This window comes from Narcine bancroftii, chromosome 14 (assembly GCF_036971445.1).
Source record: "Narcine bancroftii isolate sNarBan1 chromosome 14, sNarBan1.hap1, whole genome shotgun sequence".
Taxonomy (NCBI): Eukaryota; Metazoa; Chordata; class Chondrichthyes; order Torpediniformes; family Narcinidae; genus Narcine; species Narcine bancroftii.
Genome location: NC_091482.1, coordinates 20,257,443 through 20,317,430, shown reverse-complemented (window position 1 = coordinate 20,317,430; position 59,988 = coordinate 20,257,443). Strand labels below are relative to the sequence as shown.

The window sequence follows — 59,988 nt, the reverse complement described above, 5'->3', positions numbered from 1 at the left end:
TACACGCCCCTCTACTGCCTCTCCCCTCAACCTGTTCCTCCCTCTACCCATCTCTCACCCTCTAATCACCCCTCCCCTACTCACCCTGCCCCTCCCCTTTTACCTCTTCCCTATCCACCCCTCCTTCTACTCATCCCTCCCTCTAAATGCCCCTCGCACCACCATAACTTCCCCTGCCCATTACTCCTCACCTACACCCTCTGCCCACCCCTGCTTACCCACCCACTCAGGCCCAGCGCACTGCCGATCAGCCTTTGCGGACAGCCACCATCTCTCTCTTCATGTGCAGGGCCGAACCAGCCGTCCCTGGGGTCCGCGCGGGTGCAAGCGCTGAAGTCCGTGGCGACCGGGAGAAGTGCGCTCGCGCTGTGGAAGGGCCGTCCGGTGCTAGTCGCGTGGGGCTCGCGCTGCCCGGGGGCCGTGCGCAGCCTGCCATGCCCGTCGCGCCGACAGGAAATCACAGGCACTCGCCCATCCGCCGCACCACTCGACAGGTGGGAGAAGTGACTGGTTGTGCGGGGAGCCTTCCAACTGGCTTGCCGGCTGATGACATCGACAGACTTCTCGTGTTACAATTTCTCGTGTTACAATGGGGAAGGATGTGCAATGAAGGGGGAGGATGGTGGGGGTGACATTACCAAAAAACAGCATCGGCTCTCGCTGCAGGGCGGGCCACCTCTAATACATTTTTGAAATGATCTTGCGGCTCAAATATAATTGGCCCGCGGGCCAGAGTTTGACATGTGTGTTCTAGTATAAAATAAATCCTCATTGAGATCTAGGTTGTGTTTTTTTGTTTCTTTGGCTGTGTGGTGCTACCATTATGTATATAGATGTTATGTATGTGGTGTAAGGGCTGGCCCGCCCCCTGAAACTGCGACTCCTCCCTCCTAGATATCCCCGTAAAGGCTGTTAACGCCCAAACCCCTCCCTCAGTACCTGCCTTGGAACTGGGCCAGCAACATGCAAGCAAGTGCTGACATTTTAAGGTGATTCAATTGTACTACCAACCAACTGTAATCCGACAGATTAAAGACTATTAATCACGATTCTCTGTCGGATTGTAGTTGGTCGGTAGAAACTAAATTTTTCCTCAAAACTTGCATAACAATAACCAAAACGGTTTCCTGATTTCAGGTTTTAAATATTTACCGTGTTTAATGTGCATGAACAGTAACTAAATTGGTTCAGTACAAAAATCAATGTTTCAATCAAAAGAACACGGTGTGAATCTATGTTCTTGTGTCCAAAATGATACCTGCCATTTAACATCATTCAATTCCAATCACTGAAAAGCCTAATCTGAAAAAGATCTGGTACATCATGATCACATTCTGTTAAAATGTTCATCAATGAGACTAACATTTGGTTCAATAAAGACATTTTTTAAAGTTATTTCCATTTTGCCTTATGCTTTCATGTGCAGTTCCATTCTTACCGATATTAAAGACGTTATACAAGTTCAGGTTGTTGTTGATTTAAAGTTATTTTACACACTGACTACTAAAAGTGTCTTAAAAAAAATTAAGCCTTTGGTGTGCAAATACAAAATGGTTTGTTTACCATTTAAATAAATTAAGGATGAAGCTCAATTCAGAAAGAGTAAAATATTATGGACTGTAATGCTGGCTGATCATGGAAAATGTTATGGCTACAATTACACACATACTCTTTTTTAAAAAAAATGGGAATTGTGAACTTAGCCAGTTCAATGTTTATTTCAGACATAGAGCAAACTCTGTCTAATGATCCTGCAGCGCCATCTTAATTATAATGGTGCTTTGCAAATTAGACCCTGAAGCCTTTGCCTGGAAAAATACCAATGACTGGCGGTGCTAAAGGCACTGACATAATAGCATTCGCACAAAACACCATCTCCGAACTTCGTTCTTGCAACATCAATTAATTAATTTCAACGGTAGGACACAACTGGAGCTTAGTTATGTGATTTATGGAGTTGAAGGGGAAAAAGAATCACCCAGGGCTTTCATGACCACCTCAATTTGTCTTTTTAACAGAAACGCAGAAAAAAATAAGTTTTTCAGTAATAGGGCAATTTCTGGGGATGAAAATAGCTTGAAATGCTCACAATTAAACTCAACAAGATTTCATTAATAAAAAGGGTTACATGTTTTGCAAAGTCACAGTGAAGAAGTCACACATTACAGATACAAGTTACATCAGTACCGCGAGCTAGTTACCATCTTGGAGTCAAGATAACGCGTTCACCATTCTTGTGGATTATCTGATCACTCAGGTCTTGAACCTGGATGATGGATCCCAATTTAGTGCATTTTACATATTTTGGATCATAGGTTTAAAAATCAACTCAAACTTGGATTCCATGAACGATCATTTTACAGATAGGGGTTGGAGGAATGGTGAAGAGAGACAGAGAAACTGTACACTGCAAACATTGTTATTTAAAGACATTTCATAGCGTGAGATAGAAATCAAATAGTGAACAATTTCCTTTATAAAAATCCTTACTCCGATTAATATTGTACTGGTGCCTTCAATTAAGTATTTATTTCAATTTCAATTTCACAAGACTATACAATACTTAGGTACTTCCCAAATAGTAGAAGATTTAAATTGAAAGGATAAGCTCAAGTCTTTAAATACCTACTTCTAGGATTCAGTAAATATTGCAGAAGCCACTGATGCACTCTCTCATTAAAAGTGGAAGCAGGATAAGAGTTCAGCCCAGAACGCTGGTGCAGTGGTGTCTCCTCATTGAAAGCACAAGCCAACTCTGCTTGGCAAAATCAGATTCAATCATGTCTTGGACGGCACGGTTGGCATAGGGGTTAGCGCAGCGCCTTTACAGCTCCAGGATTCGAATCCAGGGCTGAATCCTGTACTTTCTCCCTGTGTTTCCCCCGAGGGCTACAGTTTCCTCCCACTGTTCAAAACTTACTGGGGGGCCTAGGTTAATTGGGCAGCATGGACTCATGGGCTGAAATGGCCTGTTACAGCCTCTAATTTTTTTTTAATGAGGCAATTGTACTTGAAAAGCAAACAGTTACAAGAATGAGATTGGAACTAACTGGATAGCCCTCTCCTGCAAGATTCACCAATAAAATAAAATGGAATTTTACTTTTGTTTTGTTGTTGCTGGGTTAAGTATGAGCTGCTTCCTCCAAAATATGTGAAGAGAGAAACTTGGTTTCTATACAGTGGTTCTCAACCTTTTTTCTTTCCACTCACATACCACTTTAAGTAATCACAAACCACTGTTTTAATCGTACCTGACTGACTTGTTATGTGCACAGTTTCATAGCTCCAAAGGAAATGGGCCAATGACATTCAGTAGCAATTTTTAAAAAAATATTTTATTTAAGTAATAACCACAATTACAAAATTAAAATATTCATAAATTATCAAAAGATTTCATGGTTACATGGAAAAAAAATCTAACAAGAACTACAAAGAATCCTAAAAACCTAATCACCCCTCCCCTAAATCTACCCCTCCCCTAAATCCTACCCCCTACTCCCCTAAGAAAGAAAGAAAGATAGATAAGGAGAATAACTTAAATCATTCATTCACTATCCAGTGCGGAGATCCAGCTACATCCACAACCTGTCTCAGATTCTCAAAATGGAATAATCAAAATATGGGCTCCAAATCTTTTTAAGTACATAATATTTATCCTGTAAATTATGCTATCTTCTCCATTTCTGAATGCCATCTTTGTAAAAAAGAAAGCTCCATCTGATCTTTCCATGAAACAGCTGTATATTTCCTTGCTACAGCCAAAGCTAATCGTATGCCATTTAAAATTTATCTGATTTATTAAGCAAAGCCATTTCTGTAACTTCCCCAATTAAAAAGATCTTTGGATCTAAAGAAAATTGTAATTTCAGGATATCCTGCAAACAACCTTGCCCCAAAAACCCTTAACCCTGTCGCAAGACCACACTGAATGCAAAAAGGTACCTTTTTTTGTTCATTACAATGAAAACACAAATCTGAAGCACTCAGTTTATATCGTTTCAAACGTTCTAGAGTTAAATATACATTTCAATAACAACTGGGTCTAGAACAGTGATCCTCAACCTTCCCTTCTCACTCAAGCACCACCTTAAGCAATCCCTCACTAATCAGAGCACTGATGGCATAGGGATTACTAAAATGGTATGTGAGTGGGAAGAAAAAGGTCGAGAACCACTGGTCTAGGATTAAAATCACGCACTAAAACAAGATCTGCACAATCCCCGACAACAGCACAGCTGTGTGTGGCCACACATACAATCACCTACCCTAAATGAATACCACAGGGGGCTGCAGTGTGAATGAAGAGGCAGAACGTGCGACAGGAAATTGATGTGCACTATGTAAAAGATGTCTCAGACATCCTGAGCAGTGGAAACACAGGCTGGCACGTTAACATCATGAGAGAAACTGTCCCATCGACAGCACATTGTAGATTACAGCACAACGTGCAATTACAATTTTGTGACTGAACCTCATGGATTGTAACAAAAACTCCAAATTCACCTGTAATGGAGGATATTTCAGCGCGACCTTAGTGATGTCATCAGGCGAATGACTGATACTGGGTGAGCTGAGGGGAAATGTGTACAGATGTCTGTGAGCCAATTTCCAAGGGCCCATGTTTCATCTGGTAAATGATCACCGGAGTCATCCAAACTGGGGTTTACTTGCTTTTTATGTGCAAATTAGTAGGTTTGGAGCTAATAAAAACCATTTCTATCTTCCTGATCACAAACACAAAATTCCCACTGAATATTTCATTAAAATATCTGTAGTACCAAATGCTCATTTTGGTTTAGATAGATTATGGCTCTGGAGAACGATCAATGCAAATCTATTATCAGAATTTTATTCTGTGGGTGCCTTGTATGTCAATATTTTGTGTTGCATCTAAATTCGTTGTATTCAATGGGCAACAGCAGAACGGTCACGCCTGATATTCTGACCTTGCCCAGATGGTGGCGATGAGGTTTCTTGCAACGAACTTTTCTCAAGATTCATTTTGTCATGTAATTGTACAAACAATTTATGTATATCAACTTTTGTCCGCAGTAAGGCAAACTAAGAGTCGCCATCAGCATTGCCCAGCACCCCTAACAATAAAAAGCAAATGAAGGTCCCTTCAGAATCAGAGTGCCCACGGTTTCCCGCAGCCACACGGGCTCCTGTTCAAATTGTTGGCAGCCCGCACGCTCCGGATCAAAACCTGACCTTGGTATTCTGTTGGGTTTGGCTTGATAGATGAATCCTCTCCTTTTATACAGCTGGAGCTTCCCGACCCACGAAACTAACTTCACTACTGCCCTGCTCTATTTTCACTCCACTCAGTGGCCTTGGGGAGGAATGCTCCTGGAGACCTGATGCTGTGACAGACACTTGTATCTTCACTGATTCCTGCACTCTCTGTCCCCTGGCCTCTCCACCTTTCAAATCTGATGGACTACCTCCTTCGTCTGCTCTCCAAACTCTTGCCCCGAGACCCGTGCTTTACTCTGTATGCTGAAGGTTCAGGCAGCCACAAGACCCGACTGTAAAGCCGCCTATTCTACCCCAAAGCAGCTGTCGGGTGGCCACCTGAAAGTGGAGAACCCAGCCAGGAGGTGCACCGGCCTAACCCTCCTCCTGTAGGTATAATCTCCGGCTCCGAAAATTCCCCCATTGCACCTGAAAGCAGCACCAGGCAAAGCGGCTCGCAGCTTTCAGGTGCCTAGCAGTCGCTGCTGCCTGACAGTCCCCCGGCACGGGATGTCAGCGCTGGGGCAGCCAGCGCAGGAATGTCAGCACTGGGGTGGCCAGTGTGGGGTGTGAAGGGAGGAAAGTTTAGGGGGAGACTTTTTTTTAAAATAGAGAATTGTGAGTGCCTGGAATGCCTTGCTGGGGTGGTGGCAGAGGCTGCATCAATAGAGGTGTTTAAGAGACTCTTAGATAGATAGCACATGGATAGAAGTAAAATAGAGGGTTATGAGCTAGGGAGGATTTTGTATTTTTTCATTAGGAATATATAGGCCAATACAACATCGTGGGCTGAAGGGATTTTATTGTGCTGCCATGTCCTATCTTCTTAGACCCATCCCACTTCTGGAAAGCGTCTCCATGTCAAAAACACTGAACTCAGGGGAGATTATAGATTTTAGCCTCCGGACGTAGGCAGGAGGGTGTGATGTGCAAGGAGCCCCTGCACCTTCAGTGAAAGGGTTTCAGAAAGTCAACTTCATGTTGTCACTCCTGCCAGGACCATCGATAAAAGGCAAATGCTCACCTCAACTTCTGTTTGTGTTTCATTAATGGAGTTTTCTTCTTTCCCTTGCTTCCACCTCATTTGGATCCCCTTCCCCATCTCCTTTCCTCTAGGTCTGTCTCTCTATTCCCTTTTCCTCTTGTCTCCTTTTGCAGAGCCAAGAGCAATTCACACCTTTCCTCTTTTCACATCCAACTAACACCTTTAGTTTTGTTGAGAAATGAGTAAAACTGATATAAAAATATGAAAGATGAGGAAACTAGTATAGATATATGTGTAATAAATAAAGCCAGTATGAATAGGATAAGGATATATAATAGATAATAGAATGTAGGAAGTAAAGTTAGTCTGAATAAGATAAGGGTCTTCTAGCCTTAGACAGAATTAGCAAGTTCTGCATATAAGGTTGTAGCCCTGAGAGTCAGGAAGGTGTGAATAAGGACAATGACATGATGAGACACTGACAGGATACCCCCTGGTCCTCCAAGTTCACAGAAACAGCACGTAGGCAGACAGGATTGCCTAATGCCAAACTCATCCAGGAGGCAGAAGAATGTAAGGGGGAGGGTATTTCTATACTGAAATCAACTGTATAAAAGTTGGGTGAGCCCCAGTGTATGTGTGTATTCCCAGGGTAAGGGGAAGCACCCAACTTTGCATTGTTGTATAATAAATGTTCTTTGTTCTCAATTTTTGTCTCGAGCAAATTCTGTGAAGGTACTTCTGTTTCTCACAGTTTGTTGGTCTGGACTCCTCCCCAACCCATTCTTCCAGGTTTCTCTGTCTTTATTGGGATGCCTGCCCGCTTTTTTGCATTTACCTCAAAGAAGGGTTCAGGCCCAAAACATCAGTAATATATCTTTACCTCCTACAGACTCAGATACAAGTGGTGGTGTGCCAGTGCGTCATACCCAGGAACACAACACAGTGGTGGTGTGCCAGTGCATCATACCCAGGAACACAACACAGTGGTGGTGTGTCAGTGCGTCATACCCAGGAACACAACACAGTGGCGTGCCAGTGCACTGTACCCAGGCAGACACACAACAGTGGTGGTGTGCCAGTGCGTCATACCCAGGCAGACAAACAGTGGTGGTGTGCCAGTGCGTCATACCCAGGCAGACACACAACAGTGGTGGTGTGCCAGTGTGTCATACCCAGACACACAACAGTGGTGGTGTGCCAGTGTGTCATACCCAGACACACAACAGTGGTGGTGTGCCAGTGCGCCGTACCCAGGCAGACACACAAGTGGTGTGCCAGTGCGTCATACCCAGGCAGACACACAACAGTGGTGGTGTGCCAGTGCGTCATACCCAGGCAGACACGCAACAGTGGTGGTGTGCCAGTGCATCATACCCAGGCAGACACACAACAGTGGTGGTGTGCCAGTGTGTCATACCCAGACACACAACAGTGGTGGTGTGCCAGTGCGTCATACCCAGGCAGACACAACAGTGGTGGTGTGCCAGTGCATCATACCCAGGCTGACACACAAGTGGTGGTGTGCCAGTGCGTCATACCCAGGCAGACATGCAACAGTGGTGGTGTGCCAGTGCGCCGTACCCAGGCAGCCTCACAGCTCCAGAAACCAGGGTTCGTCCCTATTCCTGGTGCTATTTGTATGGGGTTTGTACATTCTCATGCCAAGAATTCAAAGATGTGTGGGATGGCAGGTTAACAGCCCACTGTAAAGTGTCATTCACAGAAGCATATCAACGTGCAGAATAGAAATGGGGGTTAGTGCAAATTTAGTGTAAATGCACATTTAATAGTTGATGTGGACAGTGGATTAAAGGGTTGGTTTCTGTGTGGTGTGTCTTCATCATTCTGTCTAACATCCTGCCAACAGTGCTCTTCCCATACCTCCTCCACCCCCCCCCCCCCACCTTTCCAACAACTTGAATTACACCCAGCCTTACTGATTTACAAGGGTTATGCAAGCCAATGGACCGTTTTCTGGAGGCATTAAGTATTTTTGGAATTGGCTGAACCTCTTACTTCACTATTTGAAATGAAAATGCAAACCACTGGAAGAAATAGATTAAGAACCTACCGGTAGGGAGTGACTGACACCTTTAAATACTGCTTGCAAGGTGTCATTTCTGCTTCGGCATTGATGTTCTGCCAAGTGAAGAGAGCCGAGCTCCAAAATGGGAGCACTGGTGTCACACCAACCTCATCTGGAGGTCACTTGCCAGCAATCAGTGTTCAAGTGCTAACAACCTAATCAGCTTAGCATCCAGCATGTGATTCCTGAAGCAGGTGTTAACAAACCAATTTGATTTCAAAGCAACAATGAAGTTTAGTTTTTCCAAATGAAACAATTCTCAATTAAAGTTCCTTTGTAAAGCATAGGAGCCAATCCCACCCACAGTGGAACTACTTAATTGAAGTAGTCAATTAGAAACACCTTTCCACTTCACTAATTAAAGTAAAAGCTTCATTTCTTTTTAAACCTTTGTTTCAAGATGCATCATTGGTCAAATTTAGGGATCCAATCCTTTTTTGAGATTTTTTTACTGATCCTTTTGAACAAATTTACAATACCCAGACATCATTTCTTTTGCCATTTACAGGTTAGGACTTGTTGAATTCTTTAATTTTGAAGCTCCCTGAGGACCTGGGACCTAATATGACAGGGATGATTTATAATTTTCAACCTAATCATAAAGGGGTGGGATCTGGCCTTTATGAATTACTTCTAAATTCAAGCGATAGTACCCTGGACAGAATTAAAAACTATGGGAACAGGATTTTCAACAGCCCTTTTCTGAAACTACACGGAATTCTATTTTGAAGTGAGTCTCTAGGGGTCCTAAAACGTTTTAGACTTTCAAACCCTCCTGGAATATTTTGTCCCTCATGGACCCCCAGGCGCTTGATGGGGGTGTGGGGGGTCGTAGTGCTGGACAGCAGCGCTGGACAGGTGGCGTGGTGGTGCAGGATAGGAGCTAGGGGTGGGGTGGGGTAGCTGAAGGGGGGGGGCGCTAACATAAGTACCGTATCCATCCATTATCCTGACACACAGCCATAGATCCTTGCCCTGACGCCCATCCGAATGCTCAAGCGCAGATCCTCATCATGATGCCCACCCATCTGAATTCCTGATGGCAGATCCTCACCTGGTGCCCGCCCATCGATACCCAACCGTAGATCCTTGCCCCAACGCCCACTCATATGAACTCCAGGCCATGGATACTCACCCGCACAGAAATTATTGGCTGATTTATTTCTAAATCTTATGCGGGGGAATTTTGTGGAGGTGCAGGAGGCTGACACCATCTGATAGACAAACATGCAAAGGCTTTTTTCTTATCACTATAATGAAAGCAGATGGTTTTACTATTTTTATATTTGCCAAGTTAGACCGAATGGTATGTTGCAAGGGTTATCTATTCAACTGTTCCAAATTCCTCAAACACTTGGGTTACTTTTTGAAAACTTTGAACCACTTGATGAAATCAACCCAAGCAGAGAGATTGTGTACAAAGCCTCTTGCAACACACATGCTGCAACAGGAAAACAGTAGTTGGTTGAGTAAAGTGTTAAAATTTCATCGAATCTAGAGAATTTTTAAACCAGAATTCAATATATATAGGATACTATGTCATGCATATAACTCAAATAACCAAAGATGAGTTTTTAAACCCTGTGTCTGTCTCTCAGAGGAATCCAAGGCAAAATCTGTCACATCGCCTGAACAATGCAAATCTACATCACACCACTCTGCAGGATGGATACTACAGACTTTTTCCCCCAAAGGAGATCAAAGCGACGTTAGAAAACAACTATAATAAAAATGTAAAATCTTTCGCTGTCTTTTGCTGCAGGAATTTTCCACCCCCTTTGCATTAAGCAGTTAAACATTTGTCAGCCGTCTACCAACTTAGCTGAGGACGGTTATGTTTTCAGTAGTGTGAGGACAGGAAGTTAGACGGATGACAACACAAGTTAAACTTCGAGGTCCATAGATCCATAAAACAATTACAAAACGGAAACAGGCCACCTCAGCTACTCTAGTCTATGCTGAAGCATTATTTTCCTCATCCCACTGACCTGTAGGTATGGAGGCCCATAGCCCTCCATACCTCTCCTATCCTTGTACCTGGCCAAATTTTTCTTAAATGTTAAAATTGAACCTCCATTCACCACTTCAGCTGGGAACTCGTTCCACATTCCCACAACTCTATGTGAAGAGGTTCCCCCTAAACTTTTCCTCTTTCACCCTTAACCTCAGTGGAAAAAGCCGACATTTACTCTGTCTGTCCCCCTCATAATTTTAAATACCTCTGTCAAATCTTCCCCCATTCTTCTACACTCCAGGGAATAAATCTCTAACCTTTCCCCGTAACTCAGTTCCTGAAGTCTGGGCAATATCCTAGTCAATCATCTCTGCACTCTTTCTATCTTATTGATAGGAAAAGCTGTTTGGAAATTCCTGCAATCTAGTAAACAGATCTAGTAAATGGATACTGATGTGAAAACTGAATAGCCCAAATGAAGTGTTCACGAATGTTCGGTTTGCCTGCATCTTCTAAGCTTTTAAAGCTACCACGCTGACTGTTGTGACCACTCTCCAACCCAAGCACAGTGTGTGAGATCACTTGAGAAATGGACCAGAATGCCACTGCCCCAGTTTGAGATTTCTTTCCCCATCCTTCAAGGCATCAAATTAAAATTTGATATCAATAGACTCAGTCCAACATATACTTCCATCAAGATTTCAGGCAAATTTTATTGAGTGGTTCTAAATTACAAATGAATACAAATCAAAGACAGTCATTCAAAGCAAAAATCATTTACAATTTAAATATGGACTCAAGCTGATTTTTATCATTATTGCTTAACATAGTCACCACAAGAAATTGCTAGAAAGAATTATCAAAAACACTGATATTTATGGGAGTGATACCTTTTGTCAAATAGTAACCCAATCAACATATTTTGCACGGTGAAGGGTAAATCACATCGAGAGTCCGAGTTTATTGTCCTACAGGGTGGTAGTATTAAGTGCTCTTTCTTCCTTTTAGCCAGGCTCTTAGTTGCTCGACCTGCAAAGCCACACTGCTGCGAGCTGTGCCTCCAGCTGCCGTATACTGCTCCACGCTGTTGGCATAGTTCCACACCTTTGCTATGTCGCTCTCAAACAGAGGGCTTTTGGTGCACAAAAGAGAAAACATTTAATTTGATTCTATTTACATTTAAATCCCAGGAGGTTTTGTTACAATAGTGACTGCACAGTATAAAGGCTTTATATTGGCCCAAATCACGAGTGGCGATAAATCATTCATGACTTTCTATTAAGATAAACTGACAATTACTAAGGCCATGGACACGCGGAATAAATAACAAGATTTAAAAGCAAAGCAAGATCCCTTCATGAGTACAACAGGGTGTTCTTTTCAATTTTGAGTTGGATCATTCTAGAATTATCCCACCATCCATGGCTGCACTTAACACTGCAGACCTGTGGGATCAATCTTCATCATGGTCAGTATCTGCCCCTCCCCCCCCCCCTCCACCCCGAGACAGAGGGAGCCTTGAGCAGCCACTTGGCCTCAGATGGCAGATCCTTGGGTCCCGTCCCTGGGCAACCCTGATGGCCACGGAGCCGAAAAGCAGCACAGTCGGTGTAGCGGTTAATGTGGCGCTATCACAGTGCCAGCGACTCGGGTTTGAATTTGACACTCTGCAAGAAGTTTGCACGTTCTCCCTGTGACCTGCGTGGGTTTTCCCTGGGTGCTCTGGTTTCACCCACTCTCTAAAACCTACGGGGTTGAAGGTTAGTTGTGTGTTAATGAGAGGCACAGGTTTCAGGGGCCGGAATAAATGATGTGAATAAAACTTAAACTTTACATTTTTTTAAAAAAAGCCCTTTTAATTTTCTCATATATCTAATCAATGACATTTAAAAATATTAAGTAGAAAAAAGTAAATTTAAAAAGTACAAAAATTCCACTGTGCGCAAGAAATTATTAAACAAATACAACAGAAAATAAAAGAAAAATGAACAAATGACTTATCTGCAACAACCTTTATATAAATAAAGGACAAGAGCCCTAATGCATGAACCATCTACACCCCTCATCGGGCTCCTCAAGTTTTAGGAACGTTGGAGACTCAACGTCATCCTTATGTCAAGCACTGTAGAGGAGCAAGAGGCTGAACACACTGGCATCTGGCCTCCGGCCCATCACAGCCTGGGCTGCGATGCACAGACACAGAGGTCAGGGATGGGCTGAGGTGCAGAGACAGAGGTCTGGACGGACTGAGATTCTGAAACCATTGACTAAAGACCTGCATAATTAGGTTCCCCAGGACAGCAGTGCTTTTTAAACCCCTTTTTGGATTAAATTTGTTTTTTTTTTCTATTGTGAATGGAGACCCAATACAAGATCTCCATTCCAAGAAGTAATTCATGGATTTTAATTTGGTCTGTTGAAAGTTATCTAATACATTCCAAGTATTGCTCATGCATTGTGACCAATCCTGTTGGGAGCTTCATTTACTCCCCACCTTCGTAGCACTGAATGCCGCAGGATTGGAGTTTTCCACAAGGAAAAGAAGTATGCACGAGAAGAAAAAAAAAGTGTAATTTTTAGGCTTCTTGGAAATGAACAGTGACTACAATCCTCTACTTCATTTATTAACCAATTTCCCTGTTGTACTGTTCATAGGCAGCCCAAAAACATTGAGAAGAGCCTCGTCCTATAATTCCACTGCCACGGAGTATCTGTATCTCTCCTTTCAGTGCACTCCCTTCTCTTCACCAGCCCTTTAGATGACTTCTTGAAGCTCACTCTGGTCTTTGCCCTCCTCCTGCACTCATCTGCTGCCCATCTGCACAACGTTTTGGACCTCAACTCCTCAAACAAACCCCTTGACCAGAATGATTGCCCAGAATTAGCTCCTTGCTCTTTCATTTTGTTTTCCAAATTCGTGGCTATCTCAGGATATCAGGAATATTTTTCTGCCCTGGGCTACAATGCAAGTGTCAGCTGCTGTTCAATTTCAGTGATTTCAAATGAACTTTCCCCAGTGCTGTTCCATCCATGACTTCCATCTGGTTTCAGCCTTGGTCTGGAGCCTGGTAACATAATCGAAGCCCAGTTGTGCGTGACAGGTTCAAGTACCAAAATAATTATAAACCCTTCACCTGAACTTGATGACTGTCTGTAAAAAGCCTTGTGCACGCAGATAGCACAGGAACAGGCTTTTCTGCTCAGTCTCTTGCTTTACCTGACCATCCCCAAACAGGATCCAACAGGGCAAATTTCACTGTTATCCACTATGTTCAACTAATCAGTGAATTTTTAACTTTTATGTGTAAGATATTTAAAAGTTTGTTTAAATTTTAAAAATCTAAATATTGAACTTTCATGCCGACTGATTCAATAGTTCAGAGCACAGATCTGTAATACATGCCTGATGGTTTTCAGTTCATCCAGCGACAGTTGATTGACTTCAATACCCTTGGATTCTGCCAAATGAACAGCTTTTCCTGAAGCACTGTGGGCTTCTCTAAACGGCATCTATAATGAGAAGATTGAGTTAAGAATTCAGGTATAATCACAAGCTAACAGAATTGAAACATAAAAGGCACATTTTAATAATGAAATTCCTGATGATGACTTTTGCCACGGCAATCACCATATAGCAGGATATTTGCCATCTTTATCCAAATTCAGGAACGCTGGCCAGTGCAAACTGGAGCCCTTGAGATTAACCAAAGTGGGCTGAAAATGCTGTGCTTCCTAACACCAGGGTTAAATGATCAAAAGCTTTAAAACAGGGCGCAATAGTGCAAAAGAAGGAAGAATGCAGCTCAGTCAGGTGGACTTTTCATTCTTTATCACTACTTCAAACATGGTGGGTGACAACAACATCTCATCTGTATTCATTTCCAAGGATTATTTTGTACAGAAACAGATTGTAGTTAATTATCATTACTGAAGGATCACACAATGGACCTGAGGAAAATGACCTGCCCTATGCTGGTTGAATGTTGCCATCAAAACAAGAGATTAGGGTTTATCAAATGGAGAGAGCAGAGAACTCTGCTGTAGGCAGGGAAAACAAAAATAGAAGATCTGCTTGAGCAAGAGACTGCATGATCAGAGTGATGTATCATCAATAATTAATAAAAGGCTGAGTTGTGAAATAATCAGGCTTTTAATAGCTAAAGACTGGAACAGTTTCAAACCACCATCCATCTCCTTGACTGATCAGAGCAAAAGGGTGGCCTGCAAGGGCCTATGGGTAGAATCGGTCTCGGGATCCAGTTGGTAGCAGCCAATCAGGGTATAACAGTGGTTTACAACACAGAGCTCTGCTCAGTGCCATTATGTAATGATCGACGCTCCCAGCTTTAGCCCCCAATGAAGTGGCTGATGTAAAATATTGGGAATTGAGCAATGCAAATAGCAGTCAGATCAAACTGACGGGGTTTGAGTGAAGCAGCTTCCTTTGCTCATCTACAACCACTGCCCCTCAAGATCTCCAGCTGCCATGCTCTCCCTGTCACACAAGATTTAGATTGACGGGGTGAGCAGTTTTTAAAAGCTTGAATAGAACAAAGGAATGATTAGCGTAATGGTTTGCGCAACGGTCTCACCGCTCTAGAGACCAGGGTACCAATGAGCTTGTACGCTCTCCCCATATCTGCGTGGGTTTCCTCTAGGTGCTCTGCTTTCCTCCCATGTTCCAAATACATACAGGGTTAGGTTAATTGATCACACGGATGTACTTATGTGGCATGGACTCTTGGGCCGAAAGGCTTCAATCTCTAAACTAAGCTCTCACCTTCTTTCGGACCAGGTAGTAGGCCAGATCAGTAGCCAACATGTCCGGGCTCAGGGCATTCTTCATCGCCTTTTCATTAACCTTAGGGGTGGGGGTGGGGGGGGGGGGGGGAGGGGGGAAAAGAGGAAAAAAAAAATCACATGCAAGTAAAAAAAGTTTCTCCTTAAAAGGGGCACAAAATACTTAGATGAAAATCCTTCTTGTAATTCTGCATCAATACTCCGAACACCACCATGCACAAGACAAGAACGTATCAAATAGAGCAGGATTCGGCCATCTGGCTCGTTGAGCCCATCTGCCATTCAATGAGATCGTGGCCGTGGAATCAGCTACAGCTACCCATTTTCTCTCCCCCCCCCCCCCCCACCATCATCATAGATTAGATTCCAAACATGCTCTCAGTTGTGAAAAGCAAAGTTCAGTTCCCTTTGCCAAACCACTGTTTGTTTTATCCCAATGACCAGAGGAGCAAATTACCTGTAGTGTAGAGATTACACCCATTGCCACCTGGAGCACCGCGGTGATGGTGTCGATGCTCTCGAACACTTCCCCTTTATCTTCCTGAGCAGATGAAACAGATTCTCAATGACCATGCCAGAAAACAATGCAATCTGCCGTCTTTCCTCCATGTTTCCTTTTCCCACAGCCTCACGAGATTCTCTCCTCAAGAGGACATTATTATTTTTTTTTTTGCAGATGTACAGTTTTGGGGAGGGAGCAGAGAATTGTGGTGATGGGTTTTACAAAGTTCCATCAGCACAGATGAACTGACTGGCTAGCCCCCCCGCCATTGCACTGGCTGCTCTCCTGACGCGTGACGCAATTAAATCATGAATTGTGGTCAATGCAGGGAAATCCCCGTTATCCGGAAATCAAGCAACTGACAAAAAAAAAGAAAAATAAATAGGGAAAAAAATTAAAGTTGAACATTGGCCCCCTCTCTCCCTCCCCCCCCAGCGGTAAGTTTGCCAATCAATGCAACACGCAATCTCAAGGAACCAGCAAATTCATTTATCCGGCCATCTATCAATCCCCATAGGTGTTAGATATGGGGGGGGGGGGGGGGGGGGGGCCTTTACTGTGCAGCCAACTCTGATTCTACTCTTGACATAGTAAAGAAAACACCTTTAGGACTTGAGTGGTGCCATACTAATACACTTTCTGGACTATTGGAGATGTTCCTGACCTCTGATGTTCTGCGCTCCAGACACACATTTGGCCCACAGTCTTGACCTTGGCTCCACTCTGGACCCCAGCTTGCACTGAAGACTAACGAGTGGGCCAAATGTTAGACCATCAGGATTTCAAAACCATCCAATATTAAACTATCAGAGTATTAATGTAGATAGGAAGAGGATAAATAGGAAGGTACCTTGAAGAAGGGTTCAGGCCCAAAATTTTGTTTTGTTACTACCAGAATCACAATGCCTCCAGACTTTCATGTTTCACTCTTGTTGTTCATTGACTGGCTAGGCTTTCAACACAATCATATCTCAGAGGTTGGTGGATCAACTGTCCTTGCTGGGACTCAAGACTCCTTTCAGCAACTGGATTCTCGACCTCTTGACCATAAGGCCACAGTCGGTCTGGGTCGGTAGCAAAATCTCAAGTCCCACCATGGCGAAGCACTGTCGCACCTGTGTGCTCAGCCTGCTACAGTTTACGCTACTGACTCATGGCCTGCGCTTCCAGATTCAGTTCTAAGAAAATCGTGACACAACAGTAGTTGACCTCATCGGGAACCACGAGAGAGGGGGGATGGAAGGCTCGTAAAATGGTGCGAAAATGGACAAAACAAAGGAGATGAATGTGGATGAATTTCTGAAACTTCACTGCTGTAAAATAGTGAGCCCTCATCATTTTTACCTGCAAATCCTTATTGTATGTGCTTGGCAGTCCCTTCAGTGTCATGAGAAACCCAGAACACTGTGAAAGGAAAAAACATACTGGAATTAAAGCTATCTTAAAACAGTTTCTCTTCATCTCCATCTTGAATGGCTAAACTGAGATCTTTAGATCTACACACCCTAAATGGGGAAAGCATCCTTCCCGCTTCCCTGTAATAGATCAATCATCTCTGTAAACTTTGGCAAAACAAAATTCAATATGATAGCCACATTCATTATGAAATTAACAAGTTCCTAATGTGCAACATGTTGTGTAATTAATAAACAAAATTTTCTTGCTCAATATTCTATAAAAAACCCAAAAAATTGAACACACGTGCGCGCCCTCATTATTACTTTTTACTTGCTTTCCAACCCCTTGTCTATCCTCCTTCTCATCCTCCCCGAACTGCAGTGTTTCCTTGTATTCAGAGATTTAATCAGATCCCAAGGGGTAACATTTTCACACCGAAGGAGATGGGATTATGGAACAAGCTGGTAGAGGAAGTGGTAGAAGTGGGGACAATTGTGGTGTTCAAGAATCATTGCTCTCCTTGACGCATGACACAATGGAATCATGAACTGTGGTCGATGCAGGGAAATCGCTGTTATCCGGAAATCAAGCAACTGACAAAAAAAAATGGAAAATAGGGAAAAAAATTAAAGATGAACATGGATAGGGAAGGTTTAGAGGGTCTTGTTTGGTCGACCTAGAAAATTTGGCCCAAAAGACCTATTAATCTGCTGTAGACCGCTTTGACTCTACATTATACCCACTAGTTCCTCCTTACCTATTCTGTTTACTAAAATCTCTAATACAGTGGTTCTCAACCTTTTCCTTTCCACTCACGTACCACCTTAAGTCATCCCTTACTAACCACAGAGCACCTCTGGCATTCTATTGTATAGGTGCTCTGTGGTTAGTAAGGGATGACTTAAGGTGGTACATGAGTGGAAAGGAAAAGGTTGAGAACCACTGCTCTAATAGATTTGTTAAAGTTAACATCCTTTTCATAAATTCATATTGACATTGCCTAATCCTATTACTTTCTAAGTGCTATGTTAATAATAGATTCTTATATTTCCCCTACTTTCTTTGGTCACCAACGTGCAATAACTATTATTGTTTAGGTAGATATAAGCAAATATATGCTCATCAAAATGGCAATATGATAACAGTCAAATAATTTGCTTTAAAAAATCCTCAAGGTTAATCAAGGACTAAATATTGATCAAGACATCAATGGTGCTGAGTAATCCTGGAGAGGGCAAACAGGATATTAGTTTAACATCATATCTGTTAAACAGCGTCTCTGACAGTTCCACATTCCCTCAGCAGCTCCTTGGACTATCAGTTCCTGGAGTGAGACTTGATCCCTCCACCTCCTGACTCAAGATCAAAGTACCACCAACTGAGCGACAGTTAGCATATCAGAAGCACAATGATGGGCAAGAACAGCATTCAGACATAGACCTCAAAGATAATGAGGAAAATTCCACTGCGCATCAGTTAGCCCACGTGGAACATTTCCCCCGCAGTTGTGAAGCTGCAGGCGAAGGGGAACGTTAACGTTTATGGTGCTATAAAGCTGACAGCTACTGGAGAGATCACACAAGGATGAGGTGCTCGCGGTGATACCCTCCCTCAGTGATGGAGCAGCCAACTGATGATTCTCAAGATCTTTGCAATGAACAAAAAGAAACACTTGAAAAATAATGGACGATAGGGCCACTGAGCCCCTTCATCCCCTGCAAAAAGAGGGGAAGGGATTGGGGGTAAGAGAGCTGTTTCCATGTAATCCAACCGAAAGGAACAGGAAAATGGAAGGAAACTACTGAGGAAGTCTCATTGTGAAAAATCCATCTTCCTTGTGAATGAATGATACACTAGCCCTCATGAAATAGCACTTCCTGTGTATGAAATCATTTAATACCCCCAGGTTAGATCTTGCATGATTCTGGCAAAGTGCCTTCTCAATCACTTGGGAAGTTGACAGACTTTTTTCTTCTTGTTTAGATTTCAGGTTGAGGGTGGGGTCAGTTGTGCAGAAAGAGAGGTGAACCAACAGGACTCTTCAACAACACTGCCGCATGATATCCTTACCCGCCCAAACACGTGACCAGCCTTGCTTCGAATCAGCTCTAAACTGTCAGCATTCTTCTTCTGGGGCATCAGGCTACTCCCGGTGCTGAAAGAACAAGGAAACTCCTATCACGTCAAAGAGCCACACATGAAGTACTCCGCTCACATCCCCTTCCTTTACCGTATCGATCCAATCCTCTCATCCCTACCAAAAGATGTCAGAGCAGAATTAGGTCATTAAGCCCATTGCTCTGCCATTCCAATCATAGCTCATGTAATTTTCCTCTCAATCCCATTCTCCTGTCTTAAATTTTAGTTACCAAATAAATATAAAGATGCATGGACACACAGACACACACACACACACACACACCCCACTCCACGCATGTACATGCATTTACAACCCCCGCATCCTACTCTTCACACACCTCCACCCACTCTACTCTCTGCATGTTCACACACATATTTCATCCACACACACTCATACAACCTCCTGTGTGCACACACATTCAACCCCTCTCACAGTCATGCGCTCACCTCACTTCCCTAAGCACAACATAATTTGCTGCTGGTTCCTGCTGGAGAAGTTAGTTTGCCAAGGTTCACTGTATCTCAAAGCAACCCTGTGGCGTGATAATTTTGGGTATTCAGTCAATGTTCAACACCTGAGATGGCTGGAGGCCTGGCTGAAATTATCCATTTCCAGAATCATTTTCAATGTTTTCTATTGGCCGATCAAGGAGGGAGTAATATAAATAACATTCAAAAGCAAATGTCAAATGAGAACCTGAAATTTCTTTGTAAGCAGTACTGATGGAAACTTGACAATGGTGTTGCTGGGTCAGCATACAGGAGGGAGATTGAAAACTTGGCTGAACGGTGCACCAACAACCTTCCTCTCAATGTCACCAAAACAAAGGATTGTTGACTTCAGGAAGGAAAAAAACAGGCGGTGTACAATCCAGTGATCATTGGAGCTGGAGAGGGTGAGCAAATTTACGTTCTTGGGAGTCACTTTCTCGGAGGATCTTTCCTGCACCCAACAACTAATGGCATCGTGAAGAAAGCACATCAGGAGTTTGCAGTAGTTTGTTATGACATTAGAAAATCTGGCAAATTTCTATAGATCTGTGGTGAAAAGTGCATTGACTGGCTGCATCACGGTCTGGTATGGGGACACCAACACCCCTGAGTGTAAAGCTCCGCAAAAGGTAGTGGACACAGCCCAGGTCTTCACAGGCAAAACCCTCCCCACCATTGAGAACACCTACAAAGAATGCTGCAGTTGGAGAGCAGCACTAATCATTAAGGATTCACACCACCCAGCACATGTACTGTTCTTGCTGCTGCCATAGGTCTGGAACCACCAGGTTCAGGAACAGCTGCTACCCCTCCACCATCAGACGCCTCAACAACAAACTCATTTAAGGATTCTTACTTTGGCAATTTATTATTCCTTTTCTCTCTGCATTGCACAATTTACATGTGAATGTTGAGTCAGGTGTTTTTTTGCACCACCAATAAGTGGCAATTCTGCCTCGCCCGCAGGAAAAAGAATCTCAGCGTTGATTGTGATGCCATGCAGGCACTGACAATAAACCTGAAATCTGAATAGTGTAGCCACCTTTTACAAGCTTCCCACCACCAGAGAATACCAGGAGACCACCCAGCTTCTTATGCCCGCCTCATCGTTCAATATGATCGTGGTTGACCGATACCCATCACAACTCTTCTGCGCTAGTTCTCCTTAACGTCAGTTCCTTAATCTATATCCCTCTCGATCCTAAATATATCTAGTGTTCCAGCTTCCACCACCACCTTCGGGGGCAAAGAACTCCAGCCATCTGCTCAAGGAGAGGAGAGATTTCTATGCATCTCAATTGTAAATTTCCGGCCCCTCGAACCCATCAAGTACCCTTAGGATCACCCTGCATCCTTCTAAATTCTAAAGAATATGAACTCAAAAATGTCTTGTGATTTTTGATAGGAATTCAACTGAGAAATTTCCTTCAGACCTGCCACCAATGCTATTCTATTCTATTTCAGGACAGGAGATCAAAACTGTGCTCAGTACATATCTGTAACACGAGGGCCTTTCCAACTCCCATGTAAAATGGGGTTAACTGGGGGGAGAAGGGTGGGATCGGGGGGAAGAGAGGTCACTGCCATGATTGGTGGGGGGGAAAGAGAGGTTGTTGTCATGGGGGGGGGGTAAAAGAGGTAGTTTTCGTGGACGATGGGGGAGAGAGGTTGCTGCACCAGGAAGGGAATGGGGGAAGAGAGGTCGCTGACATGATCAGGGATTGGGGGAAAAAGAGAGGTCGATGTTGTGGGTGGGGGGAGAGAGGTGGCTGCCATGGGTAGTGGATGGGGGAAGAGAGGTCGCTGCTGCGGGAGGGCGGAGAGTGGGGGGGGGGCCCACGGTGTGCACTGTTGCAAACGCCGCTCCGGCTCGCAGTGACGGCTCAATGCTGGAACTGCTCTGCCAGCGCCAGAGTGGGCGATTATGGGTAAGGAAGATGTCCATTGCTCCCGCAGTGACCTCTTACCGTGACCTGGAGTGATACATTGTGGCAGCAACCACTCCACCCCCGTTCACGCAGCGGCATATCACTGCGGGGGGGGGGGGGGGCGGGACCTACTAACGGCTGATAGTTCCCATGAGTGCGTGACGCATCACTCACCATGTCAACCCGGGGGGCAGGATTCCCCTTAAATCGCTGGGTTGGCGATTTAACAGGTAGGTCTGTCTGCACCCATGACCCAGTAATCGCAGCCGAGTCCCAGGAGGGCTACCTGGGTGCTGCAGTTTGAAAGGGCCTTGGAAAACAGTAGGCGTTTTCAAACTGGGGCTGCTTGGGACCCCAGTCAAACAGCAACTGGGCAATTTAAGGGTGCACCTGCCCCTTTGGTGACACGGTGACTGACAAGTCACGCACTCACGGTGTCACCAGAGGCCCCAAAGGGAATCCCCTGTTCTGGCCTGCAAAGGGTAAGTGGCTGGAGTGGATAGAGAATCTGAGCAGGGGGCCAGGGTGAACGCTGTCGGGATGCAGTCAGGGCTGGGGGGAGGAACACGGAGTTGGGGATGGTGAAGAATGTTGTCGGGCCAGCAGGCGAACGCTGTCAGGGGAGCGGAGTGGGCCGATGGGGAGCAGAGTTGAGGCAGAAGCAATGGCCGTCCTTCTTGCCCATAATCCCCCACGCTGGCGAGGGAGATTATGGGTAAGGAAGACAGCTATTGCAAGCACTGTTGTCATTTTGTACCCGGCAGCCATCGATCGCTTACAAAATGACCAGTAGCAGCTACATGGTATGTGTACACTGGTGGATAATTCTCCCCATGTAGAACGGCATCTCCCAGTAGCAGTTGAGGAGTCTATTCTCCTGGTGCTCCTCTGAGGTGGATTGCCTACACGTACATCAATTAGCCTGTACACAGGTAGAAAACCTGCCAAATCCAAGTTGTAAACCCCTACTAACAAAACCTCCCTATTCTATACCTCCAACCCTCTAGCTCAGTGGTTCAACCTTCTTTCCACTCACACACCACCTGATATAATCCCTACGCCATGGGTGCTCTGTGGTTAGTAAGGGATGGCTTCAAGTGGCAATGCGAGTGGGAAGGGAAGGTTGAGAATCACGACTCTATACCCAATTGTTACTGAAATATTTTGCTTGAGAAACATGGTCCTTTGGAGTTATGAAAACGTACACATAATGAGTCAATTAGGCATGATTAAAAGTTTTTCTTTCCACTCACATATCACCATAAGCCATCCCTTACTAATCACAGAGCACCGATGAGATAGGGAATATTTAAAATGGTATGTGAGTGGAAAGAGAAAGGTTGAGAACCACTGCCAACCTGCTTGTTCAACCTGTCTGCTAATTTCTAGTGCTGCAGAACACTCCCAAGTTCCTCTGAAGTTCACTCACTTGTATTCTCCCGCCACGTACATAACAATCTGCCTTTTGATCTCGCTTCCCTGACGGAGTTCATCACCCCACACCTCCTCACATTGAACTCCACTTGCCAGGTTTTTTTTGCCCAATCATTCAAGACTCTATTAATACACAAAACTTGTCACCTTTTGCTGGTCGTTAAAGAATGTCGTGAGGTGCCACTACCTCGGAGTCCCCACCAATAAGAGAAAGAGAATCCTTTCAGCAACACTGCGGGTGCGTGGATTCTCCTCCTACACTCCCATAACATCTGCAGCCACCGAGCCCTCTTGTTCATTCCAGTGGTGAACCCGAGCTCGTAGTGCTGTACCTCTGACACGATCGGGAAGCTGCCAGCACCAAGGGGAACCCCTGCTCCCCATCTGCACACTCCTAAATCCCGATCCAGGTATGTAGTTCTCACAGGCCTGTCTCCCACAGCTTCACAACTTGGTAGGAGTCTATCTATATCCTGTTGCAGAATCAAGCTGAATGATTCATCCAAAGAGTTGTGCTCTGTAACTCACACTACTTTTTCTGGAAGTGGTTATGAGTTTTCCATTGCCAATTGCACCTCCCTCCAAACTCAGAAAACGTACAGTTTAATCGACGATAAAGCAGACGCTTCACCCAAACAAATCCAACATTGCTTGCAGAGATTATACAAAAAGAATGATTCAATCACACTGATTATTGAATTACCTGTAGGCATCGGAGAGTGTTACAAATCCAAATTCCTTTGTGCTGTAAATGATTAGATCCTCGGATATCTTACTCAGGTGTATCAGGCACAAAGAGCACCAGAAAAGAATCTCAGCTTTAAGAAACAAAAGGGATATTTGTTAAGAACATAAACTAGCGTGATGGCTTGCCAAGCGTAAAAGACCCTGCTGGATATTTATCATTGAACTGGAGCTTTGAGATCTTCTGCTTTTTATTCATGTGGAAAGTGCTGAGTGAGATGAGAGTTTGGGGAATGGTGCACAGTGACAGGGAAGGGATATTGGTATCCAACGAGGATCATTGCTGGGGTTAATCATGAAGATAATTACCATAAGTGAAATTATTCATATCATTATTGCTCATGACGGATGAATCAAAAAGTGCAATTTCGAAAGTTTTAAATTATGGATGCGTGGGAGAAATGCGCCCGAGAACTGGTTCCACTGATAAACTTCCTCACCAAGGAGCTTCCCACACGCCCACTGAATGACACTGGGGAACAGGTTCCATGGGCACCCGCACTCACTGGGAAAATGATTTCACTAGTACCAACCTCGTCAGTGGAAACGATTCCACTTCTCAACTGCTACTGGGAGATGCCATTCTACGTGGGGAGAATGTGGAACTCACTAGTCAAGTGAGAAATAGATACAACGGGGAAGATGGGAGCACCGGGAGAATAGACTCCTCAACTGCTACTGGGAGATGCCGTTCTACGTGGGGAGAATGCGGAACTCACTAGTCAAGTGAGAAATAGAAATGGATTCAATGGGGAAGATGGGAGCACTGGGAGAATAGACTCTTCAACTGCTACTGGGGAGATGCTGTTCTACGTGGGGAGAATGCGGAACTCACTGGTCAAGTGAGAAATAGAAATGGATTCAATGGGGAAGATGGGAGCACCGGGAGAATAGACTCCTCAACTGCTACTGGGAGATGCCGTTCTACGTGGGGAGAATGTGGAACTCACTAGTCAGGTGAGAAATAGAAATGGATGAAGATGGGAGCACCGGGAGAATAGTCTCCCTGCCGATAGAGAACCCTTAGAATGGAGAAGTACTGGGTGGATAGAAATACTGTGATGGAAGACAGCTGCATGATCTGTGGTGAATTTGGATCAATGTTCTGGGTAATTTTACGCACTTGTCAAATAGTATTGATGCTGAAAAACTGAAAGGGTGGAAACCCTAAGGGAGTGTCTTTTTCGTGAAGGGAAGAATGATGCAACTTGAAGCTGATTAGTGTTCTTCTCAAATAATTCTAATTTTTTCCCCCTCATCTATACAGCTTGGAAGTTCATTTCATTGATTGATCATTTGCCCTTTACCAGCTTCAACACAATGTTGTAATTCGGTTTCAGTTGAAGAATTGCTTTTCGATCATATCCTTTTGACATGGTCCACCCTGAGGTGCTCCCACTTTTCTTGCTTCTCCCACAATCATCTTCCAAGAAACTTCCCTTTCCCACTTCAATCCTCCAACAACAGGCACAACCCTCACATCATCAATCTCATTCCTTGCACTGGCATTTATGGAAACAATCCTTAGCCCATATTTGGATTGGTCTGAACCAATCCACTTGTTGTTTATTTTGAAGTCGAATCTTTGAAATGAATCATTAACCTCTTTATTAATTTGAAAAAGATCTCATAATGCTTTCTTTATCATTGCAAATCCTGCTGACCCACAGAGGCGATTACGACATATTCTGGTCCCTCTTTTACCCAATCTCCATTTTAGACACGACTTAGTCCAATGCTATGCTCAGGGAGGCCTGTCACCGATCAACTACACTTGGGCGAAGCCGCTTTGATCCAATCCTATTCTTGTTAGTAATGCCAAGCAGCAACTCAGTGTAATATTTCTGGCATTTACAGCTGATTTAAGCTCATATTCTAAAGATACACCACAGAGGTACTGAAGAAAACCTTAACACAGCAAAAGTAATGTAGAAACTTCAACATGCAAGTGAAGTCATACAGCATGGAAACAGACCCCTTGACCCAAGTTCCCCATGCCCATGCTCTCCAAAATGTGGCCTGTATTTGGCCAAATATATCTCAACTTGCCTTTTCCATATATCTGTCCAAATTGTTCGTAAATGTTGTAATAGTACTTGCCTTAATCACCTCCTCTATATTCTCACCTCCCTCCATGTTTAAAAAAACCCATCAGGTTCCTGTTAAATCTCTCCCTCTCCCCCCCCACCCCGCCTCACCTGAGACCTGCGTCCTCTGGTTACTGATTTCCCTGCTCTGGCAAAAGACTCTGTTCATCCAATCTATTCCTTTCCTGATTTTGTAGTTTCACTGAAACAAGTGAAATTAAATGCAAGGTTGAAGTAGATTTTGAGGAAAGTCTTAAAAAAGACAAAATGTAGAAAAGACAATAAAATTTGGGGTGAATATCACAAGTTTAAAATAACACGCCAGAGGGTATAAACATCCTTGGTGGAGCCACAGTTGGTGGGAGAGAGACAAGGAAGAGAGGCCATAGTGGGATATGAAAAATGAGGATCAGTTTCAAAAGTAAAATTATCAAACTGCAAAAAAACTAAGAATTCCTTTGGGGAGAGAGTTCTAATTGATTCCAATATTACATTTGCAAAATCTGTGTTTACTCTCCATATAAATCATCTACAGACTGTTTATTTTGTGAAAGGAACAGTACTTGCCAACAAAGTCTCGCCCACTTGTTGCATCCATGCTGTTCAAACTAATGGTGTCAAACTGCAGCTCTGAAAATCAAAGAGTTCAGCGGGTCACAAGTTCATCCTCGAGAGATTTAAAGCGCCTGCAGACTTGCATGTTTCACTAGATTTAAAAGTCTTTCCAGTTTTAAGAAATTTTGAATTTCAGTGAATTCATGTAAAAGGATTTGTTCTGAAGTTGATATCACAGACGAGGTTTCTTTTCAAAAAAATAATCAGTAAGATTTCTTCCTTTTTCTCCCATCATGGCCCAAGTAATTTTTCTCCAGCTCAGAGTTACTACCGATGCACCACTCTCAAGCAAAAATTTGGGTCACAATTCCAACTTCTTCAGATTATGCAAGAGAAATAAAGGCAACACAAGTTAGGTTTCCCCAATTAGATGTGAATGAAGCTCAGACCATTGCGCAAACTCCATCTACACTTTCCATTGCCTTGGAAAACCAGCCAACATATTAAAAGCCACACTCTGTTCACCCTCTTCCTATCGACGAGGAGATTCAGGAGTGTGAGATAACACAGCACCAGATTTATATCAGATTCCTGAACAAACCTCATATTAATTGAGGTTGCTCGATTCTAACAGAACCTTCTCTCTGTACATTTTTTTTTTAATTACTCTACTACATATGGGTTGACTAGCTAGGTTGCAAGCAAACTTTTTCATTACACATTGGTACATGTGACAATAACCTTGAACTCGAATCAGTTATTTCTGCAGTTTTAACCAAACATACAATTTTTTGTTGTTTTTTTAAAAATAAATTTTAATAACTTACCTTTACGAAGAAATTCTCTGTCAATCTGAAAGGGATTTCCAGCAATAGCACCACTAGGAAATTAAAATAGTAAATCCAGTCAGTCAATTGTAGTCCATTCCTAATTGATCCAAAAATTCCGATGCACAAAATTGTTCTGGGAAATCAGTGAATTAACCTACTGGAGGGAAATTAAAATGATTTACACTGAAAGTTACTTAAGATACAAGAAAGATTCAGCACCTTCCCAGTGGCAGAACGTTAGTTCTTCTCCCAATTTCTTCCAGTCTCTCAGCATCACGAGTCAAGGCAGTAGCATGGCTACAAAAAACAAGTTGGTGTTAATTGAACTGAAGTCATATGATGCTTGACCATTGTCATGCTGTCTATCAGAAACCCTTTCTGCAAAGTGCTCACAGAAAGGTCAATTCTGGATTGTTTACCAAAGATAACAACGGATGGGAGCAGAAGGAAGAACTTTTGTTTGCTGGAGAAGGTGGGGGTTTTGCAAGATATGAGTCACATGCTCTCTTTGGAGTTTCAGTTGGAAGAGAGAGTGTTGAGTTAACAGCTCAGTCAGTCAGTGTGTGGGACACTGACAAGTAACTGAAAAGTGCAATCCAGGGAAAACTGTTTGAAACTGATGAAAGCAAGTTCCAGAGCAGTAGATGGCTGGAAGTGCTATCGGTCTGATGGTTCTCTTGAAATAGAGGAAGGAATGGAACTCTGTGGTAGCTTGAAGAAAGAGGTTACCATCTAGAAGACCTTGATGGAGCAAGTTCCATCAGCGAGTCCCTGAGGTGACTAGTGGTGGTACCTCAGTTGTGGAAATCTTGGAGCAACAAATATCTCTCTCTGCAAACCCTACAAGAACCTTCCTGAGCTGTAAACATTTATCTTTCAAGCACCAAAGCCTGGCGAACTTTATCCATGTTAAATTCTGTGCATAATATGGTGATTGCCTGCAACTAGAGAACTTGGAAGAAGAAGTGAGATTGAACTGTGAACCAAAGAACTTTTCTTGAATTTACACACACGTTCACTTAGAATTAAAAGGGGGTTAATTTGGTTTAGTTAAGTATAGAGTCAAGTTAATGTTTGATTCTATTTTCATGTTCGAAATTGATTAAAAATAACTTTTGTTTTGAAAGCCACTCATCTTGGTGAATGTCTATTGCTGCTGGGTTTTTGGGGCCTTTGAGCTTGTAACAATTGAAACAACTTTAACAATGTCAGGATATGTCACAGCATTTTTAGGCCAATGCATTTCTTTTTTTTAAGTCTGATCACTCATTCTGCAACAGTCCAGTGACGTATCTTTAAGTAGGGCTGCTTCATAAATTACTGTGAGAGTTTTAAATTAAAGCAATTAACATAGTATGGTTCAAAATTCATTTAATATTGGCAAATTAAAACCTTTCGGAACAACTGAGCTATTTGTCCAAAAATATTCTTATATCAGTTTTCCTTTCAACACGATATCCAGCTGTGGAAGTGCATCAGCCAAAAAAAAGTGAGGTAAAATATTTATTTTTATTTATAACCCAAATAAAAGTTAGAGACCACAAGACTTCCATTTTTCAGATGGTTAACTTTAACAAAAGTAAAGATCACCTCAGAATCCAGTGACTCCATCGAATTGGCTGGGCCCTTTGCATATGAGTGTAACCAGGAAAAAGGATGTCAATCTCTCTGAAAGACAGGAGACATTGTTATTACCATGGAACATTAAGTATTCTAACAATGTCGGAAAAGCATCACAGGTTTGTGGAACCTGTAACCGTTTTCCACAAGTGAGAGGAATTGACGAGAGGGAATGATTAATATTTAAGATTATTTAATGTAAGTGCAAAATAAAGATGTACAGTAAAACCCGTTACCTGGCTCCTTCAGGAATCGGTAGATATGCAAATTTTTCAGTTACTTGAGACTCACTCCTACAATGCTTTAACCAGCATTAAGAATAAACAGTTTAAAAGACAGTGCAAAATGTAATGAAATTTAAAAATCAGTACTGTACTCCTTAATTATATAATGTTCACTTTAATCAAACAATTCCTGTAACTTACAAAATTTAAATTCAAACCCCAGTTGCTGGCACTGTGACAGCGTTACGCTAACCATCTTTCTTTGGCTTGGCTTCGCGGACGAAGATTTATGGAGGGGGTAAAAAGTCCACGTCAGCTGCAGGCTCGTTTGTGGCTGACAAGTCCGATGCGGGACAGGCAGACACGATTGCACCGGTTGCAGGGGAAAATTGGTTGGTTGGGTGTTGGGTTTTTCCTCCTTTGCCTTTTGTCAGTGAGGTGGGCTCTGCGGTCTTCTTCAAAGGAGGTTGCTGCCCGCCAAACTGTGAGGCGCCAAGATGCACGGTTTGAGGCGTTATCAGCCCACTGGCGGTGGTCAATGTGGCAGGCACCAAGAGATTTCTTTAGGCAGTCCTTGTACCTTTTCTTTGGTGCACCTCTGTCACGGTGGCCAGTGGAGAGCTCGCCATATAACACGATCTTGGGAAGGCGATGGTCCTCCATTCTGGAGACGTGACCCACCCAGCGCAGCTGGATCTTCAGCAGCGTGGACTCGATGCTGTCGACCTCTGCCATCTCGAGTACTTCGACGTTAGGGATGAAAGCGCTCCAATGGATGTTGAGGATGGAGCGGAGACAACGCTGGTGGAAGCGTTCTAGGAGCCGTAGGTGGTGCCGGTAGAGGACCCATGATTCGGAGCCGAACAGGAGTGTGGGTATGACAACGGCTCTGTATACGCTTATCTTTGTGAGGTTTTTCAGTTGGTTGTTTTTCCAGACTCTTTTGTGTAGTCTTCCAAAGGCACTATTTGCCTTGGCGAGTCTGTTGTCTATCTCATTGTCGATCCTTGCATCTGATGAAATGGTGCAGCCGAGATAGGTAAACTGGTTGACCGTTTTGAGTTTTGTGTGCCCGATGGAGATGTGGGGGGGCTGGTAGTCATGGTGGGGAGCTGGCTGATGGAGGACCTCAGTTTTCTTCAGGCTGACTTCCAGGCCAAACATTTTGGCAGTTTCCGCAAAGCAGGACGTCAAGCGCTGAAGAGCTGGCTCTGAATGGGCAACTAAAGCGGCATCATCTGCAAAGAGTAGTTCACGGACAAGTTTCTCTTGTGTCTTGGTGTGAGCTTGCAGGTGCCTCAGATTTATGTATGTACTCTGACAAGAAATCTATCTGATCTGCTTGTTCCAGACTTGGCACTGCAGTGTGCAAAATGTATATATACTGCAGTTCATCAGTGGTTTTCAATGGAGGTGTGTTAGATTTGTTCTTGTTGAGAACACTAATTGTCTGACATCTCTGTACCACAAACATTACTTGCCATTTATTACCCCATACATGACTATGGCCCAAGCATGGTGGATCATTGTCTGAGCTGTAATTGCTGCTGAACACAGTGCAATCTGAAGATGTTTGGACCTTGGATATCAACCTTATAAAGTCCTGCATAGGTGGCCCAGGAGTGAGCTGAATGGCCTTCATTTGTAACATCCTTCTTTCTGATTTTATCCATGGGGGGGTTTCCCCATGTGGTGAAATGAAAACAGCTCTACAGCTGATGTAGGGCTCAGGCCCAAATTGTCAACTGCCCATATGAGCGACCTCCAGGACTTTTGTGTAACGTTGCAGGGTAGCAGCGACGTTTTCTCTCATTGCTTCTGCGGCCAAACAACCTCAACAAAGTCACCCTCTCAGCTCATGCTACAGGAATGATCGCTTATGAGGTGGGCAGAGAGCCATTCAATTGGTGCACAGGAGGGGGAGAGCATGTTAAAAAGAACAAATACAATTAAATGTAATTGTACTCCAGCAGATCAATAACATTGGACAACAAAGATTTTTGCTTCCTGTACACTTTTGAATATATTTTATGGATTTTGGGCTGCTGATCGCAAAAATCCCCTTCATACTTTCCTATCCCACACCGTTTTTTTTGGTATAACATGTTTCAGATTTCTAGATATTTTTAATATGCTTCGAGCAAACAAAACCATGAAGGGCAACATGTCATTGAAAATTCATTTTCTGCACTTGAACTCCTTCCCCGATGATCTTGGTGCAGTCAGTGACAAACATGGTGAAAGGTTTCACCAGGTCATTGCGACCATGGGAAAACAATATCAGGACAACTGGAATCCATCACTGCTGGCCAACTATTGTCGGACACTGACTCGAGAGGCATCAGATCCTGAATACAACTGAAAATCAGGCCAAAACATTTTTAGTTCCGCTGAACTATTGTAACGTGTCAGCATCATTATGCGATTAAACATGCTAAATTCAATAAAAGTTAATTTAATGTTTATCCAACTTTTTATGTGATACAGCAAATCTGAAATAATCTTTGAATTCAGCTCAAAATTGTCTATCATAATTCCCAATTTTTTTTTAGGAAGCAAACCTTTTTAAAAAAAAAAAGTTAAAAAAAATAGTTGTCCAGTGTAATTGGTATTTAGCCACTTTGGATGAGGCTGAAGTAACAGAGAAACAACACAGAGAGCCTACATTTTACTTAGATTGAAGATATTTTCCACACTGAAACCATGACTGAACATGCCTAACATGTCACAGTTTCAAGCAAAACACAAAATAAAGCTGCTATTTGCAGATTATTAAATGGGAGTCTTTAGATCAGTGGTTCCACTGATGTGAGTTTCTTCCACTCGCATACCACTTTAAGTAATCCCGAAGCCATTGGTGCACAGGTGGATTAGTAAGGTGGTATCTGAGTGGGCAGTGAGAATCACTGCTCTAGACCCAATTCCTACTGAAATATTTTGCTTGAGAAAAATTGTCATCGCCCCATTACCTTTGGAGTCATGAAACTGCGCACATAACGATTCAATTAAAACAGTGGTTTTCAACCTTTTTCTTTCCCCCATATACCACCTTAAGCAATCCCTTACTAATCACAGAGCACTAATGGCATAGGGAATACTTAAAGTAGTATGTGAGTGGAAAGAAAAAGATTGAGAACCACTGCCTTAGAGTGTAAAAACAGTCTAAGATAAATTTTAAAAAAACTTACACAGCTGCCCTCTCCACCATGGTTTTAATTAACTTGTTCAGGTGGCCCATCACAACAGAAATTTCATCCCGAAGCCATATTCTTAGATCAGTCACCACCTGTAACATGGTTAACCACAGTTATTTAGAGCTTCACGTTGCAAAGCTGCCACAAAACTGTGCCGATTTCCCAGATGCAGGCCAAGAAAGCAACCCACTGCACACGGAGGACTCTGTTGTATTAACAACTGGTGTCCTCTTGATCTTTGCAAGCCAGCAACAGGCAGCAAACTTGTACTGAAACAAAAGCTCAGAGGCAAGGAGAAGTAGAAAGTGCACTAATTGCACTGCAATTTAAATATATTAACCAAGGCTTGTATTCTTTAATTCATCTGGATGTGGCCAAAGCATAAATATTTGTTGAAGCACCCCTTCAGTAACAAGCAATTAGCGTTGAGCGACTCAATCACATAAATTAAGGACTTTGCAAAGTTAATTTAACTCTGTTCATCACCTCAGAACTGTTGGGATAAGAATGGAAATAAATTTGTTTGCGTTAGGTAGAGCAACAGAATCAATCTAACAACACTTTTAGGAAAGCTATCTTCAAGAGGGTGCAGATTTGCGAGCAAAGCAATCATTTTCCTCAGTGAGTTTCAGATTGAACAAAGAAGGAGACATTAGTGATGTTGTAGGGTTTTAAAGTATAAAAATGCAGCATATGATAGGACTTGTGAGATGTTGCTGCACGAGATACTAGCATTAGTTGAGAGTTTCTACCTTCAATTTTTAAAAAAAAAATGATCTTGGCAGCTCTAATGCTGTTCTTTGCCTGTGGAAGCAGCAGATTCTGTAGAAGCTACCGGTGGATAAAATGACACATAATGAAGATAAACCCCAAGAACATTATTGCCTCCAGTGCTAGAAACAGTTCAATGCATATCAAGAATTCAACTTGCCTGATCATTTCTGCTTCGACCAGTGTGTAATTTCCCTGCAGCTTCCCCAATCAGTTCCTGAAATCAAAAAAGTACATCGCAATACCAAGTTTATTAGAAAACCCTCTTAAGTGTGCTACAAAATTATTGCTGAGCAATGGATTGGGCGTCAATCCACAGGACCTTAAGAGTGGCAGAGGGGATCACTGGGGTCTCCCTTGCCTGCACCAATGTGATCTACCAAGATGGTTTTCTGAAGAGGGCTCGCAAAATCGTTAAGGACCCCTTTCCACCTTGCACACAGTATCCTTCAGATACTCCTGTTGGGAAAGAGTTACAGGATTATCAGGGCCACACCACCAGGCTGAGGAACAGCTTCTTCCCACGGGCAGTGAGAATGCTGAATGACTGATGAACTGCTCCGAGACTCAGGATCAGAATTTATTATCATGAAATTCAATGTTTTGTGGCAGCGTCACAGTGCAAACATTTATATAACCATCTTACAATATTACCATAAAAAAATTAAAAATAATAAAAAGTAAATCAGTGTCTTTGGTTCATTGATTATTCAGGAATCTGATGGCAGCAGGGAATAAACTGTCCTTGTGCCGCTGAGTGCTCGTCTTTCGGCTCCTGTACCTTTTTCCCCAATGGTAGCAGAATGGTGGGAGTCTGAGGACAGAGACCACTTTTTTAAGACACTGCCTCATGTAGATGTCCTCGATGGAATGAAGTCTGGTACCTGTGATGTCGCAAACAGAGTTAACAACCCTCCGGAGTTTATTCTGTCCTGAGAGTTGGCGCCTCCGTACCAGGCAGCAATGCAACCAATACACCTGTAGACGTTTACGAGACGTACAGAATCTCCTCAGACACCTCACAAAGTAATAGACACTGGTGAGCTTTCTTTGTGACTACATCAACATGGAGGCTCCAGGACAGATCCTTAGAGATGCTGACATCCAGGAATTTTAAGTTCTTAACCCTCTCCACTACTGAGCCCTTGATGAGGACTAGATCATGTTCCCCTGACTTCCACCTGAAGTCCACAATCATCTCCTTGGTTTTGCAGATGTTGAGCGCAAGGTTGTTGTAACACTTCCTCAGTGCCGTTTGTGATTCTGCCAACAACTGCGGTGTCTTCGGCAAACTTGTAGATAGCTTTGGAATAGCCTGGCCACACAGTCATGGGTGTATAACGAGTAGAGTAGTGGGCTAAGCATGCATCCTTGGGGTGCACCTGCATTGATGATCAGTGAGAGGAGACGTTGTTTCTAATTTGTACTGACTGTGGTCTTCCGATGAGATCCAGTTGCAGAGTGGGGTGCAGAGGCCTAGAGTTTGTAGCTTCTTGACCAGCACTGAGGGAATAATGGTGTTGAAGGCCGAGCTGTAGCCAATTTATTTAATGACATTTATTCATATCTTGCATATGCATTGCTTGTAAATATGTGTTTGCATGTTTTTACACCAAGACTGAACTGCACGATTTCATCTAGTTGTACTAATACAATTGTATGATAATAATAAACTTAAATTTGAGGTCGATGCCCATCACTACTGACTTTATAGGTTTGAAAATAGAAATGATTGTCTGGTGTACACGATGCTAACTAACTACACACAATTTTCTAGCAGAATCTCCCAAGATGTTGATCAAGCGATATCAAAAATATATATTAAAAGACACTGAAAAACACACTTTTTTTTCATATGTAGTTAAGTCAAAGGCATTTAAAAGTATGCTTAAATATTCAAATCAAGCTATGTAATTGTACCACAATACCCTTTTTTGTTATTTTCAGTTCAGAGCATATTTGAGAGATAAGTTGGGGCCAACAATATTTATTTGATATATTCATTATTACAACCAGGAATGCCTAAATTAGGATTATATAAATCTAGGCAGAGATGGGAAATGGGGGAAAATTTACATAGGGATTGTATGACTAATACTATCAATGTAAAATAAAGATTAATTCAATACAATTTTTTACATCAATTATATTTTGAATAGATTGAAATCAGATTTATCAGATCAATGTTTTAGGTGTGGTGAAAATATCGGATCTTTTATACATTCAACATGGTCTTGTCCTCACGTGAGACCTTTTTGGGCGACGCTACGTAACTTTTTGGAACAGGTTACAGGAGTAAATCACGATTTATTTTTATTCAGAAATATTGAAGGTACAAATCCAAAATTGAAACTTGTTAAATTAGCATTAGCGGTAGTAAGATGATGTATTGCAATCACTTGAAAATTGGATACATCTTTAACTGTGCCAAGATGGCATGCTGAAATTCAAAGTTGTATTCCTTTGGGGAAAATTACTTATAATTTAGGAAATAAATACTATATGTTTTTACAAATATGGCACCCGTACACTCATATAATGGGATTAAATTTGCCATGATATCCTTTTTAATCCCTCGCCCTGCAGAATTCTCCTTTCTATGTTTATGTTAGAACTGATGATTTGTACTGCATGACATCTCTCTCTGCAATCCAAAGGATTTTCTTTTCTTTTTAATATACCTATAAAAATTTTCTACTTTTTTCATTTTTTTGGTAGGGGTGGGAGAGAGGGTTTTTTTGCGTGGGGTGAAAAATCATATATGTAATCAATTTGTTCTTTTTTCATATCTGTACTATTATAATAATTGTAGTTACTTCATGTACGGATTATTAAATAAAATGTAATTGTAATAGTAGTGCCCACATTCCTGGCAATGATTCTTCTTCAGAAGGACTGTCCTCAACACCTGATCAGATTGGCTGCACTTGTGCAGGAAGCAGGAAATAGTGCAGAGACTCGGGGAGTCAAGGCTCACGTTTCTGGTGTTGGCTTGGAATTTCATGGAACTGTTCAAGATGCAAAATTAAATCCTCTGTGATTTTCAAGTGACCAGCAACGGGTAAGATAACCAAAAGAGAAGGTGTTCCTAAGCACTACACAAAAGTGCTGGAGAAACTCAGCTGGTTGTACAGCATCCACAGGAAATCAAAAGCAAATTTCAGTCCTGAACCTTTCTTCCGGGAGAGAAGAAAGGACCAGGCCCAAAAAGTCGACTGGCCTTTTACTTCCTACGGATGCTGTGTGACTTGCTGAATTTCTCCAGCACTTTTGTGCATTGCACTAGACCACAGACTCCAAAAGGGATTCCTAACTGCCTACTATATATTCCTTGCAATATGTACACAGTTTCCATGACCATTAAACTGACAGATTTAAGTTTTTATGATTGTCTCCAATGACTCTTCATGACAAGACTTAAGGAATTTCTAGATTATAAATTAGTTATCACACTTCTCAGATTTGGTAATTTAGGCTGAAGCCACCAAGAGAGTTCCTTCAAAATATGTATAGGCTATAGAACGAGTTGACGGAGAAGTGATAGAGGAGGATCCATTTACCACATTTAAAAGACGTGGACAGGTATGTGGATAGGAAAGGGTGAGGGGGATATGGGCCTAGTCCAGATCTGGGACTAGCCCAGATGGCAGCTTTGACAGCATGGACAGGTTAACCATTTCCGTGTTGTATATTTCTACAACTAACAGTCGTGCAAGGGAACAGGCCTGTCGTCATGGGGGTGGATGTTAGCAAAGATAAATATTAGGAGCTTTTGCTTTTTGAATGAGGAGTTAGAATACTAGTGGTCACCCTGAGGACATGGAAAGTGATGGATGAGCTGGAGGCCTTGACTAAATTGGGGAGCAGGTGATGGGCAGAAAGGGGGAGAGGGAGCCTCCAAAGGATGAAAAGTAAATGATGTACCTGCCTGACAACGGCTCCATTACAGCGTTGGATTAGAAAGATGTGGTTCACCCAGGAATGCTCAACAATGACCAACCCATCGAGGACAATATGCCTCATGGAATATTGCCTGGGAAAGTTGTTATTTCATGCATCCCATCCCTTCTCCCATGTGGAAATCATACTGGGTTGAGGGAGAAATCATACCCATCAGTGCCCAGAACCCAAAATAATTGTTGATGTATTTCACTCCAGTTGAATAAAAACTTAATGTTCAATCATAGCCTGATGCAAAATAAGGATTGAATTTCCAGGTGATGTTTTGTGGAATAACATTAAAGCTAAATGTTCCTTAAACATAATATTGAATATCATTTGGGAAATTTCCCTCACAAAATTAAGAATTAACATTGCATTAAACAATATACTTCACTTAATTCTCAGACTTATTTAATAGTAACACATAAACAAGCTCATTTATAAAGTGCATAAGCCTGATCTATTCAGAGGCCAGTGAACCAAGATGAATCAACAATTTAAACACACGCATACTTTGCTACCCAAAATATATAGGTCTGGTGCTTAGCAATAGATTTTACATGAACTTCCACAAGAATGTCTCTAATAGAATGAGCAAGTGAATCTAGTCAGGAGTTGCCATGCTACCATGAGCCCTATTAACCTCCAAAGGCAGTTAGAATTGGAAAGAATTAATGATTGTTTTACTTGGTAACAGATTTGTTGACTGATGTGGTAAACTCACATCCCAATCAGTTGTTTGTCATTGAAACTGCCCTCGATACTGGAACTCTTGATTATTCTATTTGACCGTATATTTTCCTGTGCCGATATGAATTTTGAAAAAATAAATGATTAAACTTATTACTTGAGATAAAAAATAACAGCTGCCAGCAAAATGATTTCAGATTCCTGTGGGAGAAAACCTGAATATTAGAAGAAGCAATCTGGATTATAAATTCTAACTGCATTTCCAAAATTACATCCATATATCCATGTAAAGTTCCATTCATTGCAACCTTGATCCCCGAGCACTGAAAAGATCACTGGTATGGTCATCTTACCTTTAATCTTCGTTCATGTGCTGTATGAATGTCTTCATCTTTTTCTTTGATAAGGAAAGTCCCTTTGCTCCATTCTTCAGAAATCTTAAAATGGTTTGAAACAAAAATCTTTTAGCACTGAATCTTACAATACATTGGTGTGCTCTTTCAACAAGAAAAATCCCATTTCCCTTCACAATGGCAGAGGACCAAGCTTTAATAAGATGTTTTTTAAAAAAAGGATAACAAATATCACACTCTGGTTCTAAGTTAAACACAGTTTTCAACAAGGCATAGGTTATTAAAGGAGATTTAATAGTGGTGTACTAATAATGGAGTATTTTAACAGACTATGTAAAAAAATTGTTTGAATAGCAAAATGGTCAGTAGAGGAAATGTACAGTTTTAAGGTAACCAGAAAAAAATGAAGATAGTGTGAACCTTTTTAAGCATTTGTTTCTATAATCTGAAATGATCTGCTTGTAGGTGTGTGGAGGATGACTCAACATCAACTTTCAAAGGAGAAAAAGTCCAGGAAGAAGCAAGAAACAGCAGGAAAGAGGGATTAACTGTTTTACTCTTCCAAAGGGCTGGAGGGTACAATTCTAGGACTTTATATTAATCACCTTTCTGCAAAATATTAATATTCACAGCACCAGTTAATGGTGCACATAACTAAGCTCAGAAAATATTCAGAACAATGAAAAAAAATTAAAGATTCACTAATAAGGGTAGGACCAGGATCAAAGTTGACTACAGTAGCTATGTGCAAATTAACAAACCTTAAAAGGTGCAGAGAATTGTCTATATTGATCTCAATGTGCAAGAGATAAAAAAAATTCATCTTGGATTTGTGAACCCAAACTCAGTGAACTGAAGATCAAGATTTTTCATCAGACCTGGTCTGAGAATGTGTCATCTCCAAAGCATTACAGAGACCTTGCTTTCCTGAACATCTACAGTCCAAATTCACTAATGATGAGCATTAAACTTCTCCATAACTGGAGATGTGCCTCAAACGAATCTTTCACCCCATAGCACGTGTGATTTAATTCTTCCAATGAAATAAGAAAAGTTTATTTCTTAATTAAAACAAATTGCAAAAAAATGCTTGCAGCAATAGTCCTGCCTTATGCAGTCTGTGTTGGGGCCTGAACTGACCTCTCATTGCATTGGTGAAGGATAAAGTCCTGGGATTTCATGCTCCAGCTACTCCATTTTGATTATAAGAAGTGGGAGCATAGCTAGGCCATCAAGTCTGTCCCATCATTCGAATCATGGCTGATACATTTTTTTTCTCTCAACTTCCATTTTCCGGCCTTCTCCTCTGTAATCTTTGACATCCTTCCTGATCAAGAACCCATCAACCTCCACAGCTGTCTGCGGCAATGAATTCCACAAATTCACCAACATCTGGCTGAAGAAATCTTTCCCATTTCTGTTCTAAAGTGTAATCACTTTATTCTGAAGCTGCGCCCTCGGGGAGCACCTATCAGAGAGTAACTATTGAGATTTGAAATGGAGTTGATAAACAGAGGTCAGAGAGTCAAAGAGAATAAGCGAGGGTTGGCATCTGCGCTGTCTCCAAATGCATTTTTCTAACTATTAAAATAAACTGGAAGTGGTTGGAGGGTTGTTGAAAATAAGCAAAAAATTCCACCTGAACTCCATGATGAGATTGCTTTTATTATGCACTGGTCCAGATAGTTATAGGTGAACAAGGAATGTAAACCTCTTTGATAGCAAGGCCGGTTCATGGCAAAGTTTTTCTTACCTTGTCCATTCCGTTTAGAATTTGATCCAATTCAGATTTTGTTAGCAACCCAGCCTTCTCCAAAGCTTTGGCATACGCCTTGCTTCCTTGAATATCTGCAGCTGACATTCTTTGATCGGTTAGAATGGAAGCATTAAACTTTTCCATAATCGGATCAATATTTCCGACAAATCTTCCACCCCATAGTTTAGTACCCTGGAGGCATAAAGTAAGTAGTATTTATGACATGCTTGCTTTTCAAAACAGAAGAATTTGTACACGTTATTACTCATTCACAAGACATACATTTGTATTTCACTGATTTGCATTTAGCTTTTACCCACAACAAATAAAAGGCTGGAGACATGGTGGTTGTAGTAAAAACAATGCTGGAGAAGTTCAGGAGGTAAGACAGTACACTTTATACAGCAAAGTTAAAGATACATTATCAACGTTTTGGGCATGAGCCCATATCAAGGTAAGGAAGAAAAGTCAGCAGGTGTCCGAACAAAAGGATGGGGGAGGGGCAGGAAATAATAGGTGGATAAGGGAGTGAGGACACAGCGGCAAGTCGGGGGAGGAGCAATGGCTTTGCGAATGGAGAGCGAAAGGGGTGGAGAGCCGGAGGAAAGAAGACAGAGGTAACGGGAAGGGAGGGAAAATGGCGAGATGGCTAGCAGAAACCGGAGAAGTCAATGTTAATACCGTCCAGTTGGAGAGTGCCCAGATGGAAAATCAAGTGCGGTTCCTCTAATTTACATGTGGTTTTGGTGGGAGAGTACACGCAGTCGTGGACGGGCATGCGAGTACGGGAGTGGGGCACAGAATTGAAATGGTCGGCCACTGGACGATCCCTGTCACTAAGGTGCTCAGAGAAGCGATCTCCCAGTCTGCGCCCAGTCTCTCCGATGTAGAGAAAGTCACAAAGGGAGCACCAGATGCAGTGAATCACTCTCCGGAAGTACACAAGTAGAGGTGCTGCTTCACTTGAAAGGATTGTTTGGGGCCCCAAATAGTGGGAGGAGGCAAGGGTGCAAATGTGGCACTTCCTGCAGGCGCAGAGGAAGCTGCTGGTGGGGGCGGGGGTTGGGGTGGGAAGGAATGAGTGGTCAAGGGAGTTACGGAGCGAGCTGTCCCTACAAAAGGCAGAAAGGGGAAGATGTATCTGGTGGTGGGATCATGTTGTAGGTGGCAGAAATTTTGAAGATATGTGCTGGATGAGGAGGACAGTGGGTGATAGGTAAGGATGAGGGGCATCCTGTGTTTGTTATGTCTAGGGGCAAAGGGGGCCAGGGCAGATGAGTGGGAAATGGAGGAGATGCTGGTAGAAAACACATATTTCAGAAGATCTGGACTGGAAGACCATTTTGGGAACAGATGCAGCGGGGACGGAGAAATTGTGAGAAGGGAATACCATCCTTGGAGGGAGTTGGGTGTGAGGATGTGCCGTCGAGGGACATAGTGGGAGATAGTGAAATATGCCTGTGACTGGAACAAATGGTTCATTAAATTCAATTAAAACTCGGCTTTAAAAGATGAAATTCTGCACTTTCCCACAGAAATGGGGATACCATTTTAGCAGCTGGCTCTGAGGTACAGCAGGGAAGGGTCAAGTCAGGCAGGACTAAAGTGAGAGGTAACTGAGAATTCCAGATTCATTACTCTCTGGGATTTAAAACATCTGTCTTAAATCTACTTGCATGAATCTTGAGGCTATGTCCCCTAATGTGGTGACGTTTGCTGTCATCCAATCTGCTGGAACCTGCTCATGGTCCAGAGAATTTTGGTAAATGATCAAATTACCTTTACTATAACTTCTTCTCTTTCTTGGAGTACCCTGGGATTCATTCCATCAGACGAGGGGACTCAGAAACTATCTTTAAGCTCTCTAATTTACAGGACTACCTCTTTATTGCTACTGATTGTATCAAGGTCCTAACTTTCCATCACAAAAAACAAAATGGCAGCGCTGCCATTGGTGTGGGCATGGAAATGTCAGGAGCAGAGACACAGCGTGCTCCGCAGGATCCTACCCCCTGGTCTTAACACTGACGGCTCTGCATAGGCTTTAAACAGCCTGCTAAAGGAGCAGAAGGTGTTTTGTTTTTAAAAATCCTGCACCCACAAGGTCCGGGGCCAAGATGGTGGCAACTGTGCTGGGCAGCGTACCACAAGGGGTTGGAGACTCCGGGGGTGGGGGGGGGGGAAAGCAGCAGATTGGTGCAGGGCACCAATTGAGAAGGAGCAGCACCCAAGACGAACCTACAGGATGGTGACCACGAACCAGTGGCTGAAAGGCCCACACAGAACATGGGCTGTTGGTGACTTGCATCTGAAGGATCCACACGGGCTGCAGTCTGCTGCAACGGGCTCATGGAAACCAGTTATTGGCACCAGGATTTAAGGTGCAACAGTGGATCGATCGCCTCTTGGGGAACAAGATTGGGTTAGCAACTGAAGTGTCAGTGCTATGGGTTCACTGATCTTGACTCCATTAGTTTTAAAATAGTTATGGAAAGTCCACAAGTTAAAGTCCTTAAATGGGGCAATTCAGCAGGAAATGGTAATTGACTGGAAGCAGATGTTTAAAAGGGGACAGACAGAAAGTGGGTGGTTTTTAAAAGGTAAGCAAGAGTTCAGGCACTGCATATTTGGATGAAGAGTGAAGGTGGTAAATAGAAATTGATGAGTGATTCTGAGACTCTGGCCAAGAAAAATGGAGGCTTACGTCAGATTTACGAAATTTACTCTCTCGAGTACAGGAAGTGTGGGAGTATTCTTAAGAGGGAAATGAGCAGGGCAAAAAGTAGACGAAATGGAGCTGGCAGACAGAACAAAGGATTCTACAGGTACAAGAAAAATGGCAACAAGGGAGAGATTTGATTAATCGATCCCATTAAGTATCCACAAGGCCGTCTTTGTGTGGAGCCATAGGAAGGATTTTGAATAAATACTTTTCATCAGTCTTTACTGTGGAGGAGATCGTGGAAGCCATGAATATTGGATGAAACAAGTGGTGAGGCACTGAACCATGTCAGAACTGCCAACCCTGGAGCGCTCCAAAGTGGATAAATCCGCAGGGTTTAACGACGTGTTTCCTTGCTGGGGAAAAAAATTGCGGAGACCCTCGCTGAGATATTTTCATCATTAGCCTATGCCAGCAGACTGGAGAGTGTCTAATGTTGTGCTTTTTTTTAATAAAAAGGGCAGCGAGGACAAGCCAGAGAACTACAGACCAGCGAGCTTGATGTCAGATGTGAGAAAAATCACTGGTGGGGATTCTGAGAAATAGGAGCTACCAATGTTTGTTGAATCAGAGACTGATTGGAGGTAGTCGGCATGGCAGATCATTTCTGAAGGATGTGATTGTTTTTTGGTAGAGGTGACCAAGAGAACTGATGAGGGCAAGGCACTCGACAATGTACATATGGACTTTAGTAAGGCTTTTGAAAAGGTCCCACATGGGAGGTTAGTCTGCAAAGCTAAATCACATGGGATCCAAGCTGAGCTAGTCCTCTGGATTGGTTCAGTGGAAGGAGGTAAAGGGTAGATATGGAAGGATGCTCATCTAATGTAGTGTGCCATTTGGTTTGATATTGGATCCACTGCTATTTGTTATCTATATTAACAATTAGATGGCAACGTGGAACTCTTGATTAGTAAAGTTGTGGATGACAACCAAAATTGGTGGTGTAGTGGTCAGTGAGAGGGATATCAAAGTTTACAACAGAATCTAGATCAGTTGGGTAGGTGGGCCAAAGAGTGGCAAATAGTATTTAACTCTGACAAGTATGACCTGTTGGACTTTCATCAGTCCCAGGACTGGCATTATGAATAGGAGGGCCCTGGAGAGTGCTGTAGAACGAGGGTACAGGTGCATAGTTCCTCAAAAGTGGCAATTTTGGTGATTGAAGTGGTGAAGGATTAGTGGAACACAGGAGATTTACCAGGATGTTACCTGGATTGGAAAATAAGTCTTATGAGGCAAGGTTATCAGAATTGGGACTCTTTTTTTCCTTTAGAGCACAGAAGGATGAGAGGAGACTTAATAGAGGTCTACAAGATTATGACAGACATAAATAGGATGGACAGCCAGCATCCATTTCCCAGGGCAGGAATACCAAACACCAGAGGACAGGAGTACAAAGTGAAGGGAGGGACGTGTAGGGGAGACATTGGGGGAAATCTAAAAAACAAAACGCAGTTATGGATGCCTGGAATGCCTTGCCAGGGATGGTGGCGGAGGCTTAAACATTAGGGGTTTATAAAAGGGTCTGAGACAGGCACATGGATGGAAGAAAAATAGAGGGTTACAGGGTAGGGAGGGTTTAGTACTTTTTTTAAAGGAAGGAATATATGGGTCAGCACAACATTGAGGGCTGAAGGGCCTGTACTGTGCTGTATTGTTCTACAAAGGCATTTGACATGCTGGTCTTCATTGGGTGGGATATAGAGTACAAAAATTGGGAACCCATGATTCAGCTGTACAAGGTGTTGGTGAGACCATTCTCAGAGTACTGTGTGCAGATCTGGTCGCCCAGTTACAGGAAGGATAAAACTGAAAGGGGTGCAAAGGAGGATGTTGCAGACAGAAAATGTTGTGGTATAGGGAGAGGTAGGATAGGGTGGGTCTTTACTCTCTCAAGCGAAGCAGACTGACTTGTAGAGGTTTATAACATCACGAGTGGCACGGATAAAATGAATGCTCGTAGTTTAAGTAGATTATTCCAGAACTAAAGGGAATAAGTTTAAGGTGAGAGGGGAAAGATTTAGTGACCAGAAGGAATTATTTTTCACTCAAGATCGTGGGCCGCATCTGGAATGAGCTGCCAGAGGATGCCATAGAAACAGACAAATTAACAGCATTCAAAAGACATTTGGATGGATTTATGCCTAGAATGGACTCAGAGGGATAAGGACCAAGTACAGACAAATAGGATTAACCCAGAATATCACATTGGTTGGTGTGAACTAAATGGGCAGGAGTTATTCTATGCCGTATGACTTCGACGCAATTACGGGCAGTCTCCGTGTTATGAACTCCCGGGTTACGAACAATTCGTACTTACAGACAGGGTGTTCCCCAATTCGTGCATGCGCATAAATGTGCCCCAATTTACACGTGTGCATAAATGCGCATTATGTTACTAAATAAAAACTGTTTCCCTTGCGTACAAATTCAGCTTATGAACAGAACTCGCTCGTAACCTGGGGACTGCCTGTATTAGATTATTTTGTATTATTGATTCGAAATAGGTGATGGTTTCGGGTGAAAAATGATAGGCTGCATATGCTGTGATTGTAGTAAATACACCAAAATGCTGGAGGAACAGATGCTTTTCACCATCTATAAGAGACAAAGATGTATTCCCGACATCCTAACATCGAAGTACTCGAGATGCCAGAGGCCAACAGCATCGAATCCACGCTGCTGAAGATCCAACTGCGCTGGGTAGGTCACGTCTCCAGAATGGAGGACCATCGCCTTCCCAAGATCGTGTTATATGGAGAGCTCTCCACTGGCCACCATGACAGAGGTGCACCAAAGAAGAGGTACAAGGACTGCCTAAAGAAATCTCTTGGTGCCTGCCACATTGACCACCGCCAGTGGGCTGATCTCGCCTCCAACCGTGCATCTTGGCGCCTCACAGTTCGGCGGGCAGCAACCTCCTTTGAAGAAGACCGCAGAGCCCACCTCACTGACAAAAGACAAAGGAGGAAAAACCCAACACCCAACCCCAACCAACCAATTTTCCCTTGCAACCGCTGCAACCGTGTCTGCCTGTCCCGCATCGGACTTGTCAGCCACAAACAAGCCTGCAGCTGACGTGGACATTACCCCTCCATAAATCTTCGTCCGCGAAGCCAAGCCAAAGAAGAAAAAGACTCCTTCAAGGGTAAAAAAATCAGAAAAGGCAGAAGTAGGATAATATCAGAAAGTCTCAGAATCCAAACAATGGGGGAGGAATCCAAACTAACAAAAGGTGTTAATTGCATACAAGGGTGAAAGGAGACAGGGAATGGAGAGAGAATGGAGATGGGGGGGGAGGGGAGGTATTAGGCCATCCAGTTGGAGGGTGGCTGGTCAGATGAGATCTTGTTCCTCCAATTTACGGGTGGTCTCTGGCAGTGTACGAGACTGTGGACAGATGTATTGTCAAGGGAACGAAAGCCAGAGAAGTCAATATTAATGCCATCCGATTGGAGAGTGCCCAATTGGAATTTGAGGGGTTTCCCAGTTACATCACCAGTACTGTGTACACCATAGGTCTACCTATTTAAGGAAGGACTTTAATGCATTGGAAAAAAGTTCAGAGAAGGTCACCAGCTGTGAAATGTTAGGCTTCATTTTGTTTAGAAATGAGAGGTGATTTTATTGAAACAAAATAAAGGAATGAGGGATCTTTAGCAATGAAGTCGACAGGAGGTTTGGGGATCAGCGTTTAAAAATAGAGATAACCATTAACAAAAGAGATAAAGTGAGTTTTTAATCCCTCAATCTTTAGTACTTGCTTCTTCATCAGTTGGTGGCAGCGCTATCCGAATATTCTAAAGGCAAACGCTAGATAGATTCTCGATAATGAAGTGGTGAAGCATCTCTGCAGTTGGTCATGAGGCCAGAGTACGGGATCATTAGATGGATCAGATCAACCATGATATTAAATGGCAGAACAGGCTCAAAAAGAGTGAGCGGGCCCTCTCTGTAGCTATAACATACTCATTGAGTGGGAGAATTGCCAACAGCAGTGGGTTTTTTTCTTTCCACTCACATACCACTTGAAGTAATCCCTATACCATTGGTGCTCTGTGATTAGTAAGGGATTGCTTAAGGTGGTATGTGAGTGGAAAGAACAAGAATGAAAACCAGTTTTAATCCTACCTAATTGACCTGTTTCATCACTCCAAAGGAAATGGGGCAATCACAATTTTCTCAAGCAAAATATTTCACTAACAATTGGATCTAGAGCAGTGATTCTCAACACCCACCCCCCCCCCCCCACATCCCACCTTAAGCAATCCCTTACTCATCACAGAGCACCCATGGCCTAGGGATGACTTAAAGTGGTGTGTGGGCGGAAAGAAAAAGATTTGAAAACCACTTGCTTCTCTCCAACTTCCTAAAAATCTAACATGCATTGCAAAACATTATGGAACGGCCCATTACCCCATTACTTATTTCCATGACCATTCAAGTAACATGGAATAGATGGGAGGCGGGGGGCTGAAAACAAATAATGACATCTGCATTCATTTGGAATTGGGGTTTCTTGCGAGAGGCACAAGAAGCAAATGATCACGGGACAGGACAGTGCAGGCCCTTCGGCCCTAGATGTTGTGCCAGCCCACATATCCCTTAAAAAAAGGGAATGGACGGTAAAGCAAATCATGCAATTCTAAAAATAACAGAATAGAAATCAGGGGACGTGGCTTCTGGATTTTAGTGCCGTTCGGGAACGCATTGAGGCCGGATGCCCACCCACGTTGGGAGTCCCCACTGAGGGGACTGCCTCCCACCACGGCTGGAGAGGGGGGGGACGGGACCCACATTCATCTGATGAGCAGGTGAGGAACGATCGCCGTCCCCACTCAGACCGAAGTTGGTCAAGTTTTTTAATGGGGACGGGACGGGGGACGGGACACACGAGGGACACGGGCACGGGGGGCCGGGGGCCGGGGGACCGGGGGACACGGGGACGGGGGACCGGGGGACCGGGGGACACGGGGGACACTGGGGACCGGGGGACACTGGGGACGGGGGACACGGGGACGGGGGACACGGGGACGGGGGACACGGGGGACACGGGGACCGGGGGACGGGGGACCGGGGGACACGGGGACCGGGGGACAGGGGGACCGGGGGACACGGGGACCGGGGGACACTGGGGACCGGGGACCGGGGACCGGGGGACACGGGGACGGGGGACGGGGGACCGGGGGACACGGGGACCGGGGGGCCGGGGGCCGGGGGACCGGGGGACACGGGGACGGGGGACCGGGGGACCGGGGGACACGGGGGACACTGGGGACCGGGGGACACTGGGGACGGGGGACACGGGGACGGGGGACACGGGGACCGGGGGACGGGGGACCGGGGGACACGGGGACCGGGGGACACGGGGACCGGGGGACGGGGGACCGGGGGACCGGGGGACCGGGGGACCGGGGGGCCGGGGGACACTGGGGACCGGGGACGGGGGACACGGGGACGGGGGACCGGGGGACACGGGGACCGGGGGACACGGGGACCGGGGGACACGGGGACCGGGGGACACGGGGACCGGGGGACACGGGGACCGGGGGACACGGGGGGCCGGGGGACCGGGGGGCCGGGGGACGGGGGGACGGGGGACCGTACCTCTGCGTTGGCCATTTCTGCCGCTGAACTTCAGGGAGGCTGTGAGAGCAGAAGCGCCCTGCTCGACCCTTAATAGTCACCGCCCCGAAAGGCTCCGGCTCCCGATCCCGATCCCGATCCCGATCCCGATCCCGCTCCCGCTCCCGTCCACCTCCCGCCGCCGCCGCGTCTCAGCCCAGAGCCGGGATGCGGAATAAATACTCTCCCGTCCGCAGAGCCCGCTGGCGGCTGGAGTACGAGGGCTGTGTGTCCGCTACCGCCGCCTGCCGTTCCCCTCCCACCTCCGAAATGTACGGGGGGGGGGGGGGGGGGGGGGGGCTGCGGTGTCCGGAGGAGAAGGCAGCAGGTGCCCGACCGGCGCGGGGCCACCACGTCTCTGTCCTCGCCACGACCTTCATCACTTTCCTTCCCTGCCGCCTCCGCTTATTTTCCTTCCAGCTTTCCGCTTGTGTCTCCATCTTCTCACTTCGCACCGTGTCCAAAGACGTGATTTGCGGTTTTCGGAGTCTCAACACAGAACCGACATTTCGGGCTGGAGCCCGTCATCAAGGTTGACGGGCGTCCGAACGAAAGAGTGGGGGAGGCCTACTTCAGGGGTTTTAGCTCCTGTCGGCAGTGGCCCGGTGGTGGGGGGGATGTCCGCTGTGGACGAATCCACCTGACTTTGCCCTGGCCGCCACACTTAACCATTCTCTGCCCGGACATGACCGCTGCCACCTTCATCCAAGCCTTGTGCAAACTGTTTTTGGACTAGTTAAAATTTTAAAACCACAATACATTCAAGCGAGCTCCTTCGCCATTTTGTCAATTCTTGGCAAGGGCAAAGCGTTCAATTCCGTGTATTGATTGATTGTGTATGAATAATGCCCGCACGTTTGGTTCTTGTGCCACTTGGGCTCACCTTGGTGATATGCATTGGACTGACAATAACCACATCAGCAGTGCGAGTATAAGACAGCTTCAATAAACTAATGTACACTAAGAGGTCTTGTCTCTCTGCAAGACGAACCCGGAAGGCTAGACTGTAGCTCTGGACTGCTTTATAGACAAGGTCACCAGGATGACCTATTAGATTGTACTGACAATAACCACACCAGCAGTGCAAGTATAAGACAGCTTCAATAAACTAATAGGTACACTAAGAGGTCTTGTCTCTCTGCAAGACAAACCTGGAAGTCTAGACTGTAGCTCTGGACTGCTTTATATACAACAGGGGTGTCAAACTCAAATTCACAAAGGGCCAAAATTAAAAACTTGGACTAAGTCGTGGGCCAAACTAAATATTTATTGAAAATTTTCAACAACATCTGCATGTTTTCTCTTCTTTCAAGATATGTAATGTTAAACTTTTTCTTATTAAAATAAATGTTTAATAATAGTTTTGGTTAAACTCTTTCCAGAAGAAGCATTAACAAATGAGAAATAAAATATTCAATAAATAATATTTCTCTATAGCCTTTAAGCTCCTTTTAAATGGTTTTTTTTACAAGCCAACAAGTCAAAAAAAAACAACTTGCTTCAATGAAAATCCAATCTTTCAACTATGAACAGTCCAAAGTTAACCAAAGAAAATATTAATCCAAGCTTAGCTTGCTACACTGTGATTTACTCTGATGCACGTGGGTCTAAACCAGATACTTGGCATCTCTTCTTCGATACAAGTTCATCACACTCTGGGGTCAGAGTTTGCCTCCCACCTGTCTTGAAAGGTCCTGTTTTCTGTCTTTCGTTTGGCCATTTTTCGTAAGGGGTTTATTACATGCGAGTTAGGCGACAGGTCGCAGATGCTAATAAAAGTAAAGAGAGGAGGTGGGGCGATTAGCAGGCTGAGGGGCCGGCGCCAATGCATTTGCAAAGCATTCTGGGATTTGTAGTATTAGCTGTGCATGCGCTATACTGGCGCGGCGGCCAGCGGGCCAGCTCTAATACATATCTGATATGATCTTGCGGGCCAAATATAATTATATCATGGGCCAAATTTGATGTACAAGGTCACCGGGATGATCCTGGTGGCCTAGTGGTGTAATTACATATCACCACATGCACATCTCAATTATGCCTTTTATTTTCAGAAGTTTCCTCTGCAATGAAGTCCTGCTCATTTCTGCTAAAGCATCTTGATTGGCAGGAATCGGTTTACAGCTTGGTGATAAGTTTGGAAAACTTCTATTTTTGCTGCTGTCCGTGCACTATTCACAGTGAGCTCAGACAAGTTTCCCGTTTCCAAATGCCACACTCAGATGCTGACGCTGGAAATCCTGGCCTTTTACCATTCACAGTCACACGGGTTGCGGCTTGAGCGAGTCCTTGTGGCACATTAGTAAGTGTTGCCAGTACCTGAGAATTGACCACTGTTGCCACTGAGCTTGGTGAGGCCTTAGATTTGCACACCCGGGCATAATGTCCCTCGGCACATTTATTACAATTAGCCTCGCATGCTGGACAGTTATCCCGTGAATGGTAAGAGAAACCACAGAAGAAACATTTCCATTTTGAATTATGAGTGGCTGGTTTCTCAAGAGCAACTGGAAGGTCTTCGGGCAGCCCTGGTAAAGAATTCTTCTCGCATACCTGTAGTATCTGTGATGGTTCAGGGTTCACGACTGCAGCTGGATGGGCCTCCAGGGTAGGATATGCATCACCATTGCATTGAGCTACATCTAACGCAGTTGTTTAGTTACAATCAGTCTATAAGTCACTTGTTTGTTTTCTAAGAAATGTTGGCATATTGCAGGTGAGGCAACTCGCTGATGCCTGGTAGCCAGTAAATGTCTGGCAAAAATCTCATTGGGAGTCTTCACATGTGTCCAACTTAAAAATAGCTGAGTCAATGCAGCTCACACAGCCTAATAGTGTTCTGTACTTGTTCGGTATCTTATCCCCATAGTCGTCGACATAGTTCATGAAAATCATACGGCAGCGTCGCCAATCCTTGGCAGCTTTCTCACTCTTGGGGTCAATGACTAAGTACTTGGGCCTCCACGCTGTCCCCATGCTTGTCAATTTAGTTGAGTAAATTGTTGTGAGAATAAAAATCTTGGTGGCTGCTTTCCAAGCTTTGCTCAACTTAATTGTACAGTTACAGTGAGAGAATTTAAAAGGCACAAGGCAACAGCTAGAAGCTAATTGGATGAAGAACAATTAAGAATAACTTTGTAATATTACAGGTGAAGTTGAAAAATAAAGGGTGGGCTGGAGGTGTAACCTGACACTGCCATCATCAACATGGCTTCCAGCAGATACCCATAAGTCTGTACAGCTGGGATTTCCCTGAGGGACAACCTTCAAAATCGCCAATGCCAAAACTTTGGGCAGCTGCTTGTGGCTTGTGTTATGACTAAAGCTGTCAAGAAGGAAGCAGCTCCAATATGCCCCTTCATTTTCTACGATCAACTGAAAAACCTCACAAAGATAAGCGTATACAGAGCCGTTGTCATACCCACACTCCTGTTCGGCTCCGAATCATGGGTCCTCTACCGGCATCACCTACGGCTCCTAGAACGCTTCCACCAGCGTTGTCTCCGCTCCATCCTCAACATTCATTGGAGCGCTTTAATCTCTAACGTCGAAGTACTCGAGATGGCAGAGGTCGACAGCTGAAGATCCAGCTGCGCTGGGTGGGTCACGTCTCCAGAATGGAGGACCATCGCCTTCCCAAGATCGTGTTATATGGCGAGCTCTCCACTGGCCACCGTGACAGAGGTGCACCAAAGAAAAGGTACAAGGACTGCCTAAAGAAATCTCTTGGTGCCTGCCCCATTGACCACCGCCAGTGGGCTGATATTGCCTCAAACCGTGCATCTTGGCGCCTCACAGTTTGGCGGTGTTAGGTCTGCTTTGTTCATGAATGAGTGAGTCAGACACCAGACTGAGTCGAAATCAAGGTTCTTTGTTCTTTATTACCGGATTGTAACACTTGCAACTAACAGTGTTAGTTGGAGAAGGCGCATTCTGCCGTTATCAGCAAGTGGTGTTTTTTATATACCTTAGGATACGTACTTAGTAAATTATCATACCATGACATTGTCCAATGAATAAACTGTTGCTATCCTTCTCTGCTAGTTTCCTGCACATCAATTTGTCATCCCCACTCTTATCTTGAGAGTACAAGGTCACAACTGCATCTTGTTACGGCCCAGCACTGGGTGACTCCTTCTACATTCCCAGCTCATGATGTTTTTACCTAACAGCGGGCAGCAACCTCCTTTGAAGAAGACCGCAGAGCCCACCTCACTGACAAAAGGCAAAGGAGGAAAAACCCAACACCCAACCCCAACCAACCAATTTTCCCCTGCAACCGCTGCAACCGTGTCTGCCTGTCCCGCATCGGACTTGTCAGCCACAAACGAGCCTGCAGCTGACGTGGACATTTACCCCCTCCATAAATCTTCGCGAAGCCAAGCCAAGCCAAAGAAAGATTAAAGTGAAAGGAGTAAAACACAAAGTCTGCAGGCATGGTGATTGAAGTGAAAACACAATGCTGTAGAAACTTAGCAGGTCAAACAGCTTAATTTATGCAGCCTTGATATTTTGACAATGCTGGACTAATAGATCTTCCAGAATAGTGATAATTACCCAATTCAGTTCCTATTTTCACATGTTACACAACAGTTTAATAAATATTCCAGAGAATGCACTGATTTTAAAGGGAGCACAAGTCTTCTGAATCTTTGCTCCGGTCACAGCCTTTGCTTGCTCTCTGGATCCCACTGTAGTAAGAGAGTCAGATGTCAAAAGTTCAGGATTTCTGACAAAGCAGATGCCAGATAATTGGAGTTTTGCTGTGTATAACTGACAAGAGCTCTCGGATGCAGAGAGTCCTGGTATATGATTAATATAAGGACAGAAAGTGATGGTAAAGTTGATAAAAGTTATTGCTTAGTTTTTCAGAGAAAAATATACTAGAAGGGTTAGATTTCAGTGAAACACGATCTGGCCAGCAGTATCTTGCACAATACTGATCTTATTAAGGAAGTATCTGAATGCATGAATAGGAATTTAGAGAAGGTTTTACACTACAACTTATTATATTACAGGTTTTAATGTTGAAGTTTTTAATGCATTAAAACCTGTATTGCAACAAGATGTCTCGTAAGAAAAGTTGGATAGGCTAGCTTTGTGTCCTCATGCGGAAATTAGTTTAGAAAAGTGAGTCGGGACCTGCTAGCAGCATATAGAATCTCTGCAGCCTTGCCAGGGTGGGTGTGAAGAGGCTGTTTCTTGTGAGAGAATCTACAATTATGAAACACTATTTACAAAATGTTGGAACCTGTTCAGATTACATCGATGAGGTACACACTTATTTTGAGGATTGTGAATATTTGAAACTCTCTTACTCAAAAGGATGGTGGAGGCAGAGGTTTTGAATATATTTAACTCAGAGGTAGACAGTTGGGATGGGGGAGAGGGGGTGTCCTAAATGTACCACAGGTCAGTGAGTTTGCAAAGTTGATGTTACCTCAGAACAGCAGTGACGTGATTAATTGGCTCAGGAGGTTTGGTGGCCTCCTAATTGCCTCCTTATTTATGTTTGTTTGATTGTTTATTTGTCAGCATTGTAATGTTATTTAATTTTTTTTGTCATCTCTAAAATAGCCATCCTCAACAGGGGTCATGTGCCCCCATTGTGGGGAGGGGGGGTGGGCACAGTACATTCAAGTGGGGCCACAGACCAAAATCATAAAATGATTTCACCTCAGTATGGAAGAAACCAGCTAAACTTGACTGGTTCACGGGGAAGGGTGGCCATAAACTTTTAGCAGAATCCTAAGCGGGTAAAAGTCAAGCATTTATTTTTGCCAAATAAAGTATTGATTCATAGCCTAATGCAGTGGTTCTCAACCTTTTTCCCCACTCACATAGCACTTTAAGTAATCCCTATGCCATCAGTGCTATGTGATTGCTTCAGGTGGTATATGGGTGAGATCCATTTGATCCAAATGGATCACTGCTCTAGATCCATTTGTTACTGAAATATTCTGCCTGAGAAAAATTGTCATTAGCCCATTTCCTTTGGAGTTATGAAACCATACACATAACGAGTCAATTAGATACGATTAAAACAGTGGTTTCCTTTCCACTCACATCCAACCTTAAGCAATCCCTTAATAATCACAGAGCATTTATGGCATAGGGATTGCTTAAGGTGGCATGTGAGTGGAAATAAAAAGTTTGAAAACTACTGGCCTAATGCATCTCTCTGCCTACATAAACAAAACTATCGAAGGGCGTGCCTTGTGAAGCTATATCTCCCTACAGTTTATTTTTCTTTCCAAGATTCTCATTGGATTGAGGAGGGTCTGAGGTCATCTATAATACATTTGGTCATTTAGTGCCAGAGGTTACGATTCACCAGTGTTGGGCAATTTAAATGCAAGTATCAGGCATCCAAATCAAACCACGGACCAAGCTCTGCTGGAATTCCACAGCGCCATAGTGGAATTCTTCTATTGGATCCCTGTCCAGATTCAAAGCCCCCATTGATTTGGGTTAATAGTTGAAGGTATATTACTTAAAAAGATTATTTTGCTTTTGTTTAATATTTTAATTTATGATAGATATTCAATTTTAATAGTTTTTACACTTTTCTGAAAGTCAGGCAGAGGGAAGAGGGAAGGGAATGCATGGTTGGGGAAAGGTGTCAGTTCCAGGTGACCAACTCAGACTAGCATATTTCACCTCAATCATTAAGGAATCTTCAAACTTTTATGACATTGGGAGTCACGTGATGGAGTAGTGGCCAGTCAGGTAAAACAAGCCCTCTCCAGAAAAAAAATTAGTAAAAGACAAAGCTCAACAAAAATAAAATATAAGAAATAGAAGATAAAGTTACAGAGAAGAGAAAGAAGATGGCACCCAAGAAGTAGAAAGTAAAAACAACCGAAAAAAAAGAAAAGTAATCGGAGAAGAAAGAAGAAGGACTTACCTGCACGAAGGAACAGGGAGCTGTGGTGTTGATGAGCGACCGATCCCCGAGGCTGGTGCCTGCCCTGCGGAGTCGCGACTTACCGACCGGTGGACTTCAAAAATGGCTCTCGGAGCCAAACAAAAGTGCACAACTGCGCAATCAAAGGAAAAAGAAGACACCGACAGGAGGGGGGCTCAGCAGAGGAGCAGGCTGCCACAGTGCGCTCAGCTGGAGGATGAAGATGGCGGCAGGGGAGGGAGCGAGGAAACAGATGAGGGAGAAAGATGGAGGGGTGACCGACAAGAGGATCAACAGCAAGAGGCCTGACAGATGGGCAGCCCAGGAGGGGAGGACCAACAGCAAGAGGCCCAGCAAGAGGAAGTCCGACAAAGAGATATAAGCAGCTCATCAGGAAAAACAGAAGAGACACAGACACAAAGAAGAGAAGAAAAAGACACAAACACAGGTACAGACAGAGAAGAGGAAGAAGAAGACCAAGATCTTCACAGAGAAATAGAAGGTAAAACTGATGGACAGAATATAGATAAAGCCTTTTTTAAAGAACAAATTAGATCATTAAAAGAACAGTTATCATTAGAATTTAGTGCAATTAAAAGAAAAATTAAAAGAGCAGAAGATAAAATACAAAATTTAGAACTGGTCATGACAGAAATAGGGAAAAGAGTAGAGAATGTGGAAAAGCGGAAAACGGCTGTAGAAATGGAAGCAAATGACTTAAGATGAAAATTGGAAGTGACAAAAAAAATTAGAGAGACACAAGAGTTGTTATCTCAGAAAGTTGATATGTTGGAAAATTATAGTAGGCGAAATAACATAGAAGGAGGGTGAAGAAGGCACAGACATGAAGGAATTTATAAAAGGATGGATCCCGAAGGCCCTGGAAACGACAGAAATGCAGGAAGAAATGGAAATAGCAAGGCCACACAGAACATTAGCTCCGAACCGCAGACACATCAAAAACCAAGTTCCATCTTAGTAAAATTTTTGAGATATACGACAAGAGAAAATATACTGGAGTGGGCAAGGAATAAAGTTGGAGAAGATAATAAGCCATTGGAATACAAGGGTCAAAGAATATTTTTTTTACCCAGACATAAGTTTTGAACTCTTAAAGAGGAGGAAGGAGTTTAACACAGCAAAAATGATTTTATGGAAAAAAGGTTATAAATTCATGTTAAGACATCCAGACGTGCTTAAAATATTTATACCCGGGGAGGAAAACAGACTGTTCTCGGATCTGGAGGAAGTACAAGAATTCTCAGAACGTTTGCAGGACAGAAGAAGAGATGTAACAAGAATGAAGAATGGTGATAAAGTATATATAAAGATGTAAAAACAATATATATGTAAAGAACTGAAGAGGGAAAAGGGAAGAAAGGAAGTAAGGGGGAAAAAAGAGAGAGCTTTGTTATATGTGTAAAAAAATGTGTTTTCTTGGGGGGCTGGGGGGGAGAGGGAATAACCGTCACTGCAAAATCAGTGGACACTTGCGAGCAAGATCGCAATCCAAATGGAAAGGGGAGTTGTGGTTGCCCGGCAAGGGATAAGGGGCAACTCAGAGAGGGGGGGGGTGCATTTGGGGTTAAGGTATTATTGGGTGTGGGAATTGTTGGAGTATTTTATGTTTTAAATGTGTTGTCGTACGTTGAGTTTAATAAGGGAAAACTAAGAGATGAAAATGGGAAAAAGGGGGATGGAGGTAGCGAGGAAGTGGAAAAGAGGTGTAAGCAAGATATAAGATGGCCACGTTGAATAAATATTAATGGAATACATAACCAAATTAAAAGGAAGAGGCTACTAAATTTACTGAAGAAAGAAAAAAATAGATATAGCATTTGTGCAGAAGTGGAACATAACAAATTAAAGAGAGACTGGGTAGGACTCGTAGCAGCAGTATCATATAATTCAAAAGCTAGAGGAGTAGCCATATTAGTTAACAAAAATGTACTAATCAAAATAGATGAGGAAATAATAGATCCAGCAGGGAGGTATGTAATGATAAAGTGTCAGATATACTCAGAATTTTGGAATTTGCTCAATATATATGCACCTAACGAGGAGGATCAAAAGTTTATGCAGGATATTTTTTTGAAGATTGCAGACACACAAGAAAATATATTGATAGGAGGGGTTTTTAAACCTTAAATTGGACCCAATGTTGGATAAAACGACAAAAAAAAACAAGTAAAAAGAACAAAGTAGCCAAATTTATGGTTAAATCAATGCAGGAAATGAAACTTATGGATATATGGAGGAGGCAACACCCAAGAGAGAAGGAATATTCATATTATTCGAGTAGGCATAAAACATACTCAAGGATTGATACGTTTTTGTTGTCGGCCCATATTTAAGAGAGAGTTAGGAAAACTGAGTATAAAGCTAGACTACTTTCAGATCATTCGCCCCTGTTATTAGCAATAGAACTGGAGGACATCCCACCAAGAACATATAGATGGAGGTTAAACTCCATGATACTTAAAAGGCAGGAATTTAGAGAGTTTATTGAACACCAAATTAAAACATATTTTGAAATAAACACAGAATCAGTGAAAGACAAATTTATATTATGGGATGCAATGAAAGCCTTCATTAGAGGGCAGATAAGTTATATAACTAAGATGAAAAAGGACTACAATCGGGAAATAGAGCTATTGGAAAGGGAGATATTAAGTACAGAAAAGGAATTAGTAAAAAGGGATGATATAATGAAAAAGAGAAAATTGGTGGACAAAAAAAATAAAATACTAAACATTACAAAGATATAAGGTGGAGAAGAACATAATGAAAACAAAACAAAAGTATTACGAACTGGGAGAAAAACACATAAAATATTAGCTTGGCAACTTAAAACAGAACAAGCTAGAAGAACTGTATTGGCATCAAGGAAAAAGGACAAACAAATTACATATAACCCAATAGAGATTAATGAAAACTTTAAGGAATTTTATGAACAATTATACCAAACTGAGAATGAGGGGAAAGATGATAAAATAGAAGAGTTTTTAGCTAAAATTGAACTGTCAAAATTGCAAGAAGAGGAACAAAACTAATAAAACCATTTGAAATGGAAGAAGTACAGGATATATTTAAAAAGCTGCCAAACAATAAAACACCAGGAGAGGATGAATTTCCAATAGAATTTTATAAAACATTTAAAGAGTTATTAATTCCTCCTCTCTTAGAAGTAATGAACCAGGTAGAAGAAACAGAAAGCTTGCCAGGTTCATGTAAGACAGCAATAATTATAGTAATACCAAAGATGGGGTATTAACACCAGCATCATATAGACCAATATCGCTACTTAACTTAGATTATAAGGTAATAGCAAAATTATTAGCAAACAGATTGGCCGATTGTGTACCAAAAATAGTAAAACAAGATCAAATTGGATTTATTAAGAAAAGACGAACAGTGGATAATGTGTGTAAACTTATTAATCTAATTCATGTATGTTCAAGGAAATAAGAAACTAACAGTGGTTGTTGGCTTTAGACACAGAAAAAGCCTTTTACAGAGTAGAGTGGAACTACTTATTTAAAGTATTACACAAGTTCAATATACCAGAAAAATATATTAATTGGATTAAAGCATTGTATAATGGACTGTTGGCAAAGGTAGCAGTAAATCGATATGTATCGAACAATTTAAATTAAGTAGGTCAACTAGACAGGGATGTCCATTATCCCCCTCATTGTTTGCCTTAGCAATAGAACCTTTGGCAGAACTGATAAGAATAGAAAATAAAATAAAAGGGATAAAAATAAAGGAGAAGGAGTATAACATCAGCTTATTTGCAGATGACATCATAGTATACCTAACAGAACCAGAGATATCAATAAAAGAATTACATAAGAAATTGAAGGAATATGGAGAAATATCAGGGTACAAGATCAACGCAAAGAAAAATGAAGTGATGCCAATGAGTAATGCGGATTATACAGAACTTAAAAAAGAATCACCATTTAAACGGCAAACACAAGCAATCCGATACCTAGGGATCAGGTTAGATAATAACTTAAATTATCAGCCACTAATAAAGAAAGTGCAGGAAGACTTAGAACATTGGAAAGAATTACTGCTAACGTTGATAGAGAGGGTAAACTGCATTAAAATGAACGTGTTCCCAAGGATACAACACTTATTTCAAACATTACGAATTCCCTTAACAGAAAAATTCTTTAATGAACTAAAAAGAATAATAAGGAAATTCTTGTGGAAAGGGAGGAAACCGAGGGTAGCGTTAGATAAATTAACAGAGAGGTATAACCAAGGTGGTTTGCAGTTACCAAACTTTACAAATTATTACAGAGCCGCACAATTAAGGTATTTATCAGATTTTTAGCAGACAAGGGAAAAACCAGACTGGACGAAGATAGAACTAGATAAAATAGGGGAGAAGGTACCGGAACATATACTTTATATAAAAGTTGGTGCAATATAAAAGCTCACCAGTATTGCATCATTTAACTAATATATGGAAGAAGATCCAATTAGAAAGGAAAAAATCGAATTACCAAATACCAAAATTATTATTGACACAAAATCCACTAATCCCTTTTACAATAGATAACCTTTCCTTAAGAGAATGGGAGAGAAAAGGAATCAAAAGAATAGAAAATTGTTTTTCAGGAAATAATTTATTAACATTTGAACAGTTGAAGTACAAATATGGAATAACTCATGGTACAATGTTTGCATATCTTCAACTGAAAGCTTATTTAAAGGATAAATTGGGAAACAGACTGAGATTACCAGAAGGAAGCAGCTTTGAATATGTGATTACAGACACAATGATAATTAAAAGATTTCTAATGAACATGTACATTAAGCTGCAAGGTAAGGAAAATGAGGAAATAAGCTATAAACCTAAACAAAAGTGGGAAAAGGATTTAAACATAAAGAATGAAGTATGGGAAAAGTTTTGTTCTGGAACTATGAAGAATATAATAAACACAAGGTTATGCATGATACAGTATAAATGGTTACACAGGGTATATATCACTCCT

At 42.9% G+C, this 59,988-nt stretch overlaps 1 protein-coding gene across 1 annotated transcript; it reads right to left on the bottom strand.

Moving 5' to 3' along the window:
* Positions 1–10,956: 10,956 nt before the first annotated feature.
* Positions 10,957–48,247, bottom strand: asl (argininosuccinate lyase). Its single transcript, XM_069911520.1, has 16 exons — positions 48,055–48,247; positions 39,720–39,914; positions 37,967–38,050; positions 33,142–33,198; positions 32,205–32,302; positions 28,763–28,840; positions 27,392–27,469; positions 27,170–27,222; positions 26,355–26,417; positions 23,660–23,774; positions 19,034–19,118; positions 16,910–16,969; positions 15,521–15,604; positions 15,044–15,124; positions 13,667–13,773; positions 10,957–11,395 (listed from the first exon to the last, which is right to left on the bottom strand). Exons 1-16 carry the CDS (start codon positions 48,067–48,069, stop codon positions 11,248–11,250), a joined length of 1,401 nt encoding a protein of 466 aa, XP_069767621.1. The 5' UTR covers positions 48,070–48,247; the 3' UTR covers positions 10,957–11,247.
* Positions 48,248–59,988: the final 11,741 nt, after the last annotated feature.

Excerpts from the sequence above, each read along its gene's own strand:
- asl (XM_069911520.1), bottom strand. Across the intron at positions 23,775-26,354 it reads AAGTGGGCGAGACTTTGTTG|CTGAGATTCTTTTCTGGTGC; the intron begins GCAAGTACTGTT and ends TGTTTCTTAAAG. Across the intron at positions 16,970-19,033 it reads CTGGTCACGTGTTTGGGCGG|TGTTCTGGGTTTCTCATGAC; the intron begins GTAAGGATATCA and ends TTCCTTTCACAG.